The sequence below is a fragment of the Oculina patagonica genome, chromosome 2 (genome assembly GCF_052425735.1).
Source record: "Oculina patagonica isolate OP01 chromosome 2, crgOcupat, whole genome shotgun sequence".
Taxonomy (NCBI): Eukaryota; Metazoa; Cnidaria; class Anthozoa; order Scleractinia; family Oculinidae; genus Oculina; species Oculina patagonica.
Genome location: NC_135759.1, coordinates 45907267 through 45969996, shown reverse-complemented (window position 1 = coordinate 45969996; position 62730 = coordinate 45907267). Strand labels below are relative to the sequence as shown.

At 41.0% G+C, this 62730-nt stretch overlaps 4 protein-coding genes across 4 annotated transcripts in view; 3 read left to right on the top strand and 1 right to left on the bottom strand.

The window, feature by feature from the left end:
* The window catches only part of LOC144644916 (glutamyl aminopeptidase-like), an 11334-nt gene extending 7386 nt beyond the window's left edge, over positions 1-3948 (top strand). Inside the window, exons 11-18 of the mRNA XM_078504480.1 lie at positions 421-476; positions 576-723; positions 1040-1113; positions 1603-1707; positions 2035-2202; positions 2751-2891; positions 3144-3225; positions 3615-3948. Coding sequence (XP_078360606.1) covers positions 421-476; positions 576-723; positions 1040-1113; positions 1603-1707; positions 2035-2202; positions 2751-2891; positions 3144-3225; positions 3615-3764 — 924 coding nt within the window. The 3' untranslated portion in view covers positions 3765-3948. The remainder of the gene's footprint in view (positions 1-420; positions 477-575; positions 724-1039; positions 1114-1602; positions 1708-2034; positions 2203-2750; positions 2892-3143; positions 3226-3614) is intronic.
* Positions 3949-4166: 218 nt separating this feature from the next.
* On the bottom strand, positions 4167-19243 carry LOC144644912 (uncharacterized). The gene is made up of 12 exons (XM_078504476.1): positions 18382-19243; positions 17353-17529; positions 15470-16410; positions 14302-14494; positions 13045-13503; positions 12269-12604; positions 11734-11884; positions 10012-11030; positions 9276-9508; positions 8081-8582; positions 5615-7353; positions 4167-4569 (listed from the first exon to the last, which is right to left on the bottom strand). Exons 1-11 carry the CDS (start codon positions 19082-19084, stop codon positions 6194-6196), a joined length of 5874 nt encoding a protein of 1957 aa, XP_078360602.1. The 5' UTR covers positions 19085-19243; the 3' UTR covers positions 4167-4569; positions 5615-6193.
* A 5590-nt stretch (positions 19244-24833) lies between these two features.
* LOC144642417 (uncharacterized) lies at positions 24834-29385 on the top strand. Its single transcript, XM_078501374.1, has 7 exons — positions 24834-24848; positions 25937-26274; positions 26824-27011; positions 27265-27530; positions 28465-28675; positions 28804-28955; positions 29266-29385. Exons 1-7 carry the CDS (start codon positions 24834-24836, stop codon positions 29383-29385), a joined length of 1290 nt encoding a protein of 429 aa, XP_078357500.1.
* A 4580-nt stretch (positions 29386-33965) lies between these two features.
* LOC144642415 (uncharacterized) lies at positions 33966-59354 on the top strand. Its single transcript, XM_078501373.1, has 7 exons — positions 33966-34085; positions 38828-39138; positions 39722-39909; positions 40133-40398; positions 58336-58546; positions 58689-58840; positions 59188-59354. The coding sequence occupies exons 1-7, from the start codon at positions 33966-33968 to the stop codon at positions 59317-59319; spliced, it is 1380 nt and encodes a 459-aa protein (XP_078357499.1). The 3' UTR covers positions 59320-59354.
* Positions 59355-62730: the final 3376 nt, after the last annotated feature.

Below are 62730 nucleotides of genomic sequence, written 5' to 3'. Positions count from 1 at the left end.
CGCTGGGCCGCACTGGACAGGTCAATTACGTTGCAGGGTTTACTTTGCAACTGAGTTTGCTTCTGAAGAATTTGATGATGGAGGAAATAACAAATAACAAAAAAGCGCCCGTCCGCTCGCTTTTTTATAAAAATCCGGAAGAGAAACATTTTTTAAATTTTACTTGGCCTAAAACATGTCTCATTCTAATTTTTGCAGATTTTGAACCAGTTTTATCGAGAATCGAGAAAGTTTGAAAACGGCAAGGACTAGAAATGATGCACCGTTCCATTTCATTAGCTCTTTTTTAGAAAAAACTCACTCGTTATTAAGTGTCATACTTACCCAGCCATTAAAGACGTCATTCATCGTATAAAGTTACGCATTGATGTCTTAGTCAGTATTGTGTCGAATGTAAGAGTAAGCGGCATTATATTGCAGGCATTAAGCGCCGCTGACCGATCCGGACTGATTGATGACGCTTTTCATTTAGCAAGGTAACCCATTTCGTTCCATTCAACATTTACTTTTCCAGCTAGTGCTCTTTCCTTCTTCCTTTCCTTCTAACGTGCAAATCGAAAAACCTTTACTTATAGGAGTGACGAACTGGAGCATTCTGTAGCCTTGGAAATGACAGTGTACATGCAACACGAGGCAGGATATACTCCACTGATAACATTTTTACGAAACATGGCGTACATTGGCGACCAATTTATACTTCGAAAGTCTTTTGAAGTGTTCAAGGTAATGCAATTTGGTGTACTTTATGGTTGAATGCTCAACTTAACTGTCTGCGGATTCGTTACAATTTATGGAAAATCCGTAAAATATCATTTTTGCGTTGACATTTTGTTACTTCAGCTAGATTCACGGCAATCCTATTAGTTTACTTTCTGTGTATTATTCGCAAACATTAGACCAGCATTGCTGCCATTGAAACTTGCTCTCACTAGAGCAAGAAGCGCGTGAAAACCTTATACAAGGCAAAACATTATTGCAAGTGAAGGAAATCACAAACTATTTCTTAAACTAAACGTTTATGACATATTTTTCTTTTCAGAGATATATGTTGCAACAACTTCAGCCATCAATAGACCGACTGGGATGGGATGACAAAGGGACGCACTTGGATAAGTAAGAATCCCGGACTCCTTGTTGTGATGTTTGCACAAACGTAAAGTTCTAAATAAATGAAATTATTCGCACGGCGGAGAGAAACAAGCAGTTACACGTGAGGGTTTTGTTACATAGTTATCATATGACGTCTTAGTCCAGTCCCTGAACTCTCCCTACCCCCCCCTACATAGGGGTTGAACCCAGGCGGGAGAAGAGAGAGTCCAGGATAACTTGCATGCGCATGCAAGTTATCCTGGACTCTCTCTTCAAGCGCCTGGGTTCAGCCCCTATATAGGGCGCGCGGAAGAGAGAGTTCAGGGACTGGACTAATGAAGTCTATGCCCTTGCCAAGAGAAAGTAGCGTTTCTACTCTAAAGGCAGCAGTGGCAATTGAATCATATCTACACTGTGGTAGTCTATACTTTGAATGTTCGCCTTATTGAAAATAGGGAAAAGAATGCCATTTCCAACGCTTATCATAATTAAAAAATTGTTTTCTTTTTGCAGAATTCTGAGGCCAAAGATTTTATCTGCAGCATGTGATTATTCTGATCAAGCCATTATCTCCAAACTCAAGTTCATGTTTAAACTCGCCATGGAAGGAAAAGAGTTGTGAGTAATGTTTGTGACTTTAACCTATTTTTACGCTCTTATGCTGGTTAAAATGACCGTTGAATAATAATAAGGGCTTTTCTAAAATTAGCAAATCGATCTGGCGCTTACTAGATTTATAATTCAGTTTCCGGTTATTGTTTTTCGTTGAAAGAAGACTGGAAACGGGAGGAATGAACAAATGGAGCAGAATTTTTCGACGGTTCGTACCAACCGGAGTACCACAATTTTCGCACAGATTTTCTAACCGACATTTGCAGGATGTTTGGTTAAAATGGTAAGCCCCCCTGGTCATTAATTGTTGTTGCTATGGCTCTATTTCCACAGAATTCCAGCAAATCTTCGCTTTCTAGTATATTCTGTTGGTGTCAAAGAAGGTGGCGAAGAAGAATGGAACCAAGTTTTCAACAAGTATTCGACAACTCACATCGCTTCTGATAAAAACATTCTTTTGGAGTCACTGACATACACCAGAAATACAGAAATGATACAAAGGTGACGAGACTGGGATCCTTTACTAATTTCATTACATCAATATTTTCTCTTCTAGCTGCCATCTTTTATGTGAATATTTCTTAATGTGTCTCTGGTTGCAAAACTGTAAAAATGTTGTTGTTTAACTGAATCAAGCCAGTAGTCCGGAGTGAATGAGCATGTGTTACAAAATGTAACCAAGAAAGAGAGGGGCTTCAACAAACGCTCGAAACGCCATATTTTCCAATTTACCAACTTCATATTCAAATAGCGTTTTTCTGCACAAAAAATTCCAAATACATTCCAGTCAACAGTGAAAATATCTCACCTTATGTTAAGGTTTGGAAAGTTAGAAACAGATTTTGATGGAGAGCTGCTTACTGTCCTTTTGTTTTTCCTCTCTAACTAGCACTTCTACATCATTTAAAACGATCAAAGGAATTGATTTACGACCAGGAGTATTTTTTACTATTACAAAAAAATGCACATATTGGAAGCTGGAATCTTTCTTGTTAGAAGGTAATCTTCATTCTTGTCCTTACACGTCATTTCCTAATACACTTCCACAGGTGCTTGGACTATTCATTGGATAAGACGAAGATTCCTTCCCAAGATACACTTTCGGTAATAGCTGGCGTGGCATCTAAGCCCGAGTCCTGGCGAATGGCCTGGGATTTTGTTCGTCAAAACTGGAAAATCCTTTACAAGAGGTATGAAGCATTAGAACTTTAAACCGCTGAATATTTCAGTTAAAGTACCTCTAGAGACTACTTAGTAACTTCCAGGATAGTCTATGTTTGGGGTTCGAAGGAAAGGCAAAAAAGGTTACAACTGTATATAGCTTTCGAACTGTCACCGTCATGGATTGCGAACAATGTGAATTGTGTAATTAGCATTTTTAGCCAATTTCTTACATGGCAATAAAGAAGATTTCTAGTTATGTTCCCTGTCGTTCTTTCTAGGTACGGTCGTGGTTCCGACCAATGGCCAGGATTAATAACATCGTTGATGTTCAAATGTAACACGCAAGCCCAAATAAACGAGGTAACTAAGAGAATAGCGCGAGTCAGAACTGCAACACATGTCTAGGAAGTCGATACGGTTGCAAGGCCCGTGGATAGTGTTAGCCTTTGAACATGGTAAATGGAATTGCCTGAATAACCAGCTACCATGGACAGGCCGTTTCGACCTTCACAGGTGACGTCAGTGCTGCTAAATAGTTCTCTTGTTCGGGCTCAAACATGGTCATATAAGATGAGGCTGGAAAACAAGAACTGCCGCTTCAAACGTTACGACACTGCACAGCACACGTCTAACGGTCTTATCCAAGCTACCAGTATCAGGCCTCAGATTTAACAAACACGATCTATTCAATGCATACTACGAACCTTTTATTTCTTATAAAATCACCTTGTGTATTTGTCTTTTTGCAGGTTATGGAGTTTTTCAAGGACTATCTGCCAACTGAGGCTGCCTATCGACAGGTTCAAATGGGAATAGAACAAATTCACGCCAATATTCACTGGCTTAGTCGACACGAGGAAGAAGTGGCTGAATGGCTACAACAGCACGTTCAAAATTGATAGATTTTATTGAATCAAATAGTTAAAAATGTATAAAATACTAAAAACTGGAACTTGATATAGATACTGAAGAAGCCGATTAATCAATCGTTTGTTCGAATTAAAATACTGTACTAAAGAGGGACAAAGATGTTACGTGTTTGACTTTGCCAGTCGTGTAGGAATGTCGAGAGAACTGTATTACGCTTAAGTGCTACTCGATCATTCTCCTTTTTTCTTCGTGTCGGGCTTCTCTCCCCCTCTCCGTCACGCCCCTTTTGGCTTCGCGTGTTTTCCTCTTTTTCCCCGTGGGTTGGGCCTTGCGTCTTCTCCCTTTCCCCGCGGCGGTTTTTGGCGGCCGTTCGGTCTGCGACTCGTGTTCGTGGTGGGCGGGGTGGCCTCGCACGGTGGTCGGGCAATATGAATAATAAAAAGGAATATTAATTATATTCAGTCTGCAAATCGTTTACTGTTTATTACTTCAAGCCTTTTTTAGTATGAAGAGCAGGAGAATTTAGTTTATCTCCTATCGTAATTCCTCAAAAACAATAACAACGGAAAGAGAAATATTTTACAGATCAAACAACAAAAACAACAACAAAATAGAACGTTGACGTTGTTAATCGCTAATTTATGTTATATCTTTAGAAAAACTCAAAATCTCCAACTCCTCTAACCTGACACTGCCAATGTTTTACGGTGATTATATTACCGGCTACCAATTTTTTTGTCCTTTATTATATCGCGGCCCTGCCGCTGTCTTTAACATGCACGTGAGGTGCATGTCTGTATGACACCTGTTTTTTTTACAAACCAATGATACATTCTGTAAATCAAAGGCTCTATGAGCAAATCTGAATTGGTATAAACTGACCAGAAGCAAAAATCTGCTGACAACATTTGTCTCTACACACAGTGAGTCATCTAGCTGGTAGTGAAAACCCATCACTAACACACAGTGTCATCAGGCCTCTAGCAGCAGCTAAGAGAGAACAGCTAAAAATGCTGAGAGAGAACAAGTAACAAAAGGACCTAGACTCACTAGAAGAGCAGGACCACCATGACACAGTCTAAGTAGCTCAGCCATTAACAGGACAGTGGTACGACACACTCAAGAAGCAGACACTTAGAACAAAAAAACAAAGAGCCTCATACATGTGACTCAGAAAGAAACAGAGCAACAAAAACAAGGCGGAACAACAAACCGCCTGCTCAACCCACCACACACGACAAGCAACACTCTACAGCAGCCATCCTGCAAAGATTGGTGGCCATGTGAAGATCTGAACAGCTGTACTACCTGACAGTCAACAAACTCCAAATATTTACAAGCTGTACAGTCTGCTAAATCAATTTAAGAGAGAGTATTCACTGTTGAAAAATATAGAGAGTAATTAAAATCTTCGTCATGTGTAACACGACGCAGGAGGATGTCACAGGCCACACCTCTTGACAGCCTAGCCCCATCAAGTCAGTGATGTGTTGTATTGCAGGATATTGTGCAACTAAAAAACAAATTCTATTGCCTTGTAAAAAAATCTACGGGGGGGGGGGCGCCGGCGTCCCCGGTCCCTGCTCTGCTGTGTTGCTCTGTTGCCCCTGTCCCTCGGGGGGCGTGCGGCCGGGGTGGTCCGCGGGTGGACAGATCGGTCGGCGTGCAGTCGCGCCCTTCTCTTTCCGCTCATCTGGCTTGTGGTCTCCTGGGTGACCCACTTGTCATCATGGATTTCCCGCGGACTGCTGTTCCGTCCTCTTCCCCTCCCGGGGGTTCGCCTGCTCCGTTCCTCCGGTTTCTCCTGTGCTCACGTCCGCGCCCTGTCCGTCTCCGCCTCCGGCGGGTCACTTATCTCCCCCGCTTGTCGTCTGCTGACTTAAAAAGTAGAAAATTCGAGATAATCATACAGTTTCCCTTCTCTAAATGACCTACTACGTTGTTGTAATTCAATTATGTATAATTTCGTCAAATATATATGTTAAACAACTAACTTTCTAAAAATGATTTTCAAATGTGTAACTTAAAAAAGCAGGCCATAAATCCAGAGCAGAATACCTAAAAAATTAAAGTTGACAATGCCAGCACGAAGACTGCTAAAATACTTCACTTAATGTTAAGCTTTGTTTTTTTTTGGTCTGTATAGTTTTAGCTGGATATTTTAATTCAAGTATGTATTAATGATAGCAGCTCACTGTCAGTTTAACCAAAAAGAAGTTTAAAGGACCACAATCCAACTCGCACTGGCCCCAGTTGTTCAAGGGGTGGGTAACGCTATTCACCGGATAAATCACTATACAGTGGATAGCGTAGTTTGTTTTGTCAAAACTTATCTACTGGATAGTGATTTATCTGCTGAATATTGTGTCTTTGCCTCACCTGTTTCCATGGAAACAAACATCGGATGAAAGGCAAATTTTACATCTTGATCATTTAATAAAAAAGCTAAGTTTAACCCTTAGCCGTTAATATGTGGTCGCAGCCTTTTAGTCGCTGACCACAAGTCTTTGGCAACATTCATCGCCACCTCCTCGTCATCTTTGCCGTTGAACCATCCCCATATCTGCAATTCAGTGAAGTTCTTGCTGGGAGAGTTAAGGAACCTTGTACCTCTTACTTCATACTTTTGGACCTCTTTCACTTGGAGCCACAAACGTCCATTGTAGATATGGTACATCGTCGTTTTATCATGGCGGACGAAAGCCACCTTCTTAAGGAACTCGTTTGCAAGTTCCAGTCCTGGACCTCCATTGGGAGACTTGCTGATGATGGACTTCGTCTTAAAGATTTCATAATTTGGCGACTTCATAACTTCATCTTTCTCTTCTCCCTCCAGCCTCCGCTCGGAACACACGGTGACGCGGAAATCGACGTCACGTGATTTCGCCCTGGCAGGGCGTGGAGCTTTGACGTCGACTACAACCCAGTTGATGGGTGGAATTTCTACATCACTGAACTGCAAATCCCTGTCGTAAATGACGGTTATAGTGTGATTTCTGCCTTCTTTCATCACCACAGTGTACGTTTCTTCGGCGGACTCCTGGCGACTTGATTCAAACGCTGCAGTCCAACCATCAGCTCCACGTGAAATTGGTATAAACTTGTGCTTCATCAAATGTTGGTTTTTCTTGTTACCTGGCTGGTTTTTAGGATCCGCGTGCAGACTCAAGATGTTCTCAATGATTTCAACACGTGACATCAGACTCTGTACGTTCTCAACATAAATGCTTCCAAATTCCGCCTTGATTTTGAGTCTGTCTGTCCCATGCACATAAGGCAGATATTCCCGTTTGAATACCTCCAGCTGGGATGAAAGCATGCTGCGGAACTTTGTTTCTGCGAAATCTCTAGCAGGTGCATCGTTAAGATTAAGGCTCAACAGAAGTCCATTTATTTGATTGAGGTTGACGGCAAAGTCGCCTTTTCTCAACTGTTTGAAAGTAACTGCATCTTCTGGTCCGTTTTGACCCAGGAACAAGAAGCGAGTAGCACCACTAACAGTATGGTCGTAGATGTATGATGTACAGGTTTCTTCTATCTTCTCCAGTTCGTTCTGAACGCTGTGCAGTGTGAGGTAGTTCCCTGTTGCCTCAAGAATATAGCCGGCGGACTTCTGAGCTAAAAATATCGAAAGAGAAAACTATAAATATAGCTTTAAGACAATCATCATAGCTCTAGGTGTAAATATTATACTTATGAATAAAGGACGTTCATTTTTTTTCAAGGTTGTATTTTTTTGTATGTGAAAACCTGGAGGACACTAACTGGCATTAAATCGTTCTTTATATGCTATGTAAGCTTTCTAAAGATAATTACCAAATACTTGTGGTTCTGATTCCAGCAATCGTGATGCCGATATAAATGACTTCTTTTAGCGAGGGAAACATAAATATGGTCGTGATGCATGTTAGACTGAAATACAAACAGCGATTATAACGTTTGCTATGCATAAGGAAAATTATCTCAAGAAAACGAAAATAACGCAAGGGGAATATGCAAACGCAAATCAACAATTGGTAAAAAATTGAAAAGCGATCTCTGGTTACCAATTTTTTTGAAACAAGCTTTCGACTATCAGTCTGTAGTCCTTAACGAGTAATAAAGACTACAAAAAATAAAGACTACAGACTGGTAGTCAAAAGCTTGTTTTAAACAAATTTTTAACCATAGATCGCTTTTCAATTTTTACCAAATGTCTTGCCCTAGTTACTCGTCTACTTTTAAAAAAAATCAACAAACTGATTCTTGTTATTTTTATAAATTTTGCGCGATATTGCATGCAAACCTTTCTTTATCCGCTTAAGTACCTTAATCACAGAAGGCGGCCTATTACAAAAAGACTTACATGGCCGTAAAGTGATCTGTGCTGTCGTCAGTGTTGATAACTTGACTCGAACAAACTCCTCAGCAAACCGAAGTGCGCCCCAAGTCGTGTTTGGCATGTTCAGCGTTTCTTGCAGCTCACGCGTGCTCTCTGTGTTCAGTGACGCAGTGAGGCTGTCCAGGCCACAGCACTGCGCAAGCTCGTGAAATGCGTGAAGCGCCGCGTCAGAGAAGCGACCACTTTCTTCTACAGAGACGTTTGGATAAAGTGTTTCACTGCTTTTCACTGGATTCTTCATGACTCGTATATGAAGGGGGTCATTGTCGGCTGGTGTGCTGTAGTGCTCAAAGAACTTGATCAGTACATGACCAGGAGTGGTATCGTCTTTGAAGCCTTTCAGTCTTCCTTGAGAAGCCTCACCCAGGACTTCACGGCTCCACAGCTCCTCGGCCTCAGACTGTGTAGCACTGGATGGTAATCCAAGGAGACTGGAACTAAAGTTCTGCAGCTCGTCGCTGCCAACCTGAAAGATAGCATTGAGAGAAATGAGAGCAGCAAGGTTTAGCCTTCAGTTGCACTAAGTGGCACAAGGTGACTGCGCTTAACTCCGGAAAATGTAGCGTAAGGCAACTTTAACTGGATAGGAATCTAGCCCGCTGCAGGTTTTTGCATTTTTTAAGTTGCCCAAAACAATTGGACAATGTAACGACGCACCACAAAATTTTTATGGAGACCAAGCATCGATCACCACATCTCAAGAACTCAGACCCGCAAACGGCTAGACCACCGAACTCCCACAAATTAATTCATTATGCAGTGTTGTAAGAAATTTGTTTTTATTTAACTAACGACAGCAGAAAATTGACTTGTAAAAATAAAATGAAGTTTTGTTTATTTTAAATTGGGAGAGGAAATGATTTACGTACTGATTTACCCTTAGTTGGCCGGCATATTTTGATGTTATCGTAAAAGAAATCAACGACATATTGCCAAAGTCTCCATGACCATAGCTCATAGAAACGACGCCATGAAATGTTCAGAACTTAGACATAAAGCTACTTGCTACGCCCATGTTCCCTCTTGAGCGTTGAAACTTTTATAACGTCATTTCTATGGTCTAAAAGAATGTGAACCATGGAAAAACGTGGCCAATTTGTTTAATTCACTGAATCATTATCCCACATCTACAAAATCTCGACTTCTGAGAACGACTTACCTCGTGAATGAATCCAGATTTCTCACAAAATGCGACAAACAGTGTGGCTAAATTTTCATCGGAAAGGAAGGTGTGTCTTGAGTTTCCATTAAGACGCCGCCGCCGGCCCCAGTGCATCACAATCAATAGAAGATGAAGGAGGCGAGGACACCGCTGAACATGAACACCGACATACGCACTCTTCAGCAGTCTGTTGGAATCCGCTGTGATGTAGTATTGCTGTCTCACTAACCCTGGATGACAAAAAACGAATGTTTCTTCTTGCACCATACATTTAAACGTATTTGTTATCATAGCAGCCTTGTAATTAATCTTAACAAACTTTTACCATTCCGTTAATAAGATTCCAAACACTGTACCACAAAAAGGTAACATACGCCTGTTGTCATGGTTGTTTGCTCAGTAAACGTAAAACCGGCGGGCAAAGGAATATTTTTTGCTATGTTACGACGGGGAACACAGCAGAAAACAGCAAATGCAACTGATTTCGTAAGTTTTTATTGTAATTTAAACATTTTAATTTTAGTGCTTTGAATGTAACTTTAATTTAAGGTGTTCACATTGGGCTGCGTAAGCTAAATACTCCACTCATTCTGTACGAAGCCACAGAAGACGTCAAATCCGGTAAAAGATTAGAACAAAAGCAACCTTGAGCAAAATAGAATACAGTATACCATTGTAAAATACAATTTAAACTACGTCAGACCAAAGCATATTTTACTGGCTTATTCCCTACCTTGAGAACGTTGAAAATACAAAGCAGCTGGGTATCTTTGAATTTCAACTTTACCATCTTGAGTCAGTGCTTTTCCGAGCCAACGTAGGTACTCATACTGCTCTTGATCAGAAGCGTTCCACTTGTAATGTGCATAAATCTCAATATGGCGTCTTTCTTCATCACCCACGGAGATTCCCGTCAGCGACGCATCACATAAAGACAGGCGTGGAACGTGGCTTACCCCAAGGAGGCGGTGTAACATTCTCAGTAGCTTACCACGTTCTTCCATTCGCATCTCGCGATCGTCAGTTAGATCTGATTGGAACTTTTCAAAGAAGTAGGCTGCTTGAACTGTTATGAGGTCACCAACTGCATTCAGAGCATGGCGTTTCTGGATTCCTTTCTCTTTCCTTTCTTTCTGCTTTGCGTCCTTGATCTTTGCCAGGATTCGATCGACAACCCACGGAAAACTGAGCAGCCTCGCCTGACCCCCCGCCTCACTTCTTTGCTGATTTCCTTGCAAGTCACTCGAAGATGCTCTTACTTGGACCTCGGTCGCATTCTCTTCTTCGTCGCTTTTTCCGTACGTTGCCATGTACCAAGCAGAAGCTTTCATCAGGACTTCATCGCTAAAACTGCCGTTGTCTTCAAACTCTTCCATCACCTCGTCTTCGCCACCAAACTCTTCATAAAAATCGTGTCGCGTTTTTGCGCGCAAAGTGGAAAGACTTGCTTGTATCATTTGCGCCACTTCGAACTTCTCATCGGTTTTGCCAGAAAGGCGATTGTTTACCCTCACAAGACAACCAGTGATGACTTCTCCTTCATTTCGTAATCCATATAAGGACATGAGTCCCTCCAGTTTGGTGTTATAGCGGTTTCTCACTGCTTTAGCTTCTTCAAGATATTGCTCGTAGCCCGATACGATCATGTCGTCATCAGGGGTGATCTGGGTCTGAGAAGCATCAACAGAGAACTGCTGGGCACGGTCAAGCGACTTGCACTTTCGGAATAGTTTTCCCAGTATCCTTTGGGAACTAAAATATAAATTTAGCAACGTGTGATAAGATAACGGAAATGAAAATGATATACTTTTACAGTGGAATACCAATTCCTCAAACCTCCCAATAACTCGAGCCAAAACGCGTTTCCCTTATTGCTCCATTTTGCCGAACTTTCCAGAACCAATTTTCGTTCCCTTTGGAGGTTCGAGACGTCGGAAAATTGCTGTACAGTCAACCCTCGCCTTGCGGACACCCCGCTATTGCGGACACTCGCTATTACGGACAAAATCCAGATCCCCAGCAAGAGAGGTTTGACTGGAAATGACTCCCGCTATTAGGATCTCTCGCTATAAAGGACACTAAACGACGCCCCGAGCGTGTCCGCTATAACGAGATTTGACTGTCTTTACAAAAGTTTGTCCCAAGTTTAAAAGCCTAATTTTTTTTTGGTGTTCTCTCTTTGCCATGAAAATTAAATAAATACATTATAGCAGGCATTTACACAAAAAACTATTGATACATGTGGAAGAGGTCGTAGAGGGCTGTGAAAATAATTTCTCGCAATTACACAAAAATTCTCCTATGTGACAGTTCTGAAGGCCGGTAAAAAGATCTGTGTCTGCATGCATATGAAATAAAGTAGCAAGATAAGTAAGTGTAAAATATTAGTAAGTGTAATATTAGTACAATATTACTAAGATAAGCAAATGAACAATATTAGTGAGCTTTTACTTACTTGTACCGAGGTTTCCCGGGTTTCATCATGAAGTCTGGGTACTGATCAGGTCTCAGTTCTTTGGGAAGAGATGGACACTTCCCAGTCTTTGGAAAATCTACAGCTTCTGAGTGCATGTGGGCTAACTCGATACACTCATCGGAAAATATGCCTCGAGAGCAAAAGAGAAAATATTTATGTTAACCCCCAACACGTACATGGGTGGCAAGGAAGGAGGGGGAGGGGTTGGATCCCAGTCCCCATGAGGGTTTTACAATTTTGAAAACTAACAAGTTTCATTTTTTGATGCTAAAACTTTCAGTGGCTGATTCGTCCCAGATTCTTGACCTTGCCATCAAGCTATTGTTTTAGAATATATCATCGATTCATGTCGTGTTTGACGCCAAGAACATGTACTGAAACCCAGTTATTGTTGACGCCATTTGACGTCATACCCAAAGAAAATGAATTTTTTAGAAGGATCAAATTGAGTACATACACTATGCTTATGGCCCTATTCTCCCAGAGATAACAAATTGTTATTGCGTTGACATACCTTTTTCGTCGTGGTCAGCATGCACGAGATGAGCATTTGCAATGATCCCAAGTTGATCATTTTTGATGTAATCCGACACGAACTGAATCATGTCAGAGACTTCTACAGGTCTAGGCAAAACTATTTTGTCTGGAGATGTGAAATCCATCGGGTCTACATTCTCATCCCTTGGTGGAAGGAGCTTGTCATACCACGTGACGAAATACTTGTCGCCATCTAGGTCTGAGCCAGACATTTCATCAGTGTGAGGCCTGGGTCCTTTGGCGGGAAACACAATGCAGTCAACCAAGTGGTGCAGAACTCGAACATCAACGGCTTGAAATATGCGCATGTCACCTAAAGAAAGAAGCAGTGTAATGATACAGATCAGTACATAGTAACTGATAATGCCACAAAGGAAAAAAATCTAAGGATTGGACTATACCATTAAAATGTGGCTGACATGGGCCTTCCAAAAAAGAGACATTGATGTTTATTTTGATTATTTTCCATCCAAACTTGCAAACGAAGCTACTGATTAGCTAATGTAAAATCATTTTTCGCTTGCCACAAAACGAATTACGCATGAAATTCTGACAAAGTCTCGCTCAACACTTTGTCAGTTCCTTGAGCTTTTGCATAATTACAACTGTTACAAAACCCTACTTTTCACCACTGCTAACGGTCATGATATGTCATATCATACCATATTCATTTAAAGCGATACGGTTCAGAGCAATTACACTGGTTTATTAGATGTTCATTAAACATTTGTGCTATGGGTCTGAAAAACTAACCTGGGTGAAAACAGGGATTTTTGCTGATTACCACTTTGCCTTTCAGCGTGATTAGCTCTTTTCCTGGTTCACGGACCGATTTGGAGTAACGAACAAAAACCTGGCCATACTCCAAAGAACCTGTTTCGTCTATGACGCCCATCAAAAGGCGCCCATGGGTTTCTGGGATAGCAATCCGGGCTCTCCGCAGTAGGTCTCCCAATCGGCTCTTGTAAATTGCCAGGAGCAGGGAGCGGAAAAACGGTTCTCGAGTAAAGTTTACACCACTGCGTGACAATGCTGTGATTTTCAAGCCACCTGGGATATTTGCGCGACCAAGAGTATCCAATGCTACCGTTTCAAAGAGCAGCATCAAGGCGAGGCTACGCAGCATGTTGTCTTGCAGGCTGATAAATGACTCATCAGGAACTCCGAGTCCATTCAACAGGATTATACACTGACGATTAAGGTATAAAAGGTCTGAAATAAAAACAAAATGAAATTATGAGATAATTACGATTTTATCCGAACTTTACCTATCTCTTAAATTTGTTCCGCCAAAAAAAACCTAATGTACACATGTTTTGTCCTGCATACCTTGGTGCAAAAGGAAAACGTTATTCCATTTAACAAATCGACCTACACTCTTATAGATCATAAAAATGACGCCATAAAATGTTCAAAACTCAAGTGGAACCACGAACCGTTAGGCGAGTGGTTTCACTGCAAAGTTTTGGACATTTTATGGCGTCATTTCTATAGTTTGTAAGAGTGTAGACAATGAAAAAATCTACCGGCGAATAAATTTAAAAATCAGTGTGAAATCGCGCGCGTGTGACAGCTCGCAAGATCTTTTTTTTCCACTTGAAGTCGGTGATTGTGTGGAAAATTTCGTCCTGAGTGTTCTAGCTGACTCTTCGCAACTCGCCGGATTCTGTTTTTTGGTAAAGTTGCGAAAATGTCTTTAGTTTTCCGAAATCTGCTCTACTTTGCGTTACAAGTTACGCAATTTTCATGGTTTATACTTTCAATGACCAATGACTATAGACCAATGAGCGCGGGGAAACTCTCTCAGTTATTGCATAACTCCGTTTAGAAATGAAGCTAACAAAACGTCGTAACAGTGTTTACATAGCCTTTTATAAAATGACTGCACATCAAATAAAAGAACGCTTTGCATGGTCAATTTTTTATCCATTGCAATACAATGAAGCATTCATTATGGATGATTAAAAAAAAATCAAGCTGTAATATAAATACGGTTTAACCGCTACTTACTTGGTTTTGAGGCCTCGCAGATCTCAAGGGCAGAATGTGGTGAAGCGAATTTTTTCATACTCTTGCGGTATTGCAGTATTTCTCGGTCCTCTCCTTGTGGAAGTCTGGGATCAATTGCTAACATCCCCTTGCAACCACCGAAACGAATCTGATAGGCTGACGGAGTTGGATCCAGGTCGAGGCTGTCTGCAACCTGAAAAAATTGAAAAGACGGCTATCGTTAATAGACCATATTCGTATTCTCGGTATTGGCTTGGAAGTAGCTTGTAATGGAGGCTCATGCGGGGGAATATCATTAAAACAGCTTTATGTCATTTGCATTTAAAAAGATTACCCGCATGAGCCTCCATTGCAAGTTCCACTCCAATACCTTCGTATTATACCGAGAATACGAATAAGGTCTATTAGTACGTTTGTAAGGTGAAACAGTAGATAAAAAAAATACACACAGAGTAAAATCTTTCCTTGATTGTACTATTAGCTTATTGTATAATTTTAATTATTATTGCCGTGCCACTCGCGTGCTTATTTCCTCGGCCTATGATGCGGATGCCAAGTGCCTATAACGAAAACTTGGCTGGAAAGATTTGCGTACCCTGCCTCAAATTCAGGAAGCCTTAATGGCATATAAATCTTTGAATGGTCTTGTTCCTGAATACTTATCTTCTAAATTTCTTTTACGCCCTTTTTGTCTTTTTCTTTCCATATATTTTTTTGTTTTTAAAAAAAAAAAAAAAAAAAAAACAAAAAACCCCAAAAAAAAAATTTTTGACCTTTTCTCACATTTTTATAAAAAAAAAAAAGAATATATAGATTTTTATTGGCTAATTTAAAAAAACACGCCGAAAAAAAAGACGAAAAAAGATATCGAAAAATGGATATAGAAAGATAGATATGCACGTAACACTGAAAGCGGGTGTAAGTAATGGAACACCCTAATCTTCGAGAGACTCCGTGAAAAAACTAGTTGCACCTCTTCCACGAACGAACTATTTGAAAAATAGGTTTCAGCTTAAGTGATTCAACTCTCTGGAACAGCCTATCCTGTAATCTCAGGAAGGCAATCATGGTATTTAGATAAGTAATTAGATTTGCATTTTTAATAATAAGAATCCTGATGTTTTATTACCGTGTATAAAGAATTGTAAAAAACAATAAATAAACATACTTTCCTGGCCAAAGCCGAGCTGATTTTTCCAACTCCATCTGTAAAGGTGTATGTCCCGGATCTATGGTTCTTACAACACTCGAAATATACGTTGTCGTATTGTACCTCCACATCTGGAATTTCTTCCACTTTGCATCCAACTTCAATACTGACTGTGACCGCTTCCTTTGTCGATGAGAAACACTGCCCCATTCGTGAAACATAGGTTGCTACACATCTGATCTCATTTAACTGCCCCAGCGATCCTCTTATGTCAGCGACTCGGTGCTCGCCGTCTGTCGCGTACAGCCATGCGCCATGGTCACGCAGCTGACTATTGGAACACGCCAGAAACTCAAAGCTGCGCCCAGCGATCTCTATGTTGTTTGAAAGCTTGTTAATCACGCGCTCATTCAATACGTGCTTAAGGCCTTCTGGGTGCGTTGATGCCAGTTTGGAGAAGTCTTCATCTCTGAATGCAATCCGCATCGCCTGCTTGTGGCCGTAATCTCTGATTACACGATTCTCTGCCACTAATTCCGCGGGCAGAAGGTAATCCTGGGTTGGGGTTATGATGAGACGAGGTATGTAAACATAGTGCTTTGGCAATTCGAATTCAAATGCTGTCAAATGCTTCATATCTCCATACAGTAGACTTTCCAGATAGTACTCGAGTGGACAGAAACGATCATTCTCCACAAGAGTCACCAGTCGGTACAAAGCTTTGCTGACCTTTTCGGGGGACACCAGTTTATTCTCCAGAAGCGACTCGTACCTGTCCGTGGCCCTTCGTAATAGGTCGTAAAACCTTCTGGAAATACGATCACTTATTTTGTATCCTCGAGACAGCAAACATTCCAAAGCGTACGTGATCTTGTGGTCAGATAGCTCAGGTTTCCTTGGAGCTTCTGTGGGCCCTCGGGGGGATTTCGTCCTCATCGCCGCAAAGTAGACAGGAAAGCCTAACAAAGATAAATAGCAGGTAAATTAGATTACAATTCAGCTCGCTAACATGCTGCATAGGAATTTTGGCTATATAATGGGCAAATTGGCAAATATGGACCAATATATTGTCCATTAGGAAGGGTTTTCAAGATAAACGATAACTACCGAGCGTCGACCCAAAAACTTTGCAAAAACTTTCTTTATACTCTGGGAACTAACGGTACTAAAGTAAAAAGAGACCGGGAAGTACCAACTCTCGGAGTCCTAACACCAAAGCTGAACGAGGCATAGATAACATAATTTAAAGACAATTTCTTCTTTGGACATCGAAGGAAAAAAAAAAAAAAAAAAAAAAAAAAAAAAAAAAAAAAAAAAAAAAAAAAAAAAAAAAAAAAAAAAAAAAAAAAAAAAAAAAAAAAAAAAAAAAAAAAAAAAAAAAAAAAAAAAAAAAAAAAAATAATTTTTTTAAAAAAAAAAAAAAGCGGAGTCCCGAAAAAAAAAAAAAAAAAAACAAAAAATTCTCTCCTTCCAAAATAAAGGAAGGAAAGAAAAAGAAGCAGCAGCGGCTAACGAAACGTGAGACGCTTTAGAAGATATTCCGGAATTGGGTAACTGAAATGTCGTAATAGTCTACGAAGATAGACTATAAGTACTGGTTTGTGTGCGAACTAGCCGTCTTTTGGGTATCGATAGACTTAAAAAAAGAGGGGGCAAGGGAAAAAAAAGAAAAAGGAGAGTTTGTTTTTTTGGGGGGAAAAAAAACGGAGAACCCGGAGAAAAAACCGGAAAAAGGAAGAGAACAAAAAAAAAAAACAACCCAATATACACCGGAGGGGAAAAAACCCGGGCCACATAGGTGGGAGGCGAGCGCTCTTACCACCGCGCCACCCCTGCTCCCCTTAACTTTAAACAAAGACGTGTACAGTTCCTTATTTAGTTTACCATTAACTAAAGATTACCTCTTCGAGAAAGGTCGGCCATTAATCCCAGCGGTGAATCTACCTCGTCTTCTTCCGGTTGCTGTTTCAATTCAAATCTCAAACACAATACTGAACTGGATCCCAGGATCTCTCGACTGCACCCTAAAAAGTGCGTCAGACGGTCATAGTTGGTGTAGTCGTTGATGTTCATCACCCCTAAACAAAACAGAACAAATACATTAATTTACTTTACTAAAAGTTAGCATAAGCAAGATTCTTTGTCAGACAACTGGGACAACAAGAACGACCATTGTACGTCTAGACTAAGGCCTTGTTTAAAACGAGGCAGGGTAACGGCTACCCCAGCTCTAGGGTCAAAAAAGTAGCATTCTTTCAGAAGAAATAAACAAAACAAAACCTTAGTTAATATTATGTCTTTTGGGGCGTATTTTTTTTGTTTTGTCGGCTTGGTATATTGCATGTTCTTGTTTGGCTTCTTGTAGCCAAAATAAAGTTGTCCCGGGGGTGACTGAGGCGAGTTATCCGTAGGAGCCCGTATTCTATCACCATCATCGTCTTCGTCGTCGTTAACGTTTGGGAAAGAGGGCCTTGTGATCTCTCTTGCCACATTAGCTCACGTTTCTCGGTCAACTGCTTAAACTCCAACGTTGAAACAAAACTCCGGTCCGTACTTACAAGGATACAAATATTGTAAATACATCGATAAACTAAGGAAGAAACGTGTAATTGCTTGGATAACCCTCTTGCTATACGGTTGCTAGGGTAACTCCTCCTCCTTTAAAGTAAGATATAAAAGAATATGCAGAATTTTCATTCGCAAAGAGATGAGATAAAAGAATATGCTGCAAAAGACTTCGGACATCTATCAGCGCGGCTTTAACTGAATCTTGGTGACTAGAACTTCATAACGATACAAAATTTGAACTAAATCGGGTAGGGGGTCTTGGAGCTCAGCTTTAAACCTTTTTTCTCTTTTTCGTAATCTGTTGGACCCTTATATTATTTAATTTAGTTAATATGAGTTAATTTGTAAAATTATAGAGTTACCTTCAGATACTTTTGGAGGCCACTGGAGTGGAAAATAAAAGTGGACTGTTCCTCCAGCTTGATCCTCTAGATTGTTTTCATCCACTACAACATAATTCTCAAACTGTCTGTATTCCATTTCAATGCGAACCTCTTTGAATCCCTCGGGAAAGCCAGCCTTGAAGTAGATCTCCAGAGTTTTCGTATCGTGCGTAAACTCGCTTTGAATATTTCCATTTTCAATGAGGGATGCATCTTCATCACTAGACCAATGCTTTATATAGGTTCCCCGGTCGTAAAAACTTCCAAAGCTGAAGGAAGTAGCTTGCAGCCGTTGTCTTGTCCCGTCCGATTTGTACTTGAAAGTATTTTTGGGGCTTTCAGCAGATTCCAACCAGAATGAATCACCGCGCCGACAAATGGACGAACACCACTGTCGCCGAAGTCGCTCGAAAAATTTTCCTAAGCTCGAGTTGCCGTAATCTGTGGTCTTCAACTTGATGTTTATGTTCCTAGCATTTCCAGAAACCGCTACAGAATCGTGTGCTTTCTCAACTTGGAAACTATGAGCTCGGAGATGATTTTGGAAATCTTCAAGGCGACTGCGATTTCCTTGATCGGTGCTTGTTCGGAAGCGATCTTCCCAAATGTTTATGTTCAGCGCGATTTCTTTCGCTTTAGACGGAAATTTGTGCTTCGGGCCTTGATTTCGCCGACTCGCCATGCTAACACAGGCACCCAGAATGACAAAACAATGATAAAAACGTTCCCATACAATATATTGAAACTGCTGTCCGCATTCGCGATGTTTCAACTTCTTCTCATCGTCCAACTCAAAATCCAAACGTCAAGAAAAAATATACAAGGGATCTACGAAAGTTGCAATTTAAGCACATTTAAAGTTCTGTCAACACAATGTGAACGATAGTGCGCAGACTCAGAGCAATTAGTGTCGATTCCTGGAAGAAGCGAGTGTTTTCTCGGAACTCGCGAGATTTGCATAATGTCGACACAAATCAAAACATTTTATAAATGCTATTTTTGGAAAGGACCATTTCTCAGAATTGAAAACAATAGTCTGGCTTTGACTTCACTTTGGCTTGCATTATAGGCATTATTTTTTAGTTGATGAAGTCTGCAACCTCAAAAGAAAGTTTCGAATAATGCTGTTGATGTTCAAGATACATTTTCCCCGGAATCAGGGGATTACTTCCGTGATGCAAATTTTCTTCGACTTCCTTGTAGTTCACGGTATAACTAGATGTAGCAGATATAACGGATATAAAAATAAAACACACTTAGAGACCTAATTCAGATAATGTTTCCATGTAAAACACGTTTTAAAAATAACGACTTTCACACTGATTACTTATGGGAAACCGAATGCATGTTAAAATTAATAATTATAGTGTGGGGTGGTTTTTACGACACTCCGGTCACGCAAGTTAGTCACGCGAGAAAATACCGTACGCATTTCCTTTTAAAATTGGTACAAAATAATGTCAGAAAATAAACAAGAATTACAGATAACGAATAAATAAGGCGCTTACCCTACCAGAACGCTTGAATTAATAACATAGACTACTGAAAACTTGCCGAGCACTAATATTTGAAGCTGAATAGGAAATACACTTTTTTCTAGTTATAAGAATATTGTTTTTCCTCTTCTCAGATTATAGGTGTAGTTCATGTCTTTTGTAATATATACCATACATGTGTATTACACTCATTCATCAGACTAACACTAACATCGGACATTTGCCCAGTACAGGTTTTTATCGTTCTATGGTTTTATTTCGCTGTTTAGAGAAAGGAAGAATGTTATATGGCTTAGTTAGAAACATATAATTGTATTGTATTTACAAATATTCAACACACATAATTAAATTATTTTCAAAATCTCAGCCTCGGGTTTAAACTAAAAATATTCTTAAAATTTCGCAAATTCCAACCTTGATATTCTTATAATAAATTATTATAGAAAAAAAAAACAGAGTGTACTCTTAAAGTCATCCGAAAAAAAGTCCCCCCCCCCCCCCAACAATCTCCGAAAATAAGCCCACCAAATGTAAAGCCTGCGTAAAGTTAAGCAATAGCATTGATATCCACGAAAAGTATTATTATACCGGTAGATACTCCGCTTAAGGTCACAGCTGCCGCTGGCGATCATCTCATGTATTTTTATCGTTTGACTAGCCGTAAGCCGACCAACGATCGATAGCAGTGACACTGAAGGAATTCGCTGATTTCGTGACGATGGATAGCCGCCTTACGTAAAAGTGGTTTGTGTATTCAAAGGCAGGTAATAAAAGGCAAGATTTCCGCACAGCCCCATACATTAATTACCCATGCGATTTTCTGACTGACTCGTTCTTTTCATGATTGCTGTTTGTGTATAGTGATAGTATGAAATAGTTGCATACATAATTAATGTATGGGGCTGTGCGGAAATCTTTCCATATATATTAAATATACTGCCAATAATTTGTAAACCTTATTATCGAAATATAACAAAGCATTTTACGACGTTTGGTCAAAAGAGATTTTGTAAAGCATACACATGCGAAAAATATTGTAATCAGTCGACGTTTCGGCATCATCTTGAGGCCATTCTCACCACTAAAAATTAAATTATGCGATGTCGTTAAAGAGTTTTTAAATTTGCACAAAGCAAAAATTCCTAGATGGACACTTTTGCGCGGACAGAGTCCGTTTGCACGTTAAGGATCGGTCGCAGCTTGCGGATGAAAAGCATCTCTTTGATCACGCAATACACTACTTTGCAAGCACGTGAAATTGAATAGGAGGTCGTAAATAAACATTCGCACTTGTTTTTTTTCATTTTGATGAGAGATTTAATAAAATAATTTTTAAAGACGAAGAGAAGCAAGCAATGAAATGATCCACGCCGTGAGGCCTCCAATTTAAGCAACTGGCAAAACTGCCTGCTAGTCAACTTCAGTATATTTTTAGTCTTTGGATATCGATGGTCTCTTAGACGGCTGATTAGGCCAGATGAAAACATTTCACTAACAACACACTACATTTCAACAGTCTTTACACTATACCCGGGCGGTTTTGCATTTGTTAATCTTGATCTCTTTTTGTAAAACAAAAGTTTAGCTTTTAGCTCGGCAAACCATTGTTGTTTCAATATTTGAATTATAAAAGAAAATAAGGAATGAATTCTGGTAGCCAAATGATGACATTGTGCGGCCAAGAACAAAGAACAAAAGTCACTGCTGCAGATCGCATCTAGTTAACCTGTGACGAAGGATTGCCTGTCTCAAAAAGAAAACGTTGAACGTTAAAGTTTCAGTACGGTAAGTCATCTTTGTAAGTAGATCTTAAAACAATAACAGCTAATAACAGCTAGGTAAAATGGAAGCTCTCGATTCTGTGGACCATCGCTAATGGAGTGGTAAAGATGAGTTTCTTTCTGATACCTGTTCCTGTTTGCGAAGTATTGTTCTGCGTTGTAGGTAGAGAAACACAGAACGCCTAACGTAATGTATGAGGTTTTCCAAGAAGGGTAGCCGTGTCTTTATGTCGTATGCTTCTGACAACAAGCTTATATAAATGTAGGATGAGGACAAAAGATCAACTTTCTTAAAGCTTATATAAAAGGGTTTTTCTTAAGAGGGTATTAATTTTTCTCTGCTGTTTTTTTTTTTTTTGCGATGGGTTAATAGCAAAGATCGCGATGATTATATTCTGCAAAAAATAGCTGCAACAGATTGGTACACCGGGAAAAAAGACGAAGACATTTACAGTAGTTGCCTGGGCGACATCAATTGACAGAAGCATGCGACATTGCGACACGGCTACCGCTCTTAGAAGGCCTCTTGAAAGGCCTTATCCATTAATGAAACACCAACTTGAGTTTTTCCACTTGGGGTCAATCCATTAAGAGTAGACGACTGGACTCCCTTCCAAAGAAAACGAGATCAAGAGGTTAAATTTTTAGACAATTTTTTTGTTTCACGCCAGAAACTGATAAGATGAAGTTCAAATGATTGTCTTTCTTTAACATAAATGACAATAGATAAAATTGGTTAATTTCTGAATTATCCCAGCAGATGAACAAGCGTTGACCATATACACGACACGAAATAGATACGTGAAACAGAGCAACATTGATGCACCGTTGGGTTGGAAGTTTCTTTATGCTTCTCTATATAAATTGGTCTTGCGAACTCCTTGGGAATAAAAATACTGCCCTCAACGATAAACCAGCGCTTGTTGGACTATGGAAGTCGCGCAAATGACCCATGTTTATTAATAACCGAATTTAATTGCATTGACTGAATTATTCATCGTGTACGTTTTTTCTTGAAACACGCTTAAATTAATATACACCTAATTGCAATAACTTTGTTATAGAAAAAAAAAATGGAAAAAAGTCATAAAGGAATTAATAATGAATTTAAACGATATGATTAAAATTCGCAAAAACGGGTCTCAAAAGGCCTTAAAATCTTCTAACACAATTAATATGTGTACAGATATAAACTCGCGAGTTTCCTGTAAATGCCACCAGCTATGATGATTAAGCTAATTAATCCTTATTTGGCTTTTTCCATTTTTCTTTTTAATACACTAACAACGTACTTGAAATTATTTGTATATGAATTATAACAGGTGCTGTTAGTGCTTGCATCTAATGGCTCTTATTATTCGCACTTTTTTCGTACCGAACTGTTATTTTATTTATGGGACGAGGGCTATACGAGTCTTCATTTTCACAAACGTATTATTGCACTTGAAAATTCAGTAGGTGAACACTTCGTAAAGATATTTTATGAAAATAAAACGAAATGGAAATGAAATTGTGAAAACTAATCGCAGCGTTTTCGGTAATTGAAATTGATTCATGAAACATCATTATCGTTCGTCTCACGATGTATTCACTTGTGATGTGAATCGCGACGTTTCGACTGCACGCTGCTAGTGATAAAGACGACTGATCACGCGTTACCAATCCGCTGTGATTGGTCTGTTTTCAACAGCTGTGATTGGTGCACTTCGATCCTCGCTGTTCCGGTGGATTGTTTCCTTGGCGGTTCGCCCTCTCACAGTTCTTCTGCTGTCGTGTTTCTTATCGTGGGTATCAAACCTTGTGAAATTTTAATAAACGAAGGAGTTGTAAAATTATTGTTCAGGGAGTAGGGGTAGCATCATGGTGACCCCCCCTCCCCACAAGAAAAAAAAAACACCCCTCGTCGTCGGGTGGAGCTTCTTCACAACCACTTGTATTTGACCCCACCTTGGTCTAGAATTTGTTCAATAGTCTTCTGTCGTCAACAATAATCTTCTTGACACAGTTTAAAACACTTAGACGTTTGTATTGTTGTTCTTAATAAAATTACTAATTTGAAAAACACGAAACAACTTTTTAAAGACATGTTTCGGCATGACTTATGCCATCTTCAGTTTATTGAGAATTTAAAATCTAGGGCTATATATATACCCAAGCTACAAATACAAAAATAGAAATGTATACAAAGTAAAATTACAATAACAAAAGATAACGGTAAAGCCGTTACAAAGTGGCAGGTACTGTCTGGTACTGTCTAGAACAGTAATTACTCACAGTGTGAGCTTTAGACCGTTACTAATAGAACAAAAGATTAAAATAAAAAGGTGTTGACATGCTGCACTTGAGTGTTTAAATCTGGTTTTAAACTATTAATGTAAAAGGCCTCTTTTAATTTAAGAAAATAAACGGTTTGAGCAGAATCCAAAATTTTAAAGCAATCAGATGTGTATAAATTTTTGCAATTAGATGAACTGTTAAGGTGTTTAAAAACATGTGAATTTTTGTCAGTTAAAGTATGCTCTTTGATCCTTGTTGAAAAATGACGGGAAGTCTCGCCAATATAACGGGAGTTACATCCCGCACAAGTAAATTGATAAACAACAGAGGATCTAATAGCATCAGGAATGGGATCTTTAAAACTGAAAAAATTCTTTATTTTAAAAGAGGAAAAAACTAACTTGATGTTTAAGTCGCTGCAAAAACGCCTAGATAACTGTTTAATTTTTATCTGGGTTATATTAGATACATTGCCGATGAAAGGTAGTTTAAAATAGCGAGTGCTGTTGTTGTTAGAATTACTAATACTAACATCACTAGAGGAATTAAGTCTAACATTATCTAGATAACGTTTAATGATTTTGTCAATTATGTGGGAGGGAAATGAGTTACGTTTAAGAGTTTCTGTTAATTTAGCGAGATCTTTGCGAAAACCCGAATTAGAGTTATTGATTTTAAAAGCTCTGTCAACTAAGGTATGAATTAAACCTATTTTATACTTAAATGAAGTAAAACTAAAGTAATTAGTAAGAAGACCAGTGTAGGTTTTCTTATGATATATAGACATGGTACAAATAGGAGAAGAGTTATCTACTAAAATATCTAAGAAAGGTAATTTACCCTCTAACTGCTTTTCAAATGTAAATCTTATGTTAGGATGTCTGGTATTAAGGTAATCTAAAAATAACATGGCATCTTGCTCATTGTTAAATACACAAAAGGTGTCATCGACATATCTACGGTAAAATAAGATAGGGGAGTCTTTATAATTATTTAACCACTGTTCCTCATGGAAACCCATAAACAAGTTAGCTAAGATAGGAGCCAAAGGGGAGCCCATAGCCACCCCATCAATTTGATCATAAAAACAACCATTGAATAAAAAATGGGTATGAGAAGTAGCAAATGAAAACAACTTTTTAAGACTAACCTTACTAATGGGAAAATCAGGATTATGTTTGAAGATAGTATTGACTGCAATATTTATAGTCTCCTCAAGAGGGATATTAGTAAATAAACTTTGTACATCAAATGAAATAAGAAACTTGTCGTATGATCTAATATTTTGAAACTCCTGAACAAAAGAAAAAGAATCTTGCGTAGTATATTTATCAGGAATATATGGACTAAGAATAGAATATTCTTAATAAACTTTTAATTTGTGTACTTTGCGAGCGTACGTTTTTTAATGAGCTCATTAGCTTCTTAGGCCTTAAATTTATAGATGAACCATTGACTGACTGACTGAATGACTGAATGAATGACTGATTGATTGATTGATTGATTGATTAACTGCTCTTATTTTTTTTTTCATTTGTGCCAAAAGGGGATTTTGTGATGATTAGATCGTTGAGGATTCCGGGAATTAAAACATCTAGTGACCGTCGTTTAATCAGGAAAGAGCTCTCTATAACGAGACGTTGCTCTCTATAACGAGACGATGTGTTCTTCTTCAGGTATTATGATACATATATTTGCAAGACCTATTGGAGAAACTAATATACAAACACAAAACGTTGTATTTTGTATTGCATTGCATTCAAACGAGTTAAAATATCCCAAAATAGACAATCTGTGTGTATCTGCGGTAACTTGCTTAAAATTTTTTCTTCTTGTATATCAGAATTTAAAACAATGTGTCTCATTGACAAACTATCTGAGGCTACGTTCTTAACTTATATGACCTCTTTCTTCGGGCGTTCTTTTTCAAATAACATATTTTTTTTAAAAAAATCAATCTCTGCTGAAAACTGAGCGCAGTTAGTTTGTTTCCTTTTTTCTTTCAAGGTTCCACACAGAGGTAGCTACAAACTTAAAGACTGCGAAGACAGAAGAAAATGGGTTGAACAATTCACCTCCGCTTCCCTCTCAAACGTTGGACAATGGTGGGATCCTCGTACTTCACAAGGATATTCCACTGAAAATCTAAAAGGGAATATTGAAAACCCAATAGGATTGGCTAAGATTCCGCTGGGCACAGCTGGCCCACTGCTTATCAAAGGAGATTATGTGCAGGATGAACTAATTGTTTGTCCTTTTGCCATAACAGAAGGTGCGGTTGTCGCCTATGTTTCACGAGGTGCTACTGCTATTACCAGGTAATAAGATTAATACGTGTTAAAGCCTGATATCGGTTTTATTGACGAGATAATGACATTGCGAACGAGCAAGCTTTAGTCTTCGAACGAGTGAGTGATATGGTATTGAAAAGTACTAACTGAAAACGCATCAAGCTCTTACCATGTAATGCTTTTTTGTCTCTTCAGTGTAGAGAAGAATAGCAAAACATGTAAGTTAAAGTACGAAATAATAAACTGACTTAATCAAAACAATAATAAAAAAAGGCGGGTTCACATTGCAAGCCTTTGATCATGCTTAATTCAGCAGTCAATTGGAACATGTTTTATCCTGGTATTCTTCAGTTGCTCTTCGGTCACCTTCAAAAAACTTCGTCAAGTTTTGTATATCTTTAAGTTGATAATTTTTTAGTCATGCATTTTAAAGATTTTAGCCAATTCAATTCCCGAATTCACAGTTCCCAATCCTTGTGAGACACGGCCATGTAATAAAATGCCATCTTAGTATAATTTCACTAACTTGTTTTTTTAAAATCTATCCTATAACTTTCTGTTATGGTTCTTTATAAGATGTGGAGGTGTCACGGCACGTGTTATAAAGCGCCGGATCACGAGAGTGCCACATTTCGTCACTGACTCCATGCACCAAGCTCGCCTACTATCTGAGTGGCTTGTTGATCATTTGGACGAGCTGAAATCAAAAGCAAGCGAGGTTAGCCATCACTGCAAGCTTCAATCATTGGAACCCTGGTTTATTGGTATTGCTTTATTCTTCTTATTCATGTACTCTTAATTACTACATGCTACACATCTCTTTTACAGCTAGTTGCTAGAATGTTTGTAGTCATACACTAGAACAACAAATACAACATTGGCCCGACAACAAAAATAACAACGAAGACTGTAGCAAAGCAAAATGTCAGTGGCTGATGATTTCTTTTCATTCTCTGCATGGTCGTCTAAAGCAATTTTAAAAAAGTAATATTGAGAAACAAATTATCATTTTTTTAGGTCGTAATCTTCTAATGGAATTTGTCTACGATTCTGCTGATGCCGCTGGCCAAAATGGTGTCACTGTTACCACGTGGCACGCTTGTAAGTGGGCAATGGAGAAGATAGCCCGGGAACGACCTGATATCAACATCCGGGAATATTTTATTGAAACAAAGATGAGTGGTGATAAAAGTGCCCTTCCTAAAAATTACATTATGGGTCGTGGAATTGAAGTTCAGGCCGAAACTTATATTACTGAGTCTACATTGAAAAGTGTACTGAAGGTTAGTAATAACTGAAAGAGATTATATTTTGTGACGTTTACACAAGTGTGTTTGTTCAATTTCAGGTCATATACGGGCTCCTGACACTGATTATTGTAGAAGTGTTTTTAGGGACATTATTTATCGCATTGTCGGAAAGGGGTGGGGGGCGGGGGTCCGGAGGTTTATCGGTGGTGCGGGGTGGCGTGTCACTTAATTTCAAAATGAGTGAAAGATGGGGGACGTTTGACAAAGTTTTTAACTATTAAACAAATATATATATACTATCCACTTGGTGGATTAGTGAGTTGACCAATGGAAAGCGTTATCCACCTTCATAGCTACAAAGAAGAGGTTCTGTAGGATAGAGGTTTTGTAAAGGCTGCTCGAAGGCATCTCTTTCGACCTCGCACTCATTTTTTGATTGTATTTTCGCTGCGTTTTTAATTGAAATGAGTAATTCCATTCAAATTGTGCTTTTTTCCATTGAAATCCAATTTATGGAGCAAAAGCAATATGAAACAAGCAAAAATCGGCGATAAAGCAATCCTGGGTACTTTTGCTTAACAGAACAAAGACATAATTTATTTACCCACGAAGAGCTTAGCCGGGAGCCGTAACTCGAAAAAACGCTCTCGTAAAATAGAAGGTTTAAAATTACAAATAAAAAAAAAAAAATAAAAAGGCTAAAAGTATATATGGTGATGCAGCGCCCGCTAGATCTTGTCTCTATAAAAGCGATCCCCAGGGTCCTGGTGCTGTAATTGTCATTTTGTATAATGGTTTTAGTGTTATTTGAATATAAACGTCTATGTTGAGAAAATATTTGCATGAAGGTAAAAGAAACCAAACTACCTTAGGGCGAACCTTTGGCAACTGGTCTGCACTAATGGTATTAGTTTACCTTAAGGGCGTGGCTGAACGAGTTAACTTGTCACTGCTTTTAACATATTAGGTCGATTCCCATAAAATGACAAGGTTTTTCAAGGCATTACAGTTGGGCTCGCAGAGGTCTGGTTTATTCGGAATCAATATAGCAGTCAGTAACACGATCGCCGCCATATCAGCCGCTACTGGGCAGGACCTGGGCTCGGTGCATGAAAATTCCTGGGCCGTGTTTGAGCTCTCAGCGGAAAATGAAATTAAAGTGGTGGAAACTGAAACTGGTAAGAAAATCAGATTAACTGGAAACGGCTATGTGGTCTTCATGTTTTTAGGTCATGACTGTATACCGAACTTAGACCTTTACTTGACCATTTTTGTAAAAATAATTGATCATTAATTCTTATTTTAGGCAATGCGTTAAATGAAGTCGCAGGTGAAAAGTCTGAGCCTGGAATATATGCCAGTCTTGTTCTACCCACGCTTGTGATTGGGACAGTGGGTGGTGGAACACAGACACCAACAGCCAAAGAATCCCTCAGTATGCTTGGCTGCTTTGGAAAGGTGATGATTATTTTAATGTATTTTATATTTTATACTTTCCTCAATACTATAATGCTCTCCAAATTTATTTCTAGTTATTGATTGCGCTCGGAACATCAAAATCCCTTATTAAAGTACTATTTGCACGCTTGTCCTGTTTTTGGTAATATTTGAGGAGACGTAAGCAAATACTAATTATTTTATATTAATTAAAATTAAAATTATTATAACTTTACCAAAGTTACGATTTTATCGACCTGATCTGCATCCAGTCGTAGGTTAACCGCTCTACCGCCATATTTTGACCATCCGTCCTATTTTACCTTTTCAGGGTGGCATTTATCGGTTTGCAGAAATCATTGCATCATTTGCATTGGCAATGGAAATCTCTACGTTGTCAGCATTAGCCAGTGACCAGTTTGCAAGTGCGCATGACCATCGACCAGAGTAGATCATTCTCATTTCAACAAATCTCAGATTGGCGTCCGCATTGGTTGTTGCGGCTTCCTTTTTTCTATCCACTTTCGATAGGTCTTGTTTTTATGTATAGCAATACCACTGGCCATCAATACATGATTGTTCATTTTTTGTTAGTAACCAATCACATTAAACCATGCGGTCAGAGTTGTTGATAAAACATGGCGTTCGTGTTGTGAATATCTAACACGTGTCGTGTAGACAGGTATAAAGTTTGTATTATTTCTAGAACGTTTATTGAAACAGCTCAATCGGAAATATGAAAACTTATTAGATTAAACATGATCTTTAGTCCGTTCTGAGCAATCTCCACCGCAACATTTATGTGAGCTTCACACGAAGGAGTGAGCCTAAGGAAAAATTCCGAGATATCCTTGCAAGAAGAATCTCGAAGTTATTCCAAACCGAGATGTGAGCTCAACAACAATTTCTAAATGAAATGACCCGTGAGGGCGGTTTCCAAAACTCCATGTACGCTTTATTCGAGGTTTAATGTGTCAATGAATAAATGACAAAAATGAAAACAAACCCCCGGATTAGAAAACATCTTTAAATACCTACTACATGTTACAAGTTCAGTAGGTTTTGCCAATTTATCTAACTCTGCACAACGCAGAGATTCAGATTTACAAAGGTAGTTCTTTAAATGCAAGCTGTTCAGTTGTGTATTTACATGTAGACTGTACCTTTTGATCATCATGAACCAATGCGTAGAACACGTGAAGCAGTATCGGACCGGATCCATGCTTAGGGCTGATCCTGTGCAAACATAGTTAACATTGCGTAGCCGTTGCCAATACGGACCAATCTGTAGGTTTTCACAAGGTGTCAGTCTGGCTTCAGACCGAAACGTCTTCAAAACTAAACTTGCTTTTTTGCAGGTGCTTTGTGCTAGCTCCAGATAAGCGGTACGGATATTAAGTCCCGTGTAAATGAAAAGCCCATCTGGTACGAGTTTTGGATCGGATTCATTCCCACTAGTAGCCAAGAATGATTCTGGCTCTCCGCAGTTTAAGCAGTCCATATCCACTTATAAACATGCAGTGACGTTAATGTAATATACTATAATCTTCGTATCGATTCTGATTGCACGTGAAAGGAAAGAGATATTTTACCGAGACTCACTAATATTATAACTTTCTAATTGTGACATGTGATCCTGTTGTTAGTTTACTGGGTTTTGGGAAGGCCTTTTTGAACATCTTGATACTTAAGTTTAAAATCAATTAACTAAAACAGAAAAGTAGACATTATCTATATTACATCAAAACATGTCTGTGTGTACGTAAAGTAAACAAAATTTAAAAATAAAAGTGATCCATGCATGGTTTTGGCCTAGACTGCCCGTATACGACCTAAACACTAAAGTCATCACCCTGAAATTTTCAATGATAGTAAGATCATGTTCGTGACCAATAGACGCACAGACGTTTATAAGATGGCGGCTCACGATTGAACCGATATGCAGTGTGAAATAACTCGGGAATTACATGTGACCGCTGGCGTACGAAACAAAATGGTGCCACCGCGGGCGGTTGTTAAAATTTTCAGGAAGGTGCTAGTATCGTTTTACAATAAGAAAACCTTTTCGAAGCTCAAAATGGAAAGGAATGACCCCAAATGCTCGACCGTGGAAGAAGTGGATATTTCGGTTTCCTGCTACATAACAGGGGTATCCCGCGGCTTCAAAAAGAAAAATATAGGTTTTTAATTGATGCAGCCAAAGCGTGAACTCCTGCTTTCAACATGCCGACTAAGGACTTAAATTCACTTAGCGACCAGCCGAAGTCGTGCTAGGCCTGTCACTTGTTATGTTGGCAACCGAATTTTAATCACCACTGTTGTCTCAAATTTTGAATAATACAAGAAAAACAATTAATTCTGTTTAATAGATGTAGTCAAATAACAACATCGGGTGTTAAGAGTTCTCAGAGACCTAAACCGTGACGAAGGTTTATCTGTCTTCAGAAAAAAGAACATTGAAAGGTGAATGTTTCAGTACAGTAAGTCATTATTGTAACTATGTTATAATAACAGCTAAGTAATATTGACACCCTCGACTCTGTGGACTTGTTCCTGCTCTTTTGGTGCTCCGTGACTAAAAATATTTTGAAACACAAAAAGCGGAACGTTATTTATTTTTGAAAAAACAACAACAAGCAAACATCTACAAACACCGAAATGGATTAAATTTGTTATGATTGATTTCCTTTGGATTCTGTTTGTAAATGGTAATTAATGAAATAAATTTACAGAACACCAGCTCGAGTTTCCACGTCGGGAATGTCCACCACGCGTAGACGACTGGACTAACTTCCATAGAAAACGAGATCAAGTAGTTGAATTTTTTACACATTTTGTTCTTCTTTCACACACACAAAAAAATGAATTTACTCAACAATTTCTTTAACCTGAAAAGATTTTGTAAAGCATATACATCAGAAAAGATTTTGTTAAGCATATACATCAATCTATTATTTTCTAAATTACGACGACACACGTTGAAGCGTTGACCAATCACACGATAACGCAATGGTATATACCTTCACTGTTCCGCAGTATAGTATAGCAAAATTAATTGCGTGCGTTCAAATACTTCAGATTCGTTGTCCGTTTAACGTGGTTTCGAACCTCATCCGTTGTTAACAATGCCAAACATTCATGCACCGTTTTGTACACAGTTTTTCCTCTTTGAATCAAAAATCGGTCCTCCAAACTGTCTTTGGGAATAAAGTTTCTCCCTTCATCGATAACTAAGCGATCGTTGGATTTGGGGAGTTGCAAATAGTCTAAAAATGACTTAAAGTTGGCCTTTGTGTACAAACAACTGAATTCAGTTGCATTGATGAATAATGACACGTAAAACGATTATAGTAATGAATATGTCAGTAGTCGCTCAAGTCTACACCTTGAGATCAAATTTCAGTTTCGTTCGAGTCATCGCTAACGTCTTATTGTTATTTTTCAGTATTTGTTGCGGCGAATGTTTGTTTAACAGCCGCTCCCTATTGGGGTTAATTAGGCCCGGGCCAAACGTCGAACTTTATATGAGTCGAATTTAATGCAAATGACCAAAAACAATAGGTTTTGCTCATTTGCATTAGGTTCGACTCCTGTGAAGTTCGACGTTTGGCCCGGGCCTTAGTTTTCCGTCGCGCGGGACTTTGACCAATTTAAACATTTGTGTTAAAGCTAGAAGACTACTAATAGTAGACTACGTATCGTTTCGTTTTGGTTTTTCGAAATTCTTAGTAAATAGGAGTATTTTAACAGTATTAGTTGGACATTGCCTAAAGATATTCTGTTTAAATGTCCTAAAAGCAGCACGCAGCGCGCAAGTAATTATTTTAAGAAAAACGACAAAATGTTTGAGTGTTATCCAGATCTAAAAGTAGCTACATAGAAATCTCAAATACTATGTCGTGGAAGAATTGTGTAAATAACACTATTTTTGATAATCCTATTCGGGAAACATCTCGAAATATTCTTTTAATTACAGTCAGGGAGCAGTTCTTTTCTGCGCTTAGCTCGAAACAACTAAGATTTTTTTTTGGCTAACGAAAGTTAATCACACTTTTTCTTAGAGCTAAATAGGTGTATTTGAGCCTAGACTATGACTATGAGGGAAAAGATTAATGATAAAAAGTCAAGACTTTTCGATCTCTCCGTGTAAAATGCGAGTAAAAATACAAAAATTAGCATAAATATATTATTAACAATTAAATTCAATATAGCAATATTATTAACAATATTATTAACAATTGAATTCAATATAGCTAAAAACAGGTAAGAATTTCACGAACGCTAAAATGTGATAAAATATGTCAAAGATACGTGATTAAATATTTTGCAGTTGAAAAGGACATAAAACAATGAAACAATAAAGCAATAACCTAAGGCTTATTAACATGTAAATAGAAAGAACTGATCTAAGCAAATAATTTGCGCGAATTGAATCGCACTGTTTTTAAGTGCCAAACATTGAAACACTCTGTCTTTTCAACCTGCCAAAAGTGAACACCGCTTCGAAGTTGATGCTTTTTTGGGTTTGTTGGCTGTATACAACATATAATACCTCCGTGTACATTTGAAAAAAATGTCATTCTTAAAGCAGATTGAGATGTCTGTCTTACGACATAAATATTTGATCACTGATCTTTGACATATTTTAACAAATTTAAGCGTTCATGGCATTCTTACCTGTTTTTTGTCTATTTTTCTGTTAGTAATATATTTATGCCAAATTTTTTTTTTCACTTGCACTTGAAAATTACGAACGGAAAATAAGAATTTGAAAGCAAATCATGTAACTTATAAAAACGCGTGGTTACCCCTACTTTTTATCTTATGAAATGAAAGTGGTAAGTCTATTCAACACATGATCAACTTTGTAGAATAGCTATAACCTTCTATTAATAACATGTCAAATTCTCGACTATTTTACTCAGTGGTTTTGATTTTACTTTATGGTGGCGTGACAGTGAAAACCAGCTATTGATTGATTGACTGATTTCTCTCATTTACTCTTAAGTTGTTACAAGGATGCTAAGATCGATGGGGATTCCGGGAATTAAAAGATCATATAACCGCTGTTTAATCAGCAAAAATGTCGCTTTAGCGAGAAGATATTTTAGCGAAGATATCTTTGGACACAATTCAAGACAAACAATTCAGGTACATTGATAAATATATTTGTAATTGAAAAATATTTTTGCAAAGCCCAATGGAAAAAAAAACAAGAAAAGTTTTACTATTGTATTGCATTACAATGAGGTGCGGTAATTTTTTAATCTCCATTCCTACTTGTCGGAAATTAAAATTATTATATGTTCCGCGAAAAAAACATAAAGCAAACTGTCTGAGGCATCAGAGGCTAGACCTCTTTCAAAGCCTCTATGGATTCTCTCTACAGGAGTTCATTTCTGTTATGGTTCATTACGTCATACTATATTAACCATATTCCGCCATCTTGTGTGTTGTTGTTGCTGTATTCCTAGTTTCTCCCCTCGAAAACATAACATTCTGGCGACGAGGACCGGATAATGCCGAGCCTAGGCAAAATAGAGGAGTTTGATCCAGACTCGACGAACATCAATCGCTATTTGGAGCGACTGGAGCAGTATTTTGTCGCGAATGGTGTTCCAGCAGATTCGTCAGACAGGCACAAACGCCGAGCAACACTTATTTCTGTTATAGGCGCCAAGGCCTACGATGTCCTTTCGGACCTTTGCTCTCCGTCAACTCCTTCACAGAAAACGTACGCTCAACTTGCAACTATCCTGCAGGACCACTTCGCACCAAAAAAACTGGTTATTGCTGAGCGCTACAGATTTCACAACTGCATTCAACGCGAGGGAGAAAGCGTGTCTTCGTTCGCAGCCAACCTAAAACATCTGGCGGCCACATGTCAGTTCGGCGCTCACCTCAACGAGGCCTTGCGCGATCGACTCGTCTGTGGACTTCAAAGCAAAGAGATTCAAAAGAAACTCCTAACAGAGGAACACAATTTTGATGAAGCAGTGAAGAACGCCCTCAGCTACGAAGCTGCTGAGAAAGATGTCGCTGCGTTCTCTCACGACGGCTCGACTCCAGTAAATTAACTCGGAAAAGGAAACCGCCGAAATTTCCGTCCACCTAAACATCCAAAGCCTCCTGGCAAGGGCCAAGGCAAATCAGATTCTCCTCCAAAACACTCACACAACAGCACTTCAGCATGTTTGAGCTGTGGAAAAACTGGTCATCCACGATCGCAGTGTAAGTACAGGCAGTATACTTGTCATTGCTGTGGACGATCTGGTCACATTGCTGAGGCATGCAAAAGCACATCTAAGAAGGTTCACAAGGTTGAAGAGCCAGAGCCGCCCCAGGGCACGTCTGCCTCTGGTTCAACGGATCCATTTTCATTCTCATTGTACAACCTCTGTACAGAGAAAAATGGAATTGAACTTCCAGTTCAGCTCAATGGAGTTAACCTCCTCATGGAATTAGAAACCGGGGCTGGAGTCTCTATCATTTCGCAAGAGACATTCAATAAGCATTTCAAGGGAACTCCTCTCAAACCTTCCAGCACTCGCCTACACACCTACACTGGTCACCCAGTCCAGGTCACTGGCCAATTTCATGTGCACCTCAAGTACCAAGGTCAGAGTGCAACCTTGCCACTGCTAGTCGTGGAAGGTTCTGGACCGTCTCTTTTCGGTAGAGATTGGCTGACCCAAGTGAAACTCGACTGGAAGAAAATATGCAGCATCCGTGTCTCCGACTCTGACCTGTCACAAGCTGTGAGGTCGAAATTGCACGCTACAATTCAGTCCCACCCCAATGTGTTTCAGCCTGGCTTGGGAACAATCAAGGGTATCACTGCCAAGCTGGAAATGAAGCAAGATGCTCAGCCAAAATTTTGCAAGGCACGCCCAGTACCTTACGCCCTCCAAGAAGCAGTGGAAGCAGAGTACAACCGCCTGGAATCCGAAGGCATTGTGGAAAAGGTAGAGTTCAGCGATTGGGCCACGCCTATGGTTCACGTTCCAAAGGCAGACGGCACCACACGGTCATGTGGTGATTATGCTGTCACTGTCAACCCACAACTAAATGTTCCACGGTATCCAATTCCACTACCTGAGGATGTTTTCGTCAAATTGCGTGGAGGTAAGCGGTTCAACAAATTGGATCTGAAGAGCGCATACCAACAGTTACCATTGAACCCGGATAGTCAGCAGTATGTCACCATCAATACCCATCGGGGTCTCTATCGCTACAAAAGGTTGCCCTTTGGTATTGCTTCTTCCCCCGCTATTTTTCAGCGCATGGACATCATCCTCCAAGGTCTTGAGCATGTAGCAAGTATTCAAGATGACATCCTTATCACAGGGAAGGATGATGATCAACACATCATGAACTTGAACCTTGTTCTCAAACGCCTGGATGACTATGGACTGAGACTGCAGCTCAACAAGTGTAAGTTCATGCAGAAGTCAGTCACGTACATGGGCTGTATCATCTCCGCGGAAGGTATCTCTCCAACTGAAGACAAGATAGAAGCCATCAAGCAGGCACCTCGCCCCGAGAATACCACTCAGCTAAGAGCCTTCCTCGGTATGGTTAATTACCATGGCAAATTCATTCGCAACCTTAGTTCCATTCTCCAACCTCTCAATCAGCTACTTCAGAGGAATCAAGAATTCACCTGGTCCCCTCAGTGCGAGGAAGCCTTTAATAAAGCAAAGCATTCACTAACATCTTCAAACGTCTTGGTTCATTATGACCCCACTTACCAGTGGTCCTGGAATGCGATGCTAGCCAATATGGCATTGGTGCTGTCATTCTCCACCGCTTCCCGAACGGAGACGAGAAACCAATTGCATATGCATCAAGATCGTTGAATTCTTCAGAAAAGAATTACAGCCAAATCGAGAAAGAGGGTCTCGTTATCATCTTTGGAGTCACCAAGTATTACATGTATCTCTTCGGTCGCAAGTTCGTACTTCGAACTGATCACAAACCCCTGCTGAAGATCTTTGCACCGGACTCTGCTACACCAGTGTTGGCAGCAGCAAGGCTTCAGCGATGGTCACTCCTCCTATCCTCATACCACTACGAGATCGAGTTCAAGCCCTCTGCCGAAGTAGCTAATGCTGATGCTCTATCAAGGCTCCCGCTTAGTTACAAGAAGGATGCAAGCGTCGAAGAGGAAATATTCCATGTAGCCAGCCAGCAGTTAAACAAGCACCCGGTCTCGGCTACAGATATTGCTAGAGAGACTGCAAGGAACCCAACCACCGCAAGGGCCTTGTCTCTGACACAGCATGGTTGGCCTAACAACTTCTGCACCGACCCTAACCTCAAACCATACTTCCTTCGCCGACATGAGCTCTCCTTTGAGCAAGGCTGTCTTATGTGGGGTATGCGAACCATTGTACCACCTACCTTACGACAACCCATCCTGAATGAGTTACACAGAGCACATCCTGGAATCGCACGCATGAAGGCAACAGCCCGCAGTCATGTATGGTGGCCAGGAATAGACAGCGACATTGAGGAGACCGCTCGCAGATGCCAACAGTGCAGTAAGACCAGGAAAGCTCCCCCAGTTGCACCACTATCTCCGTGGTCATGGCCCACCGCTCCATGGCACCGCATACACATTGATTTTGCTACTCATCAATCCAATCATTATCTCATCGTGGTGGATGCACACTCTAAATGGCCTGAAGTAATTGGTCCTATGAAAACCACCACTGCAGAAAGCACAGCCAATGCCCTGCGCAGCATCTTCGCAAGATACGGGCTTCCAACTCAAGTTGTCAGCGACAACGGTCCACCCTTTTCATCCGTTGAAAATGAAGAATTCCTGCAGCAGAACGGTGTTCAGCGAGTACTCGTCTCCCCTTATCACCCATCCTCCAATGGATTAGCAGAGAGATTTGTTCAGACCTTCAAGCACGCCTTGGATTCATTAGCCTCAGATCCTGCCCGCTCTATACAGCAAGGGATACAGAACTTCCCTCTCTCTTATCGCAGTACTCCACACGCCACTACTGGAACTTCACCATCCAAGCTATTCTTGCAGCGAGAGCTACGAACAAGGCTGTCACTCACTAAGCCAGACCTCAGTAGTCACGTGGCCACACAGCAACGCAAGATGAAGTTCTACCATGACAGACATGCCAAGTTTAGAGAACTGTCTGTGGGCGACACTGTTCTGACACGTGATCACTTATCAAAGCAGAAATGGCAGTCGGGTACAGTGTTAAAGCACAGTTCCCCATATTCTTATCAAGTCCAACTAGATGATGGCCGAATTTGGAGACGCCATGTGGATGACGTTCTTCAGAACAATCCCGCCACTGAACCAGCAGAGCCACCAGCAGAACCAGCAGAGCCACCAGCAGAGCCAGCAGAGCCACCACCCATAGTTCCTGTCACCCCCGAACTGCGGAGGTCCACACGTGTTGTTAAACCCCCGCAGAGACTAATTGAACAGATGTGACAATGTTACTTAAGTCAAAGAAACCTTTGCGTCGTTTTGTTAAGTAAGAGGTGACATTGCTCAAGAAACTTTGTTTAGTTGTTTTGAACTGAGTCTGACATGCAGCTATGTTATTTGTAAAATCAGGAAGCCTCATAAGGACTGTCTTAAATCTTTATTTCTTTTTTTTCCAATGTTACTTGTGTACAACATATCTCAGTGGAGGGGTGTTATGGTTCATTACGTCATACTATATTAACCATATTATGTATTGCCTGGATATGAGCCCGCGATCTTGTACACGTGCTTTAATACAGTTTGAGTTCCGCCATCTTGTGTGTTGTTGTTGCTGTATTCCTAGTTTCTCCCCTCGAAAGCATAACAATTTCCAGCGACATTTTTGCTGGAAACTGAGCTCGGCTCAGTTCATTTTCATTTTTCTTTCAAGGTTCCGCACAGAGGAAGCTACCAACTGGAAGACTGCGAAAGCAGGAGAAAATGGGTTGAAAAATTCACCTCCGCTTCCCTCTCAAACGTTGGACAATGGTGGGATCCTCGTACTTCCCAGGGATATTCCACTGAAAATCTAACAGGAAATATAGAAAACCCAATAGGATTGGCTAAGATTCCGCTGGGCGCAGCTGGCCCGCTGCTTATCAAGGGAGATTATGTGCAGGATGAACTAATTGTTTGTCCTTTTGCCACAACAGAAGGTGCTCTTGTCGCCTCTGTTTCTCGAGGTGCTACTGCTATCACCAGGTAATAAATAACGATTATTACATGGCAAGAGCCTGATATCGTTTTTGTTCACGAGTTGCTGATATCACATCGCAAACGAGTGAGTCTGAGCAAGGGGGCGATATGGTATTAAAAACACCTGCACCAAACCTAGTGTCATTGACAATTTTGTGCAAGGAAGGGACTCGCATCACAAAATTAGAATTAACCTCTCTCTCTCTTTTCCATCGAGCTCTAGAAAAAACGCATATCTCGTTCGGCATATTTTTTCGTGCAGCAGAACCCGCTCGGCGACTGAAGACCTTCATTGAATTAGAAAATCCAGTTCAGTTACTGCGATTTCACAATCGTGAATTTTAAAGGTCGGTAACCCCCAGGGGAAGTGAAGGAGAGGTCGACCCAAAAACAGCTTGCGACGCGACACGGATGCAGAGCTTAAGATAATGGCTTACACCTGGCAGGAAGCTGTGCGAAAAGCCCAAGGTCGAGCTCGCGGGCGAGGTGTTGTCAATGGCCTATGCTCCACCTGGAGCGATGGGCTTAGGTAAGTATAATGTCGTCAGTTTTATTGAAATCTTTTACTTTCCATTACTGTTTATTTCAGATGTGGAGGTATCACAGCACGTGTTATAAAGCGCCGGATCACGAGAGTACCACATTTCGTCACTGATTCCATGCACCAAGCTCACCAACTTTCTGAGTGGCTCATTGCTCATTTGGACGAGCTGAAAACAAAAGCAAGCGAGGTCAGCCAGCACTGCAAGCTTCAATCACTGGAACCCTGGTTTATTGGTATTGCTTCACCCTTCACATTTCCTTGCTCTTAATTACTTTATCCTACATATCTCTTTTACTGCTAGTTGCGAAAATGTACGTGTAAAACACGGTTTGGGTTAGGGGAATTTGTCGGTAAGACTACAGCAGGGGCTTCAGTGGTTGATGATTTCCTTACATTTTATGGTCGTATCAAACAATGTTAAAAAAAATAATGTGAAATAGAGTAACTATATTTTAGGTCGTAATCTTCTGATGGAATTTGTTTACGACTCTGCTGATGCCGCTGGGCAAAATGGTGTCACTGTTACCACGTGGCACGCTTGTAAGTGGGCAATGGAGAAAATAGCCCAGGAGCGTCCTGATATCAACATCCGGGAATATTTCGTTGAAACAAAGTTGAGTGGTGATAAAAGTGCACTTCCTAAAAACTACATAACGGGTCGTGGAATTGAGGTTCAGGCCGAAACTTATATTTCTGAGTCTACATTGAAAAGTGTGCTGAAGGTTAGTAATAACTGAGAGATTATATTTTACAACGTTTACACAAGGGTGTATGTTCAATTTCAGTTCATATACGGGGTCCTGACACTGTTTATAGTAGAAGTGTTTTTAGGGACATTATTTATCGCATGGCCCGATGGGGGAGGGGAGGGGTGTAACTACCGACATAGGTTAAATGAACCAAAGTAGTTATAGCTGATCTGTCTGGAAGTCTTTACTGGTAACTAACAGGAACCGTAAAACTAAAATAAAGTAAAATAATAACAACACTAAACAACCGAAGCGAATACACGGGCGAGCGACATAACATACAACGAAATAAAGTCCGAAATACAAAATATTACGAAACTAGCTAAACCTAGCTAAGATACAAGTAAAAGAACGTAGCTAACCTTGTCTAGCCTTTGGGACCGCGAAAGGGACGGAAAACACGCTAAACGAGCGATAAATCCTTCGATAAACTTGAGTCAAACTGTAAGACCACGCTAGTTAAACAAACTGGTCACGTGACCGAAAATGGCGCGAATCTTGACCGCGCGCAGACTGGGCTGGCTACAGTCACATGGCTCCCCACAGTGGGAATCCACTGTCCTTACAAAGTCAAATGTTCTAACGATTCTCAAAACTCAAATAATAATTCGGCGAAACAAAATCAACTATCAGTTCGCAGTTTCTAGATAACAGTTCCAGGTCTACATTAATAAACTGCTTTTTCAGTAAGTAATGTTCCTATGATTAGTACTGCTCCTTCCGTCTATACCGCTCCTTCAGTCAGTACTTGTCTTAACTTGTGGCTCCTCTGGCTCCTCGTCGGGGAATTCCCGGTTTCCTTCCTGGATAAGAACAAGCTTATGGACAGGTCGATCAAGAAACTGTACTGCCTCGATTCTCTTTCCATTCTTGTCAAGACTGCGAGCAGCCATGGCGAGTTTAACCTTTCTCACTAGGCCATCCTTGCTTGGGAATACTTCTTTAACTCTTGCTAAACGCCAAGCATTTCTTGGGGCATTTTCGTCCTTCATCAAGACGACATCATTCACTGCCATGTTGCGTTTGGGTGTGATCCACTTCTTGCGAAGTTGAAGTGTACTAAGGAACTCCTTTCTCCATCTTTCCCAAAATGCATTCGTCAGGTGCTGAACTCTTCTCCATCTTCTGCGAAGGTAGATATCTTCTCTTTGAAAGATGCCTGGAGGTGACATTAGAACCTTGCTTTTCATGGTCAGTAAGTGATTTGGAGTCAGCGGCTCCGGCGAATCAACTGAAGACATGTCATTCAAGGCTAGTGGTCTGGAATTCACTACTGCCTGGATCTCTTTCAGTAACGTACAGAAGCTTTCATCGTCCAACTGACGACCACTTTCTGCCAACAGTGCTGCGAGAACACTTCTGACTGTCCTTATTTGCGGTTCCCAGGATCCTCCCATATGGCTTGCCGAGGGTGGATTCATTTTGAATGAAAACCATTCGCAATTCTCTTCAATCAAAGTGCTGCGTACCTTGTTTTCATCCATCTCGTTCAGAGCTTCTTGCAATTCTCTCTGGGCGCCAACGAAATTCGATCCACGGTCTGACCTCAGCTGGCGGATTGGACCACGCTCGGCTTGAAAACGTCTCACAGCATTAATGAAGGAGTCGGTGTCTAGCGTATTTGCAGACTCGAGATGAATGGCACGGGACGCCATGCACGTGAAGACTACACCGTATCTTTTAACCTCCTTGCGGCCATCCTTTATTAGAAATGGACCAAAGTAATCAACTGCGCAGTATGCAAATGGCGGGGCTGGATCTACACGATTTTCTGGGAGTTCTGCTAACTTTTGCTGCACGAGTGGTCCACGCAGCTTTCGGCACTTGATACACTTTGAAATAAAACTCGATACAGCGGACGTGCCACCAATGATCCAGTACCCACGTTGTCGTACTTCGTTGTGGGTCATTCCACTACCTTGATGCTTGATTGCTTCATGACAGTGCTGTAGGATGAGGGTTGTAACATGTGATCGCCTTGGTAAAATGATTGGATGCTTAGAAGCTTCGGGCATATGAGCCCTCCTCAGTCGGCCACCAACACGCAGGATACCGTTCACGTCTAAGTACGGATCTAGGCGATAAAGACTGCTACATTTCTTCAGGTTGAAATTTCTTTGCTTGGCTTTCTGTCTATCAGAGAATTCGCCATGCACTTGCAGCAGGGAGAGCGCTTCGATTTCATCTTTGAAATGTTCAAGCTGAAGGCAGCGAATTGTTTCCATCTCAGCTTGACCAATCTCTTCTATGTCTACAGGTTGGTAGCTTGTGCCATTATTCTTCACTGATGTACTGGTTTGAGCCACTGCAGTTTTCTGGAATCTTTTCTCTCTTAGAAGATGTTTAAACCGCAAGCACACTGCTACTGCTTTTCTCACTCTAGACCAGTCGGAAAATCGATCCAACCTGGCAGTTTCAAAGTAATTAGGATAGCTCTCGTCGCTCTGTGTTACGAGGGTAGACGCCTTGACTTCTGGATCGTTTGGATCTAAGGGTTCTGGAGTGTTCTCTTCTTGGACTCGATAAGGACCACAGTTCCACAGGAAGCTGGGGCCTCTAAGCCATTGTGAATCATCACTCAAGAGCTGTTTGGTCGTAAGACCTCGGGATGCAGCATCTGCAGGGTTTGAGTGTGTGTTGATGTACTGCCATTGTTGAGGTTTTGTATGCTCATGGATCTGTTGTACGCGGTTGGCTACAAAAATGTGAAAGCGTCTGGTCACATTGCTTATGTAGCCCATCACTACCTTGCTGTCTGTCCAAAAGAACTCATTAACGTTTTCGTAATCGAGCTCTGGTACAAGCCATTGACTCACTCTGACTGATACGACGGCTGCCGTCAACTCTAGGCGTGGGATGGTCACTGGTTTCAGAGGAGCAACGCGGGCTTTTCCCATAACTAAGGAACAATAGGCTTGATTGCTTTCATTTAACAAGCGCAGGTAGCTGCACTGACCATAGCCTGCTTGACTTGCATAAGAGAAGTGATGCAGTTCGACCGCCTTAATGTCTCCAAAATCTTCAGGTTTGTAGCATCTTGGTATCTTGAGACCTTCAAGGAGTCGTAACTCATTTCGCCATCGTTCCCATCTTGACCTTAGCTCATCACTGATCGGGTCATCCCAGTCAGCATTTTCACGACAAAGGTCTTGTAATATCTGCTTGCCAGTAAGGATTAGGGGTGCTACAAGCCCAAGGGGGTCGTAGACCGAACAAACTGTGGATAAGATGCCTCTTCTTGTAAGTGGGCGGTCTTGAATGACTATACGGAATTGTAAACTGTCAGTCTCTGCGCACCACATAATGCCGAGAGTTCGCTCTATTGGCAAAGGGTCTCTCGTCAGATCTAGTTCCTGTAATCCCTTGGCACGATCTTCGGGGGGAACAGCTTGAATAACTTCTTTCTTGTTGATGCTAAACTTGTGCAGTCTCAGGCCTGCCCTTGCACACATGGCTTGACAATTCTGAATAAGGTTGGTGGCAGTGTCAACACATTTTAAAGACTTCAGTCCATCGTCGCCGTAAAAATCCTTTCGCATGAAGTCTGCGGCTTCTGAACCAAACTCTTTCTCGCCATCGTCTGCGGCCCTTTTGAAAGCAAAATTTGCACATCCAGGTGAAGAAGTAGCACCAAACAGGTGTACTTTCATGCAATACTCTTCTGCTTCATTCTTAAAATCTCCATGCTTCCACCAAAAGAATCTGAGGAGATCTCGGTCTGTCTCGTCTACGAAGAACTGGTGAAACATTCCTCGTACATCACATGTCAAAGCTACAGCCTCCTGGCGGAATCGACAGAGTACACCCACTAAATTGTTTGTCAGATCGGGCCCTTGGAGCAAGTTCTTGTTCAGGGATGTGCCTTTGTATTTTGCACTACAATCAAAAACCACTCTTATTTGGCTGGGTTTCTTCGGATAGTAGACTCCGTGGTGTGGGACATAGTTAATCTTGCCATCTCCAATGTTGATACCGGTTTCGGCTTGAGAGGGAACCTTTTCTGCGCAATTTTCAATCATCTCTTCCATGAATTTAACATAGTCTCTGTGATAATTCGGATCTTTTTGAAATCGTGCCTTCAACTGAGACAGCCTTCTCAATGCTTGCGATCGATTGTTCGGCAACTTAACATCTAGAGAGCGCAATGGCAACGGCATCTCGTAATGCCCATCCTCTCTTTGGTGGATCCCTTTATCTAAGATTTCCAGGAAGGTGCGACCTTCAACTGACAAGGTTGATGAACCTTTGAGTTCTGTTCTTTCGTGGAAGTCTCTTTCGAACATCTCATTGATCTGAGCTGGATTTACAATTTCCTTTGCTCGGGACTCCATCGCAAACGTGGCATCTTCATTGATTACAATCTTGTTGGCCCAACTTTCTGTAAGTTGCTCTAAGTCTTCATCTGGATTTGACTTGCACACTCTTCCAACAATACCCCAACCAAGATCTGTTTTTATGCCGTACGGGTCGTGATCTCCTCCAGGAATAACTTCTCGCGGTTTGATTGCCTTTGGGCAGTTCGTTCCAATCAATATTCCAACCTGTACATCTTCTCTATATGGCATAAGTTCTTCAGCAATACACTTTAGGTGATCCCACTGCATGGCAACGTCTGGCTTTGGAATTTGATGGGGTTTGTAAGGAATGCTCTCTCTTGTGTAGACCTTTGGCAAGGGGATGTGAACCTGGCGTTTTAAGTCTGTAACACTAAGACCTTGAACTTTCTTGCATTCAATTACTTCATCTTCTTGATGCATTGTTGACAGACGAAGGTGACTTGCTACGCCGTCGACCTCTAAGGCTTGTTTCAACTTCTCGGTGTAGTAGTAGCATTGGATTGAGAATCAATAAGAGCATAAGTCAGGACATCATTTTGAGGCCTTTCGCCGCTGGAAACCCATACTGGGATGATTAAACTTTGATCCTGACCAAACTGTTGCCCTTTGATGGAGCAAATGTTAGTGCAGTTCGCTGTTGCATCACTTTCACTGCATTGCAAGTTCTCTGTATCAACCGCATTTGTAAATTTCACTGCTGCTTCAGGTGTAGCTTTATTTGATCTATCTGTACTTTCAGCTGCTCTCCTGTTGTCATGCAGGCAGGTTGGATGCTTCTGCTTACATCTTACGCAACTAAGTAGTTTTTCGCACTTGTTCTCCTTTGCCATATGACCATGAACTAGGCAGCGAAAGCAAAGTCCCTTTCTAATGATGAACTGGGTTCTTTCATTGATGGGTTTCTTGACAAACTCTTGGCACATTTCTAACTCATGGGATGCATTTCCAAACCAATAACACGCTTTCTTCTTTCCGTTCATGGAATCAGAAGGGCCTTTAATTTGCGTAGCCAGGGAATTTACATGTCTGCTTTTACGATTTTCAGTTCTTCTTTGAAAATTTCTCCTCTTCTCTTCTTTCACTGAAAAGTTTGAGTCCAAGTTCGTAAGGACAGGCAGGCATTGTACCTCGGCAATCTCAGTAACAAATTTAACGAACGCCGAGAACGGGGGAAACTTGTTTTCTCCATACTTTGTCTGGTAGTCTCGTACCTTAACTCCCCATTTAGGATGTACCCAGTTTGGCAAGATCTTCAATAACTGCTTGTTGCCGTGTTGCTTGTTGAGGGTTTCAAGATCTTCTACTTATTGCATAGCCAGCTCACATGTTTTTAGGAAGTCTGCAAATTCTCTCAGTGAAATCCCATCTCTTGGAGGAATCTTTAACCAATTTTCCAGTTTTCTTCGGAATGCTTCTGCGACTACAGAGGGGTGACCAAATCGCTTTTCAAGAGATTTCTTTGCTTCAGTGTAGGCGTCATCTGTTTTAAGAAACTGGTATCCTTCAACAATCTTCTTAGGTGGGCCTGATAGATACTGTAGCAGGTACAGGATTTTTTCATTGGAGCTCATTGACCTTTTTTCAATAACAGTTTCGAAAGAAACTTTCCATGTAGGCCAATCTAAGGGGATTTTCTTCCTTTCCTTCATCTTCTAGCCTTGTAACGGCATCGACTTCAGCCTTGGCAGTCTCATAGCTCTTCATTTTTTGGATCTCTTCCATCTCGTGCCTCTTTCTTTCCATTTCCAACCTTTTTTCTGATTCTATTCGTGCAAATTTCATTTCAACTTCTCTTTTGGCTAGTTCAGTTAGAGCCTTCATTTTAAGAAGGGAAACTTGGGACGAGGCTGATCCCTTTGAGACACGAGTCGAGGCTGTCTTCTTCGAGTAGGATGACCTTTTACTTGTACGGGAGCACAATTCTTCTTTTTCCAGCTGGAAGATTTTCTCGCCAATTCTCATTCTCAGTTCAACTACTTGCTTATTCAAACACGCTGATAGCTCCACTACACGATGAATTTCATCTCCAGTCAACAATGATACATATTCTGATTGAGCTCTATCCAAGTCTTGCCTGAATTGTTCTATGTCTGATCTCTCCTTTCGGAGAATATGGGGGTCTGAAATGTCAATCCAATCCATATCAAGTTTGTGCAGTTTGTCCTTCATTCTTCTTAAAGCTCTTTGAAAATCCTTTTCTTTTATCAAGCACTGGTATTCCAGACCCTTCTTGGTCAAAGTGTGAGGTCGTTTACTCTTCTGACGGGCATTATCTTCATTTTGGTCTAACAAATCTGTTTCTTTGGGTTCTTCAAGCCCATCAGGGTCTTCAATGTGATCTGGTACATCTTCTTTGGCTTCTTCAAGCTCATCTTCACTATTTTTCGGCATAAACGATGCTGAATTTGTATTATCTTCAATTACTAAGCTGGGGCCAGGGGTATCCAACGATTCCATCTGACCTAGCGATCCGAAACTCTAATCCAACAGTCCCTATCCGCGTCCGGATTTTCCAAATTCTACTCAAGAATTCTTCGAAGTTCAGTTCGTGCAAGCAAGTTTTACTGTAACTACCGACATAGGTTAAACGAACCAAAGTAGTTATAGCTGATCTGTCTGGAAGTCTTTACTGGTAACTAACAGGAACCGTAAAACTAAAATAAAGTAAAATAATAACAACACTAAACAACCGAAGCGAATACACGGGCGAGCGACATAACATACAACGAAATAAAGTCCGAAATACAAAATATTACGAAACTAGCTAAACCTAGCTAAGATACAAGTAAAAGAACGTAGCTAACCTTGTCTAGCCTTTGGGACCGCGAAAGGGACGGAAAACACGCTAAACGAGCGATAAATCCTTCGATAAACTTGAGTCAAACTGTAAGACCACGCTAGTTAAACAAACTGGTCACGTGACCGAAAATGGCGCGAATCTTGACCGCGCGCAGACTGGGCTGGCTACAGTCACATGGCTCCCCACAGTGGGAATCCACTGTCCTTACAAAGTCAAATGTTCTAACGATTCTCAAAACTCAAATAATAATTCGGCGAAACAAAATCAACTATCAGTTCGCAGTTTCTAGATAACAGTTCCAGGTCTACATTAATAAACTGCTTTTTCAGTAAGTAATGTTCCTATGATTAGTACTGCTCCTTCCGTCTATACCGCTCCTTCAGTCAGTACTTGTCTTAACTTGTGGCTCCTCTGGCTCCTCGTCGGGGAATTCCCGGTTTCCTTCCTGGATAAGAACAAGCTTATGGACAGGTCGATCAAGAAACTGTACTGCCTCGATTCTCTTTCCATTCTTGTCAAGACTGCGAGCAGCCATGGCGAGTTTAACCTTTCTCACTAGGCCATCCTTGCTTGGGAATACTTCTTTAACTCTTGCTAAACGCCAAGCATTTCTTGGGGCATTTTCGTCCTTCATCAAGACGACATCATTCACTGCCATGTTGCGTTTGGGTGTGATCCACTTCTTGCGAAGTTGAAGTGTACTAAGGAACTCCTTTCTCCATCTTTCCCAAAATGCATTCGTCAGGTGCTGAACTCTTCTCCATCTTCTGCGAAGGTAGATATCTTCTCTTTGAAAGATGCCTGGAGGTGACATTAGAACCTTGCTTTTCATGGTCAGTAAGTGATTTGGAGTCAGCGGCTCCGGCGAATCAACTGAAGACATGTCATTCAAGGCTAGTGGTCTGGAATTCACTACTGCCTGGATCTCTTTCAGTAACGTACAGAAGCTTTCATCGTCCAACTGACGACCACTTTCTGCCAACAGTGCTGCGAGAACACTTCTGACTGTCCTTATTTGCGGTTCCCAGGATCCTCCCATATGGCTTGCCGAGGGTGGATTCATTTTGAATGAAAACCATTCGCAATTCTCTTCAATCAAAGTGCTGCGTACCTTGTTTTCATCCATCTCGTTCAGAGCTTCTTGCAATTCTCTCTGGGCGCCAACGAAATTCGATCCACGGTCTGACCTCAGCTGGCGGATTGGACCACGCTCGGCTTGAAAACGTCTCACAGCATTAATGAAGGAGTCGGTGTCTAGCGTATTTGCAGACTCGAGATGAATGGCACGGGACGCCATGCACGTGAAGACTACACCGTATCTTTTAACCTCCTTGCGGCCATCCTTTATTAGAAATGGACCAAAGTAATCAACTGCGCAGTATGCAAATGGCGGGGCTGGATCTACACGATTTTCTGGGAGTTCTGCTAACTTTTGCTGCACGAGTGGTCCACGCAGCTTTCGGCACTTGATACACTTTGAAATAAAACTCGATACAGCGGACGTGCCACCAATGATCCAGTACCCACGTTGTCGTACTTCGTTGTGGGTCATTCCACTACCTTGATGCTTGATTGCTTCATGACAGTGCTGTAGGATGAGGGTTGTAACATGTGATCGCCTTGGTAAAATGATTGGATGCTTAGAAGCTTCGGGCATATGAGCCCTCCTCAGTCGGCCACCAACACGCAGGATACCGTTCACGTCTAAGTACGGATCTAGGCGATAAAGACTGCTACATTTCTTCAGGTTGAAATTTCTTTGCTTGGCTTTCTGTCTATCAGAGAATTCGCCATGCACTTGCAGCAGGGAGAGCGCTTCGATTTCATCTTTGAAATGTTCAAGCTGAAGGCAGCGAATTGTTTCCATCTCAGCTTGACCAATCTCTTCTATGTCTACAGGTTGGTAGCTTGTGCCATTATTCTTCACTGATGTACTGGTTTGAGCCACTGCAGTTTTCTGGAATCTTTTCTCTCTTAGAAGATGTTTAAACCGCAAGCACACTGCTACTGCTTTTCTCACTCTAGACCAGTCGGAAAATCGATCCAACCTGGCAGTTTCAAAGTAATTAGGATAGCTCTCGTCGCTCTGTGTTACGAGGGTAGACGCCTTGACTTCTGGATCGTTTGGATCTAAGGGTTCTGGAGTGTTCTCTTCTTGGACTCGATAAGGACCACAGTTCCACAGGAAGCTGGGGCCTCTAAGCCATTGTGAATCATCACTCAAGAGCTGTTTGGTCGTAAGACCTCGGGATGCAGCATCTGCAGGGTTTGAGTGTGTGTTGATGTACTGCCATTGTTGAGGTTTTGTATGCTCATGGATCTGTTGTACGCGGTTGGCTACAAAAATGTGAAAGCGTCTGGTCACATTGCTTATGTAGCCCATCACTACCTTGCTGTCTGTCCAAAAGAACTCATTAACGTTTTCGTAATCGAGCTCTGGTACAAGCCATTGACTCACTCTGACTGATACGACGGCTGCCGTCAACTCTAGGCGTGGGATGGTCACTGGTTTCAGAGGAGCAACGCGGGCTTTTCCCATAACTAAGGAACAATAGGCTTGATTGCTTTCATTCAACAAGCGCAGGTAGCTGCACTGACCATAGCCTGCTTGACTTGCATAAGAGAAGTGATGCAGTTCGACCGCCTTAATGTCTCCAAAATCTTCAGGTTTGTAGCATCTTGGTATCTTGAGACCTTCAAGGAGTCGTAACTCATTTCGCCATCGTTCCCATCTTGACCTTAGCTCATCACTGATCGGGTCATCCCAGTCAGCATTTTCACGACAAAGGTCTTGTAATATCTGCTTGCCAGTAAGGATTAGGGGTGCTACAAGCCCAAGGGGGTCGTAGACCGAACAAACTGTGGATAAGATGCCTCTTCTTGTAAGTGGGCGGTCTTGAATGACTATACGGAATTGTAAACTGTCAGTCTCTGCGCACCACATAATGCCGAGAGTTCGCTCTATTGGCAAAGGGTCTCTCGTCAGATCTAGTTCCTGTAATCCCTTGGCACGATCTTCGGGGGGAACAGCTTGAATAACTTCTTTCTTGTTGATGCTAAACTTGTGCAGTCTCAGGCCTGCCCTTGCACACATGGCTTGACAATTCTGAATAAGGTTGGTGGCAGTGTCAACACATTTTAAAGACTTCAGTCCATCGTCGCCGTAAAAATCCTTTCGCATGAAGTCTGCGGCTTCTGAACCAAACTCTTTCTCGCCATCGTCTGCGGCCCTTTTGAAAGCAAAATTTGCACATCCAGGTGAAGAAGTAGCACCAAACAGGTGTACTTTCATGCAATACTCTTCTGCTTCATTCTTAAAATCTCCATGCTTCCACCAAAAGAATCTGAGGAGATCTCGGTCTGTCTCGTCTACGAAGAACTGGTGAAACATTCCTCGTACATCACATGTCAAAGCTACAGCCTCCTGGCGGAATCGACAGAGTACACCCACTAAATTGTTTGTCAGATCGGGCCCTTGGAGCAAGTTCTTGTTCAGGGATGTGCCTTTGTATTTTGCACTACAATCAAAAACCACTCTTATTTGGCTGGGTTTCTTCGGATAGTAGACTCCGTGGTGTGGGACATAGTTAATCTTGCCATCTCCAATGTTGATACCGGTTTCGGCTTGAGAGGGAACCTTTTCTGCGCAATTTTCAATCATCTCTTCCATGAATTTAACATAGTCTCTGTGATAATTCGGATCTTTTTGAAATCGTGCCTTCAACTGAGACAGCCTTCTCAATGCTTGCGATCGATTGTTCGGCAACTTAACATCTAGAGAGCGCAATGGCAACGGCATCTCGTAATGCCCATCCTCTCTTTGGTGGATCCCTTTATCTAAGATTTCCAGGAAGGTGCGACCTTCAACTGACAAGGTTGATGAACCTTTGAGTTCTGTTCTTTCGTGGAAGTCTCTTTCGAACATCTCATTGATCTGAGCTGGATTTACAATTTCCTTTGCTCGGGACTCCATCGCAAACGTGGCATCTTCATTGATTACAATCTTGTTGGCCCAACTTTCTGTAAGTTGCTCTAAGTCTTCATCTGGATTTGACTTGCACACTCTTCCAACAATACCCCAACCAAGATCTGTTTTTATGCCGTACGGGTCGTGATCTCCTCCAGGAATAACTTCTCGCGGTTTGATTGCCTTTGGGCAGTTCGTTCCAATCAATATTCCAACCTGTACATCTTCTCTATATGGCATAAGTTCTTCAGCAATACACTTTAGGTGATCCCACTGCATGGCAACGTCTGGCTTTGGAATTTGATGGGGTTTGTAAGGAATGCTCTCTCTTGTGTAGACCTTTGGCAAGGGGATGTGAACCTGGCGTTTTAAGTCTGTAACACTAAGACCTTGAACTTTCTTGCATTCAATTACTTCATCTTCTTGATGCATTGTTGACAGACGAAGGTGACTTGCTACGCCGTCGACCTCTAAGGCTTGTTTCAACTTCTCGGTGTAGTAGTAGCATTGGATTGAGAATCAATAAGAGCATAAGTCAGGACATCATTTTGAGGCCTTTCGCCGCTGGAAACCCATACTGGGATGATTAAACTTTGATCCTGACCAAACTGTTGCCCTTTGATGGAGCAAATGTTAGTGCAGTTCGCTGTTGCATCACTTTCACTGCATTGCAAGTTCTCTGTATCAACCGCATTTGTAAATTTCACTGCTGCTTCAGGTGTAGCTTTATTTGATCTATCTGTACTTTCAGCTGCTCTCCTGTTGTCATGCAGGCAGGTTGGATGCTTCTGCTTACATCTTACGCAACTAAGTAGTTTTTCGCACTTGTTCTCCTTTGCCATATGACCATGAACTAGGCAGCGAAAGCAAAGTCCCTTTCTAATGATGAACTGGGTTCTTTCATTGATGGGTTTCTTGACAAACTCTTGGCACATTTCTAACTCATGGGATGCATTTCCAAACCAATAACACGCTTTCTTCTTTCCGTTCATGGAATCAGAAGGGCCTTTAATTTGCGTAGCCAGGGAATTTACATGTCTGCTTTTACGATTTTCAGTTCTTCTTTGAAAATTTCTCCTCTTCTCTTCTTTCACTGAAAAGTTTGAGTCCAAGTTCGTAAGGACAGGCAGGCATTGTACCTCGGCAATCTCAGTAACAAATTTAACGAACGCCGAGAACGGGGGAAACTTGTTTTCTCCATACTTTGTCTGGTAGTCTCGTACCTTAACTCCCCATTTAGGATGTACCCAGTTTGGCAAGATCTTCAATAACTGCTTGTTGCCGTGTTGCTTGTTGAGGGTTTCAAGATCTTCTACTTATTGCATAGCCAGCTCACATGTTTTTAGGAAGTCTGCAAATTCTCTCAGTGAAATCCCATCTCTTGGAGGAATCTTTAACCAATTTTCCAGTTTTCTTCGGAATGCTTCTGCGACTACAGAGGGGTGACCAAATCGCTTTTCAAGAGATTTCTTTGCTTCAGTGTAGGCGTCATCTGTTTTAAGAAACTGGTATCCTTCAACAATCTTCTTAGGTGGGCCTGATAGATACTGTAGCAGGTACAGGATTTTTTCATTGGAGCTCATTGACCTTTTTTCAATAACAGTTTCGAAAGAAACTTTCCATGTAGGCCAATCTAAGGGGATTTTCTTCCTTTCCTTCATCTTCTAGCCTTGTAACGGCATCGACTTCAGCCTTGGCAGTCTCATAGCTCTTCATTTTTTGGATCTCTTCCATCTCGTGCCTCTTTCTTTCCATTTCCAACCTTTTTTCTGATTCTATTCGTGCAAATTTCATTTCAACTTCTCTTTTGGCTAGTTCAGTTAGAGCCTTCATTTTAAGAAGGGAAACTTGGGACGAGGCTGATCCCTTTGAGACACGAGTCGAGGCTGTCTTCTTCGAGTAGGATGACCTTTTACTTGTACGGGAGCACAATTCTTCTTTTTCCAGCTGGAAGATTTTCTCGCCAATTCTCATTCTCAGTTCAACTACTTGCTTATTCAAACACGCTGATAGCTCCACTACACGATGAATTTCATCTCCAGTCAACAATGATACATATTCTGATTGAGCTCTATCCAAGTCTTGCCTGAATTGTTCTATGTCTGATCTCTCCTTTCGGAGAATATGGGGGTCTGAAATGTCAATCCAATCCATATCAAGTTTGTGCAGTTTGTCCTTCATTCTTCTTAAAGCTCTTTGAAAATCCTTTTCTTTTATCAAGCACTGGTATTCCAGACCCTTCTTGGTCAAAGTGTGAGGTCGTTTACTCTTCTGACGGGCATTATCTTCATTTTGGTCTAACAAATCTGTTTCTTTGGGTTCTTCAAGCCCATCAGGGTCTTCAATGTGATCTGGTACATCTTCTTTGGCTTCTTCAAGCTCATCTTCACTATTTTTCGGCATAAACGATGCTGAATTTGTATTATCTTCAATTACTAAGCTGGGGCCAGGGGTATCCAACGATTCCATCTGACCTAGCGATCCGAAACTCTAATCCAACAGTCCCTATCCGCGTCCGGATTTTCCAAATTCTACTCAAGAATTCTTCGAAGTTCAGTTCGTGCAAGCAAGTTTTACTGTAACTACCGACATAGGTTAAACGAACCAAAGTAGTTATAGCTGATCTGTCTGGAAGTCTTTACTGGTAACTAACAGGAACTGTAAAACTAAAATAAAGTAAAATAATAACAACACTAAACAACCGAAGCGAATACACGGGCGAGCGACATAACATACAACGAAATAAAGTCCGAAATACAAAATATTACGAAACTAGCTAAACCTAAAGGACGAAGGATAATCCGAATAAATTCATTGTGTCCAACAATTCAGACAACAAATGAGGATCTTGATAAATAAATTGTTATATTTCGGTATAAGCTATACCATCATCAGACTAATAAAATTAACATACAAGCTAGATCTTAAATACTGTGAGTGAGGAGACGGGAACAATAAGTTTACTCAGGAGAATAGATAGAGTTCTCTGCTGGATTTTAGTCCATTGTTCAGGGAAGGTGCTAGGCGTTTGATATAATAAGCCTCTTTGTATAGAAGAAGATTCCAGTTGTGATCACAGTCTAATACCGTTGTATTATCACGGACAACATAGGTGAAATATTCTTTGTCATTACTGATAGAAGGTGGAGCAATCTCAGTGTTTAAATTATCCGGTAAATTACACAAATCACGAATGAAAAGTAAATGGTTACACGTTCGTAGGTGTTTGTAAATTGCGCTCTCTTTGTCAGAGATTGCGTGTTCATGTGTTCGGACGAAAAGAGTTCTGTCCGTTTTGCCGATGTACGCTGATTGGCAGCCAGGGCATTTAAATTTGTAAACAACATGTGATTTATTCAGAAGTGGAACTCGATCTTTATTGTTCGTATAAAAACATAGTTTCGTTGTTTTCTCGCGTACTTTTATCTCGATGTTAGAGTTTGTAAGACATCTGCGAAGCTTTCTTTTGAAGGATCTTAAGAGCTGGGATGTTTTGTCTCCGATGTACGGGACAGAAAGCCAGATGGTTATGGAGTCTTCCTTGTCTTTGTTCGCTGCTGTACGGATCTTATTCAGGGCATCGTAAGAGAACCGTCGAATTAGCGCGTTTGCAATGCGCGAGGGGAAGTTGTTCCAAGATATGATCGTTTTGAGCCGTTTTAGTTCAGATTTAAGCATATTAGGTGAACAGATACTGTGGATGCGGTTGACTAGGGCTTTAATCCAAGAAATTTTCTGGCGCCATGGAACGAAACTATCAAAGTTCGTGTATTGGCCTGTAAAGGTGTCCTTACGGTAGATTCCGATGCCGTTGGTTAAAATGTTGATATCCAGAAAGTGCGGAGTGGTATTTTCAAAGAGATCATAAGTAAAGCGGATGTTCTTGTCAAACTTGTGGAAAAGTTCTAGAATGATGTCGATTGTGTCATGTTTTATTAAGAGTAGTGTGTCGTCAACGTATCTACAATAGAAGGTGATAAGTCCTCGATCAATGAGTTGCTTGACAATTGTCTCTTCAAACTCCGTCATAATAATATTGGCTAACACTGGGCCTAGCGAGCCACCCATGCTGACACCATCGATTTGCTCATACAGCTGGTTGTTGCAGGAAAATGCAGTTTTTGTGCAGGTGTCACGAACTAACTTACGGAGCGTGGATTTCTTGAGAAATTTCTTGAGAAATTTCTCGATTAGTTTCTTGCTGTAGATTCTGTCCACGATAACACCTGCACAAACGAACAATAAAGATCGAGTTCCACTTCTGAATAAATCACATGTTGTTTACAAATTTAAATGCCCTGGCTACCAATCAGCGTACATCGGCAAAACGAACAGAACTCTTTTCGTCCGAACACATGAACACGCAATCTCTGACAAAGAGAGCGCAATTTACAAACACCTACGAACGTGTAACCATTTACTTTTCATTCGTGATTTGTGTAATTTACCGGATAATTTAAACACTGAGATTGCTCCACCTTCTATCAGTAATGACAAAGAATATTTCACCGATGTTGTCCGTGATAATACAACGGTATTAGACTGTGATCACAACTGGAATCTTCTTCTATACAAAGAGGCTTATTATATCAAACGCCTAGCACCTTCCCTGAACAATGGACTAAAATCCAGCAGAGAACTCTATCTATTCTCCTGAGTAAACTTATTGTTCCCGTCTCCTCACTCACAGTATTTAAGATCTAGCTTGTATGTTAATTTTATTAGTCTGATGATGGTATAGCTTATACCGAAATATAACAATCTATTTATCAAGATCCTCATTTGTTGTCTGAATTGTTGGACACAATGAATTTATTCGGATTATCCTTCGTCCTTTATGTCCTGAAACTGTCATCGGGTACTGGGTTTTAGCTAAACCTAAGATACAAGTAAAAGAACGTAGCTAACCTTGTCCAGCCTTTGGGACCGCGAAAGAGACGGAAAACACGCTAAACGAGCGATAAATCCTTCGATAAACTTGAGTCAAACTGTAAGACCACGCTAGTTAAACAAACTGGTCACGTGACCGAAAATGGCGCGAATCTTGACCGCGCGCAGACTGGGCTGGCTACAGTCACAAGGGGGGAAAGGGGATCCAGAGGGTGGGGGTTGGGATGTCACTTGATTTCGAGATGATTGAAAGAAGGGGGGGGGGGGGTGGGGTTACTTTGTTATACTTATTAGGAGAGATCAAATTTACAGCCACTTATTTCATTTTATGGTATAACGATGAACTTCATGCCGGAGATTTATGCCGGTCACAGTGCAATGCCTTTGATGCTAGAAGTATAGAAATTAAGAAATTTGTGAAATTTTGGGCTTTTCTTTAAAACATAGCATCAGGTAACGGTTGACACATCCTCGGAGACCCAGGGGCAGTTAGTGGGGGCGACGGGCAGCTTATCGGGACAACGGGATTTTCGGGCGAAAGTTTACAACATAGAGCGTAACAGCCCCTGGGCACTTTGTCTTACCGAACCAGTTCCAGAAGCGATTGAACTCCTTCCTCTTGATTGGCCACAAAAATATTTTTGTGGCCAATCAGCGAGGTTGACCAGAAGAACGACTCTGACGTCTTCTTACACGAAGTTGTTTTCCTCATAGACTCGACGTGGTTGTTAAGCCCGTCCATCGGATGATACTACGTGGGTCTCAGATAAAAAAGCAAAACAAAAACAAAACAACGAGGCCTGGAAATATGTTAAATGTAGCATAGCGCAAGGAAACCAAAAGTTTTTAAAGCTATACGCGAGCACCTCTTGTTTATAAGTTTTGTTTTTGTTATTTAAATATCCAACAAATTAAACAAAAACCCTTTGTTTTAACTGTCAAGCTGGCAACAAAATAACAATAGGTGACGACAGCGATATCTTCGCTAACGCGTGGCCCGTGCAGTGAAGTACCCACACCGTGGCAAGTTCCAGAAGTCGGGCAACGACCGAGAAAAATAATAAGAATTGTTGTTTACTCGAATAACTATTAAAAAGCGCGCAACTAACAGTGTAGAACTGGCAGTCGTCTAAGGCTTATTTTTTTCTGAGACTCTCCATGTAATAGCATCCAATTGATGGGCAGAGCATCCACGACGAGTCTATGAGGAAAACAACTTCGTGTAAGAAGACATCAGAGTCTCCTGGCCGGTCCTCGTCGCTGATTGGCCACAAAAATATTTTTGTGGCCAATCAGGAGGAAGAAGTTCAAACGCTTCTGGAACTGGTTCGGTAAGACAAAGTGCCCAGTGGCTGTTACGCTCTATGTTGTAAACTTTCGCCCGAAAATCCCGTTGTCCCGATAAGCTGCACGTCGCCCCCACTAACTGCCCCTGGGTATCCGAGGATGCGGTTGACATTGTTGTTAGCTATTAAACAAATGTATTTGTCGACCTCGCATTTAAATTATTTCCTTGTATTTCAGCTGCATTTTCTTTATAATAATAATACTAATAATAATAAAATAATAAAACCTTTATTCGAGTGTCAAAACTGAAATAGCAGTAATAAAACCACTGAATGAGGACACTTTATGGTGATGCAGCGCTCGCTAGATCCTAGCCTCCCACGCAGTCGTTCTTAGGGGCGATCGTGTTTCACTCCTCCCCGAATCAATAAAAGACATCCCCCAAGCTCATGGTGCTGTAATTATGTTGTATTTTATAATCGTTTAGTGTTATTTGAGTATAAACGTCTATCTTGAGAAGCCAAACTCGCTGGGGGCGACCCTTCAGCAACCGGTCTGTACTTATTGTATTAGCTTACTTATAGGGCCTGGCTGAACGAATTAACTTGTCACTGCTTGTCCCCTATTAGGTCGATTCCCATAAAATGACAAGGCTTTTCAGGGCATTTCAGTTGGCCACGCAGAGATCTGGTTTATTCGGAATCAATATAGCGGTCAGTAACACAATCGCCGCCATATCAGCCGCTACTGGGCAGGACCTGGGCTCGGTGCATGAAAATTCCTGGGCCGTGTTTGAGTTCTCAGCGGAAAATGAAATAAAAGTTGTGGGAACTGAAACCGGTAAGAAAACCAGATTGACCGGAAATGGTTATGTGGTCTACAAGTTTGTTTTGGTGTGCTTTAAGGTCATGAATTCGTACCGAACTTAGATCGTTACTTCACAATTGTTGTAAGAATCATCGATCATTAACTCTTACTTTAGGCAATGCGTTGAATAAAGTTGCAAGTGAAAAGTCTGAGCCTGGAATATATGCCAGTCTTGTTCTACCCACGCTCGTGATTGGAACAGTGGGTGGTGGAACACAGACACCAACAGCCAAAGAATCTCTTAGTATGATTGGCTGCTTCGGAAAGGTAATGATTATTTTAATGTACTTTTATATGTTATATTTTTCACACTACTATAATGCCCTCCACTAATTTATTTTTAGTTATTGATTGTGCTCGGAAAACCGCTATTACTATTAGCGCGTTTCTACTGTTTTCAGTCATCTTTGAGGAGACGTGACAAAATTTTGGTGGCGATGCAAATGGTTAACACCAACCCTATCTGTTGGTCGACTAAAAAGCGACCTAAAATAATTAAAATTAAAATTATTTTAACTTTACCGGGGTTACGGTTTTTCCAACCTGGTCAGCATCCAGTCGTAGGTAAACTAGTTATCCGTATTTTGACCATCCGTTGTATTTTACCTTTTCAGGGTGGCATTTATCGGCTTGCAGAAATCATTGCATCATTCGCACTGGCAATGGAAATCTCTACCTTGTCAGCAATAGCCAGTGACCAGTTTGCAAGTGCGCATGACCGACTTGGAAGAAATCGACCAGAGTAGATCATTCTCATTTCAATAAAGCTCAGACTTGGTGTCTGCATAAGTTGTTGATTATTATTATTATTATAATTATTATTATTATTATTATTATTATTATTATTATTATTATTATTATTATTATTATTATTATTATCATCATTACTATTATTATTATTGACTGTCGAATGGCTGTCAGGTCTTAGAAAAAATACTGCCTGGTAAAACTCATGTCTTCCATGTATTTTAATAGGTTTGTGTAGTGGCTTTCTTTTTTCTATCCATTCCAACTTTCGATCGGTATTGTCATGTACACAGATGTGAAGTTTGTATTGATTTTTGAACGTTTATTGAAACAATTTTCGCATTTTCGTAATCTGTATGCGGTTCTTACACACATGTCCAAACCGTTTTGCTGTCCAAGTACGGGAAGACCATTTTTTTTTTCGACTGTTTTTTTCGAGTTTTTTATGGACGTCATTATTCAAGCATGTCCCAGTGAAAATGCCGTGGATCGTCGCGAATTTACCGGATGTGACGTCAAAGACACAACCCCGTACGTGCTTTCGCTTGTTTCTCTACATACTTGGCTACAGTTCTCTACAAAATTTCAGCCTTTTGAGACTTCACAAATACTATTTAAGTCCACCAGGCTTAATTACATTATGCTGGGAATTCACTGTGTAGTACAGCGTTATAACCATTCAAATCTTCGACCAGCTGTAGTCCACGAATAGTTGAATGTGCTCGTACACACACGAGCGAACTCTCCGACTGACAGCCGGCTGCCGAGACAGGTTTGAGGTAGTTCATTTTGAACGAAGTTTCCACGCAGATTGATTTCTCAACAATTTAGACGGACCATGCAAAGGCCATCTTCTGTGTGGTATATAAAATAAGCACAATGCCGCTGTTTACACGATCAATAGCATTGAATTACAGTGCCTTACAGCTTAATCGATACTCACATTTATCTTGCTTTCCAAATTCTATTCGGTATTAGAAACATTTTTGACGACATAATAGTGTTTGACAAGAACCAAATTGATCATGATGATGCTTTACAAGCTGTTCTTCAGAGAATGAGAGAACACAGTCTAACTGCAAACCCTGCCAAGTGTCTGTTCAACCAATAATCCATTGACTTCTTTGGTCATCACTTCTCTGAAGATGGCATCAGTGCAGATGATAAGAAGGTTGCATCCCTCAATAATGCCAGTCCCCCAAAGAATGCAACTGAGGCACGCAGCTTCCTCGGTTTGGCAAAATACCTTGAACGGTTCATAAAGGACTTTGCGTCCATCTCTGCTCCAATCCGTCAACTTACGCATCAAAATGGTAAGTGGGTGTGGGGACCAGAAAACACGCATTCGACTGCCTCAAAGCCAGCATGGCAATTCCAGAAATCATGAAATACTTCAACCCCTCACTCAAAACGGTGCTGATTATTGATGCCAGCCCAGTTGGCCTGGGAGCAATCCTGGGAGCGTATGCCAACCGCTCGCTCACAGATTGTGAAAGCCGCTACAGCTAAACCGAAAGAAAGGCTCTTGCAGTGGTCTGGGGAATTGAGCACTTCCACCTATACCTCTATGGGTCAGCCTTCCAAGTTACCACAGATCACAAGCCGTTAGAAACTATCTTCAACAACCCCACTTGCAAAGCAACTGCGCGAGTTGAGAGGCTACAGCTACGCCTACAGCCATACAAAACCAAAGTTGTTTACAAGCCAGGAGCAAACAATCGGGATGATTACATGAGTCGCCATCCGGATCCCAAACAATCGCAATCCTCCAACCATCTATCAAGAGTTGATGCATACATTCACTTTGTAACCAATAATGCTGTGCCCCATGCCGTTACGCTTCAAGAAGTAAAAGATGCGACAGCAGCGGATGAAACATTGCAGAGTTTAGCAAGAGTGATAGCAACTCAAAAGTGGCACGAGGCTCTAAGAGCAGATCAAGCAGGAGTTGTCAGTATCAAATGGCGTAATTCTGAGAAGGACCCGCATAATAGTTCCCGAGAAGCTACAAGATCGAATGATTATGCTAGCTCACAGTGGACACTAAGGAATTGTCAAGACCAAGCGTCTTCTGCGAGATTCAGTCTGGTTTCCAGGAATGGTCGAGGAAGTTGTCAAAGGGTGCCTACCATGCCAGGCTGCGAACCATGATTCAAAGCCAGTATGCGAACCTATGCAAATGTCCCCCTACCACAAGGCCTATGACAAGAGCTCTCCATAGATTTCTGTGGCCCATTTCCAAGTGGAGATTACTTGCTTGTCGTGACTGACGACTTCAGTTGGTTTCCAGAATTTGAAATCTTGAGGTCAACATCAGCAAAAGCAGTGATTCCTCACCTTGACAGCATCTTTGCCAGGCAAGGGATCCCCGAGGTAGTAAGAACAGACAATGGCCCACCATTCAAAAGTGAAAGTTTTCGGAAGTTTGCCACTCATCTTGGTTTCACACATCCCAGAATAACTCCTGAATGGCCCAGAGCAAATGGAGAGGCGGAGAGGCCGATGAAGACACTTGAGCAAGCAATTACGACAGCCGTCGTTCAAGGCAAGAACTGGAAACAACAGTTGTTTATCTTCCTTCGACAGCACAGGGCCAACCCTCATAGCACCACAGGGAAGTCTCCTTCGGAGTTGCTGAATGGACGAAAACTCAAGTCCACATTACCTCCGGTGCAGTTTGATCAGGCATCCCCAGAGATCAGACAAGCTGATGCTAACAGAAAGGAGAAGATGAAAGAGGATGCAGACAAATACAACCATGCAAAAACACGGACCTCAATGTTGGCGACAAAGTATTGATAAAGCAACCAAAACAGAACAAGATGTCTACACCTTTCAAGCCTGAACCATTTGAGATCACAGACAAGAATCGAAAGGAAGCATGATAGCAGCCCAAATGCCGGAAACACCGTTACAAGAAATGCGTCATTCTTTAAAAAGCTGCCTTCTAACATACCTGTACATCCCATTCCAAGTGACGAGGAAGAACAGTCTACACCCTTCATTGATGCAGCAGAAGAAGTTAAACCAATTGAAACAGTCAAATTACCTACAGTTACACCAGTCGAATTACCCGAACTTCGCAGATCAGCAAGAGCAAGACGAGTGCCTGATCATTTCAAAGACTACGTTACTTAAACATTGTTTCGATCAATGGCTTAATGAAGAGGAACATTGTTGTGTGAACATTATCTGAACTTCTCAAAGATCATGTTACTTGAGCATTGCTTGGATCAATTGCTCAAAGGAAATAACTTATGTTAACATTACCAGGACTGACAGATTTAGGAAATAACATGTTGAGTTTCGTTATTAAACTTTACCTGCTCATTATTCAGAGGAAAGGAGAGATGTAGTGTCGCTGCATTGCGTTAAGGTCATGCGCACTAGGAGTCGATCGAGTCGGTAGT

Excerpts from the sequence above, each read along its gene's own strand:
- LOC144644912 (XM_078504476.1), bottom strand. The coding sequence starts at position 19,084 with ATGGCGAGTCGGCGAAATCAAGGCCCGAAGCACAAATTTCCGTCTAAA. Across the intron at positions 16,411-17,352 it reads GGCCGACCTTTCTCGAAGAG|GCTTTCCTGTCTACTTTGCG; the intron begins GTAATCTTTAGT and ends TATCTTTGTTAG. Across the intron at positions 14,495-15,469 it reads GCTCGGCTTTGGCCAGGAAA|GTTGCAGACAGCCTCGACCT; the intron begins GTATGTTTATTT and ends CAATTTTTTCAG.
- LOC144642417 (XM_078501374.1), top strand. Across the intron at positions 27,531-28,464 it reads CATTGAAAAGTGTACTGAAG|GTCGATTCCCATAAAATGAC; the intron begins GTTAGTAATAAC and ends TTAACATATTAG. Across the intron at positions 28,956-29,265 it reads TGCTTGGCTGCTTTGGAAAG|GGTGGCATTTATCGGTTTGC; the intron begins GTGATGATTATT and ends TTACCTTTTCAG.
- LOC144642415 (XM_078501373.1), top strand. The coding sequence starts at position 33,966 with ATGGGGATTCCGGGAATTAAAAGATCATATAACCGCTGTTTAATCAGC. Across the intron at positions 58,547-58,688 it reads AGTTGTGGGAACTGAAACCG|GCAATGCGTTGAATAAAGTT; the intron begins GTAAGAAAACCA and ends CTCTTACTTTAG. Across the intron at positions 58,841-59,187 it reads TGATTGGCTGCTTCGGAAAG|GGTGGCATTTATCGGCTTGC; the intron begins GTAATGATTATT and ends TTACCTTTTCAG.